The sequence below is a fragment of the Hevea brasiliensis genome, chromosome 5 (genome assembly GCF_030052815.1).
Source record: "Hevea brasiliensis isolate MT/VB/25A 57/8 chromosome 5, ASM3005281v1, whole genome shotgun sequence".
NCBI classification, from domain to species: domain Eukaryota; kingdom Viridiplantae; phylum Streptophyta; class Magnoliopsida; order Malpighiales; family Euphorbiaceae; genus Hevea; species Hevea brasiliensis.
This window is the reverse complement of record NC_079497.1, coordinates 11,727,735-11,799,485: the sequence shown is the minus strand read 5'-3', so window position 1 is coordinate 11,799,485 and position 71,751 is coordinate 11,727,735. Positions and strand designations below refer to the sequence as shown.

At 34.6% G+C, this 71,751-nt stretch overlaps 5 protein-coding genes, 1 long non-coding RNA gene and 1 other non-coding gene across 8 annotated transcripts; 3 read left to right on the top strand and 4 right to left on the bottom strand.

The window, feature by feature from the left end:
* Nucleotides 1-2,831: 2,831 nt before the first annotated feature.
* On the bottom strand, nt 2,832-2,938 carry LOC131180400 (small nucleolar RNA R71). The gene has a single exon (XR_009149175.1). It is a non-coding gene; the product is annotated as a small nucleolar RNA R71 (small nucleolar RNA).
* Nucleotides 2,939-14,550: 11,612 nt separating this feature from the next.
* Nucleotides 14,551-16,128, top strand: LOC131180074 (uncharacterized). Its single transcript, XM_058147679.1, has one exon. The coding sequence runs from the start codon at nt 14,551-14,553 to the stop codon at nt 16,126-16,128; it is 1,578 nt and encodes a 525-aa protein (XP_058003662.1).
* Nucleotides 16,129-21,679: 5,551 nt separating this feature from the next.
* Nucleotides 21,680-24,141, top strand: LOC110644498 (uncharacterized). Its single transcript, XR_002492844.2, has 2 exons — nt 21,680-22,025; nt 22,109-24,141. It is a non-coding gene; the product is annotated as an uncharacterized LOC110644498 (long non-coding RNA).
* Nucleotides 24,142-28,141: 4,000 nt separating this feature from the next.
* On the top strand, nt 28,142-41,479 carry LOC110644516 (protein DETOXIFICATION 44, chloroplastic). The gene is made up of 13 exons (XM_021797329.2): nt 28,142-28,573; nt 28,675-28,796; nt 28,928-29,092; nt 29,183-29,325; nt 30,062-30,197; nt 30,979-31,075; nt 31,196-31,296; nt 32,812-32,975; nt 33,507-33,578; nt 33,691-33,807; nt 39,178-39,273; nt 39,355-39,476; nt 40,960-41,479. The coding sequence occupies exons 1-13, from the start codon at nt 28,284-28,286 to the stop codon at nt 41,030-41,032; spliced, it is 1,698 nt and encodes a 565-aa protein (XP_021653021.2). The 5' UTR covers nt 28,142-28,283; the 3' UTR covers nt 41,033-41,479.
* Nucleotides 41,480-42,293: 814 nt separating this feature from the next.
* LOC110644517 (dehydration-responsive element-binding protein 2C-like) lies at nt 42,294-44,108 on the bottom strand. The gene is made up of 2 exons (XM_021797331.2): nt 42,835-44,108; nt 42,294-42,752 (listed from the first exon to the last, which is right to left on the bottom strand). Exons 1-2 carry the CDS (start codon nt 43,897-43,899, stop codon nt 42,648-42,650), a joined length of 1,170 nt encoding a protein of 389 aa, XP_021653023.2. The 5' UTR covers nt 43,900-44,108; the 3' UTR covers nt 42,294-42,647.
* A 1,774-nt stretch (nt 44,109-45,882) lies between these two features.
* On the bottom strand, nt 45,883-57,184 carry LOC110644518 (uncharacterized). Of its 2 annotated transcripts, XR_009148839.1 has the most exons (4): nt 56,191-57,184; nt 55,627-55,718; nt 46,193-46,214; nt 45,883-46,148 (listed from the first exon to the last, which is right to left on the bottom strand). XR_009148839.1 is itself a non-coding variant. In XM_021797332.2 (3 exons), the coding sequence occupies exons 1-2, from the start codon at nt 57,079-57,081 to the stop codon at nt 55,665-55,667; spliced, it is 945 nt and encodes a 314-aa protein (XP_021653024.1). In that variant the 5' UTR covers nt 57,082-57,184; the 3' UTR covers nt 45,883-46,214; nt 55,627-55,664. The 2 variants fall into 2 exon arrangements, 1 of the variants encoding a protein (XP_021653024.1); XM_021797332.2 differs by having other exon boundaries at nt 45,883-46,214.
* An 8,323-nt stretch (nt 57,185-65,507) lies between these two features.
* On the bottom strand, nt 65,508-68,605 carry LOC110644522 (probably inactive leucine-rich repeat receptor-like protein kinase IMK2). Its single transcript, XM_058146997.1, has 2 exons — nt 66,589-68,605; nt 65,508-66,405 (listed from the first exon to the last, which is right to left on the bottom strand). Exons 1-2 carry the CDS (start codon nt 68,438-68,440, stop codon nt 65,786-65,788), a joined length of 2,472 nt encoding a protein of 823 aa, XP_058002980.1. The 5' UTR covers nt 68,441-68,605; the 3' UTR covers nt 65,508-65,785.
* Nucleotides 68,606-71,751: the final 3,146 nt, after the last annotated feature.

Below are 71,751 nucleotides of genomic sequence, written 5' to 3'. Positions count from 1 at the left end.
AATCCCATTTAAGTGCAGTTAAAAGGATTTTTAGATATCTCATAGGCTCACAATCAATTGGTTTATGGTATCCAAAATGTGAATCATTTAATCTTGTTGGCTATAGTGACTCGATTTTCTTTGAAGTAGACTGGATAGAAAAAGTACTTCAGGTACTTGTCCATTTCTTGGTCTTGCACTAGTTTCTTGGCACAGTAAGAAACAAACTTCAGTAGCTTTATCTACAGCTGAGGCAGAATATATAGCTGCTGGTAGTTGTGTTGCTCAAATTTTATGGATGAAACAACAATTGGAAGATTTTGGTTTAAAATATAATCTTGTTCCAATTAAGTGTGACAACACAAGTGCCATAAACTTGGTCAAAAATCCAGTCCAACATTCAAGAACTAAACATATTGAGATTAGACATCATTTTATTAGAGATCATGTTCAAAATGGAAATATCAAAATAGAGTTTATTGCTGATGCATGCATTTTATATCATCATTTAGGAGTAATTTTTTCACATAATTTACCCTTATTCATAGCTATATTAGTATATATTTAGTCAATTTTACAATTTTCACATTTCTTAGTTTAATTTTTGGAATTTATTTATTTTGTAGGTTAAATTTGGAGAAATTTGATGTATTTTGATCAGAGTAGCCATTTGGAGGAGATTAAAATCGAATTGCAAAAATTTTGAAGTTGAGTAAAAAAATGGCCGAGAGCGACACAACCTGCAGCACAACCGAATTAGCTTATGTCGCAGGTTGTGTCGATCGTCAGATATTCACGCCGAGAGCGACACAACCCGCGACACAACTGACTTGGCTTATGTCGTTTTTACTGGAAAATTATTGACGTGGCATTTCCGTTACTCCAGCCTTTTTACCTCACTTTCTCTGGATCCTTCCCCCTTTTACCCATTCTAGAACAGTCCCCTCGCCTATATATAGTGCCCTTTATCACTTTCTTTCCTTATAGAGAGCAAGGGAGGCATTTTTAGAAAGATAGAAAGAGGGAAAGGGAGGAGCATCTTCTGCATCTTCTTCCAGCAGCAGCAAGGATCACGTTTCTGCACTTTTCTGCAGAGATTCTTCTGCAATTTGCTGGGTTTTTCTACCCCTTTTAGCTTACATTTCCATTATTTCTTCATTTCTTCATTTGGGTTTGTCTTTAAACAATGATTTGTGAGTAGTTGATTGAGATTCTAGAGATGGGTTTGTAAATATTGATTTGTTTTGTGGTTTTGAACTGATTTAGCCATTTAAATGAAGATTGTTATATTTTGATTTATTGCTTGTGTGCTTATTTCCTTGCTTGATGAATGGACCCTCATTAAGTTAAGTTTTAATCCTTAATAGATGGACTGAAAAGTGAATATTGGGGATGGATAATCTTGCAATAAACTTTATTTTCTTGGTGTTAGAAATAAGCTAAGAAGATTAAGGGGAACTTTCCAAAAATCAATTAGAGCATTAATTGGGTTTTTGTTAGATTTGAAATACCGTGAAAACATGGTTTAATTTAATGAAAACCAATTTTGAGATGCTTGAAAAAGGTTTCAAAAATTTAAGAATTGATTTCTCTCAAAATTGCAATTCTCATGTGTTTGGCTAAATTAGGGAAAAATCACATGCAAACAATATTGAAAATCCAATCTCTAGAATCAATTTATTTTTCATTGAAATTAGATATAAATCCTCCAAACCTCATAAATAGCAATTTCAATTTAAATCCAATTTAAATTTAATTCCAATTTAAATCCAATATCTAGAATTACTTTATTTTTTTTTAGATTTAATTCTTCTTAATTTCATAAATAGAAATTTCAAATTAATTTTTGGTAATCTAGTCTAATTAATTTTAGTTAATTGTTTGATTTAGCATTAATTCCTTAAATACCAATTTTAATTCCAAATTTCATTTTACATCTTTAATTTTTGTCTTAATTTTAATTTTTAGATTTTATTTTTAATATCTTTTAATTTTTGTCATTCTAATTAGCTTATACTTTTATTTCCAATTTAAGCACAATTCCCTGTGGGATCGATATCATTTTTTAAAACTATACTACTGTGACCCGTGCACTTGCGGACACACAACACCGTATCAAGTTTTTGGCGCCGTTGCCGGGGAATTGTTTGTTTTTAAGTTGGATTTTAATTGTTTTAAGCTAATTAGAATTTTTATTTTCTTTTATTTTCACTATTGTTCCTTGTGTTTTTCAGGTACTTTTCTTGTTTATGAGACGATCGAAAAGCACAAGTGATACCGAATTGTTGTTCAACCCAGAAATTGAAAAATTCTGTCGAGCCAACAAAAAGGAATTCAAGAGAAGAAAAGAAGCAGAAAAAGAAGAACAACAAATATTTGAGCAAGAGGAGACAATAAAAAATATGGAGAATCAAAATAGAGCTATTGGTGGAGATAATGGAGGAAACGAGCAAAACGGGCAAAATGTGGTTGTTAATCAAAATGATCCTCAAAGAAGATCCATGTTAGATTATGCTTTTCCTAGATGTACTGATGTGAGAGATAATAGACCTATCATTGGAGCTAATCAATTTGAGTTAAAAACTGGTCTCATTCAAATGGTTCAGAATTCACAATTTGGAGGTAGTCCACTTGAAAATCCTCATTCTCATTTAAAGAAATTTTTGATGATATGTGGTACACAAAGACAACCTGGAGTTTCAGATGAAATTATTCGGCTCACCTTATTTCCATTTTCTCTTCGGGATTCAGCATTGGAGTGGTATGACTCACTACCACAAGCTATTATAGCTACTTGGGAGCAGCTATCTCAAGCTTTTCTATCTTAATTTTTCCCACCTGGGAAAACTACTCATTTGAGGAATTTGATGGTAGCTTTTAAACCAAGGGATGATGAAACTTTGTATGAATCTTGGATGAGATTTAAGGAGCTTGAAAGGCAATGTCCTCATCATGAAATACCGAAATGGATGATTGTTCAGAATTTCTACACCAGAGTTACTCCAGCCATAAGAAACACAATTGATTCACAAGGTGAGGAGATTTCATGAGAATGACAAGTGAAGAATGCTATGATCTATTAGAGAAGATTGCTCATAATACCCATTTATGGGGAAATCCTAGAGCACTTGAGCCAAAGAAAGCTGGGATCTATGAACTAGACTCAGTTAGCTACATGAATGCAAGATTTGACCAGTTGACTCAGCTTCTTAGTGATTTTTGCACAAAGGCAACAACCTCAACTCCTACAATTATGCAACAAGTTGCCTTCACAGATGGAACTCAAAGTTGTGGAGTTGATTACTCTTCTTATGGAGATGATTATTTGCAAGAACAAGCTGCTTATGCAGGAGGTTATCAACAGAAACCTATGGGAAATGCTTATTCTAATGTGAACAACTCAACATGGAGACCACAAGCAACTTTTGCTCAACAAGGCCAAAGCTCAAATTATGCTCATAACCAGCAGTTTATGCAGCAAAATAGGCCTCAATTTCAGCCTCAATTTCAGCCCACAAGGCAGCCACCACCTGGATATCAAGCAAGAGCACAACAATCCCTTCCACCTCATGAACCGAAGCCAACCTTGGAGAGCATGATGGAGAAATTTTTTGCTGAACAAAGCAAGATGAATAACAAATTGGAGGAAGAAATGCAACACATGAGACAAACCATGGATCAATTACAAGTCCACAATCGCATGTTGGAGACTCAATTGGCGCAACAAGCAAGCTCATCAGGAAGCAATTCCTATGGGAAACTACCTAGCCAACCACAAAACCCTCATGAACAATGTAAGGTTGTAACCTTAAGAAGTGGTAAAAAAGTTGGTCAAGAGAGTGAAAACAAGAGAGAAGAAAAAGAGAGCACAAAAGAAGAAAATTCAGTTGAGAGCAAGAAAAATGAAAATGAAGAAGAAAGCAAAAGTGAGCAAGATGAGGGAGAGAAACCATACATCCCACCTGAACCTTACAAGCCCACCCTTCCCTACCCTCAAAGATTCATCAAGCATAAGCTAGACAAACAATTTGGCAAATTCCTTGAAGTGCTAAAGAAGTTGTATATTAATGTGCCATTCACTGAGGCACTATCCCAAATGCCAAGTTATGCCAAGTTTTTGAAGGAGATTCTTTCCAACAAGAGAAGGCTAGAAGATTATGACACCATCAACTTGGGAGAGCAATGCGAGGCTATAATTCAGAAGAAGTTACCTCCCAAACTCAAAGATCCGGGTGTGTTTTCCATTCCTTGTCATATTGGTGATAATTGTGTGGCAAATGCCTTATGTGACCTTGGAGCTAGTGTCAGCCTAATGCCACTTTCAATATATGAGAAGTTGAATATGGGAGAGTTGAAGCCCACAAACATGTATCTTTCATTGGCTGACCGTTCAATTAAGTATCCAGAAGGCATTCTAGAAAATGTGCCTATCAAGGTTGGGAAATTCTACATTCCGGTGGACTTTGTCATTTTAGATATGGAAGAAGACACAAAAGTTCCTATCTTATTGGGAAGACCCTTTTTGGCAACAGCTGGTGCATTAATTGATGTAAAGGGTGAGCAATTGACACTTAGAGTGGGAGATGATCAAATGATATTCAACATCAATCCAGCCATGAAAAGGAAACATGAAGAAGTTGAGTCTTGTTTGCGGGTAGACATTATTGATGAGATTGTTCAAGAGCATTTTAGAAAAGGCTATCCACAAGACCCACTTGAAAATTGCTTAGTCCATGGTGGGAGCATTGATGATGACAATCTCAACATAGCTGCTTTTGCACAACACTTGGAGAGCTCTCCACCACATCCTGAAGCCACAAATTTTCAACTTGAAGAAGTGCAAAATTTGGAGATCAAACAACCATCATTAAAGGTAGAGGATGCCCCAAAGGTAGATCTTAAACCTCTTCCTTCCAACCTCAGGTATGCTTTTCTTGGACCGAATGAAACATATCCGGTTATAATTAATGCATGTTTGACTGATATTGAGATTGACAAATTGCTGAGAGTTTTGAGAGAATATAGAAGAGTTTTGGGGTATACAATTGATGATATAAAGGGAATTAGCCCAACAGTTTGTATGCATAGGATTTTCCTTGAGCCAAATAGTAAACCTTCCATTGAACACCAAAGAAGATTGAATCCTACAATGAAGAATGTTGTGAAAAAAGAAATCCTAAAATTACTAGCTGCTGGAATTATTTACCCAATTTCTGACAGTGAGTGGGTTAGTCCTGTGCATGTTGTACCAAAGAAAGGTGGGGTGACAGTTGTTAAAAATGAGAATAATGAATTGATACCCACTAGAATCAATTACGAGTTGGAGAATGTGCATAGACTATAGGAAGTTGAACAATGCTACAAGAAAAGACCATTTTCCCCTTCCTTTTATGGATCAAATGTTAGAGAGATTAGCCAAGCATTCATTCTTTTGTTACTTAGATGGATATTCTGGTTTCTTTCAAATTCCAATACATCCTGATGACCAAGAAAAAACTACCTTTACCTGTCCCTATGGCACCTTTGCCTATCGAAGGATGCCATTCGGATTGTGTAATGCACCTGGCACATTTCAAAGGTGCATGATGGCCATTTTTTCTGATTTTATTGAAGAAATTATGGAGGTATTCATGGATGACTTTTCAGTATATGGCACTAATTTTGATTCATGCTTGACTAATTTGTCTAAAATTTTGCAGAGGTGTGCTGATAATGATTTGGTGTTGAATTGGGAGAAATGCCACTTTATGGTCCAAGAGGGGATCGTTTTAGGGCATTTGATCTCAAATAGGGGAATTGAAGTGGATAGAGCTAAAATAGAAATTATTGAAAAATGCCCCTCCAACCATCACAAAGGAGTGCGGAGTTTCCTTGGACATCTTTGGGTTTTCTGGCGATTTATTCAGGATTTTTCTAAACTTGCTAAACCCTTAACAAATCTTTTGAATCATGATGTTAAATTTGATTTTAATCAAGATTGTATGGTTGCTTTTTGCAGGTTGAAGACGGCCTTAACAACAGCTCCTATCATGCAACCCCCGGATTGGACTTTGCCATTCGAAATCATGTGTGATGCAAGTGAGTTTGCTGTTGGAGCTGTCCTTGGCCAGCGGAAAGATAGGAAACCTTATGCCATTTACTATGCAAGCCGAACCCTTGATGAAGCCCAAGTCAATTACGCTACAACTGAAAAGGAGTTCCTTGCGGTAGTATTTGCACTCAATAAATTTCGTTCTTATTTGGTCAACTCAAAGGTAATTGTTTTCACTGATCATGCAGCAATAAAGTATTTAATGAGCAAGAAAGAAGCTAAATCTAGGTTGATTAGATGGATTTTATTACTTCAAGAATTTGATTTGGAAATAAGAGATAAAAAGGGTGTTGAGAATGTGGTGGCTGATCACCTTTCTAGGATAAAAACTGAAAATAAAGATGATGAAATTGTGCCAATTGATGAATTTTTCATGAATGAGCAGTTGTATGTGTTGAATTCTGCACTTCCATGGTTTGCTGATATTGTGAATTTCTTATCTTGTGGTGTCTTGCCACCTGATTTATCTTGGCAGCAAAAGAAAAAATTCTTGCATGATGTTAAATTTTATTCTTGGGAAGAACCTCTTTTGTTTAGAAGATGTAATGATGGAATAATTAGGAGATGTATACCAGAGGAAGAAATACATGATGTTATTTACCATTGTCATTCCTCTGAATATGGTGGTCATTTTAGTGTCTCAAAAACTGTTGAAAAAGTCTTGACATCAGGTTTCTATTGGCCTAAAATGTTTAAACATGTGAGAGACTTTGTAAGCAAGTGTGATAGGTGCCAAAGGGTAGGCAACATTTCCAAAAGAGATGAGATGCCTCAACAATCCATATTAGAAGTTGAATTATTTGATGTGTGGGGAATTGATTTCATGGGGCCATTTCCATCTTCTTATGGGAATAAATATATCTTGGTAGGGGTGGACTATGTATCTAAATGGGTAGAAGCTATTGCTACACCTACCAATGATGCAAAAGTTGTGGTGAAATTTCTGAAAAAATTTGTTTTGACCAGGTTTGGTGCCCCACGTGCCATAATCAGTGATGGTGGTAGCCATTTTTGCAACCACCAATTTGAAAAATTGATGAGAAAATATGGGGTAAAGCATAGGATTGCCACACCATATCACCCTCAAACAAATGGCCAAGTAGAAATCACAAATAGAGAAATCAAGCAAATCTTGGAGAAAACTGTCAATAAGTCCAGAAAAGATTGGTCCCTTAAATTAGATGACACTCTTTGGGCATATAGAACAGCATTTAAAACCCCCATAGGAACTACACCTTATAGGTTAGTTTTTGGGAAATCATGCCATTTGCCCGTAGAGTTAGAACATAAAGCTTATTGGGCCATTAGAGCAATCAATTTTGATTTGCAAGCTGCTGGACATAAAAGACTTTTGCAACTTGATGAATTAGAAGAATTGAGACTTGATGCTTATGAAAATGCTAGGATCTATAAAGAAAGAACTAAAAAATGGCATGATAAGCATATCAAGAAAAAGGACTTAAAAGAAGGAGATTTGGTTCTCTTATTCAATTCAAGGTTAAAATTTTTTCCAGGAAAATTAAAATCAAGGTGGTCAGGTCCATTCAAAATTGTGAAAGTTTTACCTCATGGTGCTGTGGAAATTTTTGGTGAAAAATCAGGAAATTTCAAGGTAAATGGGCAAAGGTTGAGGCACTATTCAGTTAGTGAGCCAATTGAGAAGATAGCAACTTGCTATCTTTCTCATTCTCCATGAAATTTTGAGTAAGTATGGTCAAGCTAAAGACCTAAACTTAGCATTTTTGTGCATAATTCCCAATTTTTCTTTCATTTGTTTTAAGTTTTTTTATATATACTCCTTATTCAGAGTTTAACATTGTTCTAATTTCCTTGTGCAGATGGGATGCAATGCATTGCAAGCAAATGAGCAATAAAAATTTTATTTTTTTAGCTTTAAATTTTAGCTTTAAATTTTAGTTTTTTTGATTTGTTCACTTATAATTTTCATCTCTCTTTTGTTGAATATTTGCTGGTTCATATTGCTGGATTCATTGCCCTTTTGGTTAATTTTAAGATAAAATTTTTCCAAATATTAACATCTTGGTTTAACAAGAAAATTATTTGAATATGGGTGTGTGAATTGGTGCTTTGAAAAATTATTTTGTGCGAGTATTTGATGAACGCAACAAGTTGGACAATTAGAATTCATGTTATGAAGGTTTAATCATTTGAAATCTAATTTGTTTCAATTTTTTTAGGTGCTATGAAATTTGGTCAAATTGGGCAGCAGATTACATAACCGGGTTTTGCTTGTGTCGCCGCTTGTGTTCGCTGGGCACCCTTTTGGGATAAAAACTCCCTTCACCGGAATGGGCCAGCAGCAAACCCAAAGCCCTAAAAACCGTACCCCACCAGCCCAAGCCCGAAATTAAACCTAAATATCCAAACAAAACCAAAAGCCTATACCCAAGCCCACAACCCAAACCTAAAGACCCTAACCCGATAGCCCATTACCTTCATCTTCCTCTCGACATCGCCCCCGACACAACCCTCCCTGCCGTAACCTCCATTTTTCCCGTCGCCTTCACCGGCCGCAACTCTTCCCATATTTCTCTTTCCCCGATCACGACCCTCCATTTCGCCATGACCGACTCTCCATTATCATTCGAAAACTCGCCTCCCCACTCCCCACACAACAACCCCCAAACCACCCCACCCATGCACGCCGACCCATCGCCGGCCCATTCTGCTAATGCTCCGATCGCCACACTCAAAAAGAAAAAGGCGAAAAGTATCAAACCTCACAAATCGACGGCCGGCGTCAAGCGGAAACAACCCGAACCAGCCGCACAACAACCCCCAAGCCCGCCTCCAATGCCCGCCGCGCCTGCTGAACGACGTGGCATTCCGAAATCTGCGGTCAAACGCCCCGGTACATCTAGAGGTAACCTTGCATTCCCTTCCTCTTTGCCTACTGCTACACATTGGACACTACCTACTGCCGAAATGAAGAAAAATAAGGCAAGGGTTGCAGCCCGACAAATGATTCAAACAAGGTATTTGGATGTGTCTACACTTAAAACCTTGAAGATTTATGATGAAATGCAGTCTCTGTTAGATGCTTTAGGTTGGGTGCGATTTGCACATAAACAGGAACTGGTCTACCCCATTTTAGTGCAGGAATTTCTGGCCTCCCTGTCCACTAATGAGCATAAAATTGCTTTGGACAATGACTTGACGATCCATTTTAGATGCCTTGGTCAAGATAGGGTGCTGTCTATGGATAATTTTCACCATATCTTTGGCTTTCCACCTGATGGTCTGTTCAAAATACCTACTAACCAATGGGACTATAATGCGTGTGAATTTTGGAAGCGCATTGCACCTTCAGCAGGCAACTTCAAACCAGGACACAGTAAGGCCTCCAAAATTGAGAATCATGCCTTGAGATTGCTTCAGCGCCTAATTGCAAATACAATTTTAGGCAGAGGATCCAGTGTTGGCACAATGTCACAGTATGATCTATTCTTTTTGTGGTGTGCAAAACCGCGTAAAGGCTTCCCCTGGTTATTATTTCTGCCGCCATGTGATTCGCCAGACCACTAGGGGTACTGGTAGTATTGTCTTTGGAGGCTTGGTCACACCTATTGCACATTATTTTGGGTTTAATCCTCAAATGCACAAGTGTCCTGCTCTTCCAACTGGTTTGTTATTTTTGGATGGACCTCATCTAGCCAACCAAAAATTTTGTATCAAAAATGAAGCTACCAAGCAGTATGAGATTCCTGCACTAACAGACAAACCACCTGGTTCTCCCACTGCCATTAGTTCCTCCTCAGCATCTGAGCGACCATTTGTGCAGCCTCCCACACAACCTTCACGCCGAGCTCCACCAGCCGCTCAACCTGCTTCATCAACAGCTTCTGGACCATCCATAGCAACTCTTTTGACATTCATGGAGAATCTCAGTGATGAGATCTATTCTTTTCGGCAAATTACAGAGGTCAATTTTCAGACACTACGAGATTTAGCTGACATATATTTGGATCGAAGTGCTGAAATGCAAGATGAATTGAAAGTCATGCGAGCTAAGCTGGAGAAGATCGAAACAAACCAAGCACTGATTTTGAACATTTTCTCTCCACAGCAGCCACCACAAGCATCACCACCGTCACAAGATGGCAAGGGCAAAGGACTTCTCATACCCGACTGACCAGCTTTTATTCTCCATTTACATTTCATGTCTTTAATTTCGTTAATTAGTATTTTGAACTTGTTAATATTTTGCTTGTGTTGTTTTTATTTTAACCATTTACTTATTCAGTTTTTTTTAGTTCCTCATAACATACATTTTTCTTTTATGTTTTTAGTACATTGCTCACTTGCTTTAATATGCTCCTTCAGAATTTACACTTGATAATTATATTACCTGCGCTTAACTTCCCTATTCCAAATTTTTGAGATTAATCGATTTAATGGATTCCATTGCACTGTTTCTTTTGCAATGAGTGCAGCAGCTGTCCAAATTTTATCTAATTAAATTGGCTGCACTTCAATGAGGTAATAATTCTCATCTCAGCTTGTGTCACTGTCAACACAAGTTGTGCTCTCGCTTATGCAACATGGTAATAATTCTTTATGCACATATCAGCTACCCATTTTTTTGCACATTTCTAACATTGAGGACAATGTTCATTCTAAGTATGGGGGAGAGGGTAAATTTTTTGCAAAAATTACTTTTTCCTTTTTCATTTAGTGACACACTCATACTTGTACATATTCACATACATACACTTGCATATAGCCTCTTATACTTAGTTACGCATATTTAGTTGCATATAGGTTGACTTGACATTTACACTCATGCATTTCATTTAAAATTTTTGGATTTTTAAACCAGTCTTTGAATTCCATAAGCCACTTATTCAAGCAAACCAACTTGCCTTTAGATGGTTAGTGGAATGAAAGTTCCAGCTGGGTACAAAGTCTTAAGCATTATTCTTTCTCTTACTTAATAGCTGAAAATTAATATATCAATCTAGGAATACAGATTCTGATTAGTTATTTTGAGTTTTGAGTGTCTGGATAAGCCTTTAAAAAAGAAAATGGTCATTGTCGTCTCACCATTCCTAGAACAAGCATCTTAGATCTTTCAAAGCGAAATTTTTAACTTGCATTTGATAAGAATATGATTTAGGCATTTCTTCATATTTTAAACCTCACATTTAGCCTTAACCTACCTTAATTTCATTTTAACCCTTGCAAACCCCCTTGAACCTTAAATCCCTAATTTCTTTGGAACCCAAATCATTTACCTAGCCATTAAACCTAAACACTACCACCTATCTATGAGAATAGTATTTTAGCAATTAAGTGCATAAAAAAATGATAATATAAAAATAAAGATAAAAATAAAATAAAAAAATCTCGGAGGATTGAAACATCTTGAAAAGTGCTAGAGTAATTGTGAAAAGTTGAAAAGGTCACCAAAATATCCCAAAGGTAATTTTGGGTGTGACATGAAATAGGGACACATACAAAATCAAAATAAAATAAAATAAATAAGCATAAAAAGTAGTCCCTTTGTATAATCATTGTGATAAGCACTTGAGATTCATTGTGAATTTCTTTCCTCTTGACTTGATTTAAAAAAAAAAAAAAAAAAAATTGGATGCACTTTGAGTTTCATGATTAATATTATTCTCATATTTTGTTTACCTTATTCCCTTTCTTTGTTAACCACAATTTTACCCTATTAGACCCCATTACAACCCTTAAAAAGACCTAATGATTCTTTGAAAAATGCTCGTTACATTAGTAGAGTTAGATCTTTTATGCTTGCATATGGGTTTGGCAATATAATCTTCCATACATTACTCACCATCTATTTGAGACACATTGGCTATCTATTTCATTTAGGTTTGTTTTGGCACAATTGACTCTTGTAGCTAGTTGGTATTTGTTGCTTGGGTTGATGGGTTAATTCTTAGCTATTCTGTAATTGTTGAGAGTGCTTGCTTCATTCTTTGTGCTTTTGCTGGTGGGAACTTGGAATGTTGGTGGCTAGAGGTAAGTTGGTGGTTTGGATTAGTGAATTTTGTGTTTTCAAAGACTGATTCTATTCCCTTCCAAATGAGTTTCAATGAAATTTTTGCTTGAGGACAAGCAAGAGTTTGAGTATGGGGGAATTTGATGCATGCATTTTATATCATCATTTAGGAGTAATTTTTGCACATAATTTACCCTTATTCATAGCTATATTAGTATATATTTAGTCAATTTTACAATTTTCACATTTCTTAGTTTAATTTTTGGAATTTATTTGTTTTGTAGGTTAAATTTGGAGAAATTTGATGTATTTTGATCAGAGTAGCCATTTGGAGGAGATTAAAATCGAATTGCAAAAATTTTGAAGTTGAGTAAAAAAATGGCCGAGAGCGACACAACCTGCAGCACAACCGAATTAGCTTATGTCGCAGGTTGTGTCGATCGTCAGATATTCACGCCGAGAGCGACACAACCCGCGACACAACTGACTCGGCTTATGTCGTTTTTACTGGAAAATTGTTGACGTGGCATTTCCGTTACTCCAGCCTTTTTACCTCACTTTCTCTGGATCCTTCCCCCTTTTACCCATTCTAGAACAGTCCCCTCGCCTATATAAAGTGCCCTTTATCACTTTCTTTCCTTATAGAGAGCAAGGGAGGCATTTTTAGAAAGATAGAAAGAGGGAAAGGGAGGAGCATCTTCTGCATCTTCTTCCAGCAGCAGCAAGGATCACGTTTCTGCACTTTTCTGCAGAGATCCTTCTGCAATTTGCTGGGTTTTTCTACCCCTTTTAGCTTACATTTCCATTATTTCTTCATTTCTTCATTTGGGTTTGTCTTTAAACAATGATTTGTGAGTAGTTGATTGAGATTCTAGAGATGGGTTTGTAAATATTGATTTGTTTTGTGGTTTTGAACTGATTTAGCCATTTAAATGAAGATTGTTATATTTTGATTTATTGCTTGTGTGCTTATTTCCTTGCTTGATGAATGGGCCCTCATTAAGTTAAGTTTTAATCCTTAATAGATGGACTGAAAAGTGAATATTGGGGATGGATAATCTTGCAATAAACTTTATTTTCTTGGTGTTAGAAATAAGCTAAGAAGATTAAGGGGAACTTTCCAAAAATCAATTAGAGCATTAATTGGGTTTTTGTTAGATTTGAAATACCGTGAAAACAGGGTTTGATTTAATGAAAACCAATTTTGAGATGCTTGAAAAAGGTTTCAAAAATTTAAGAATTGATTTCTCTCAAAATTGCAATTCTCATGTGTTTGGCTAAATTAGGGAAAAATCACATGCAAACAATATTGAAAATCCAATCTCTAGAATCAATTTATTTTTCATTGAAATTAGATATAAATCCTCCAAACCTCATAAATAGCAATTTCAATTTAAATCCAATTTAAATTTAATTCCAATTTAAATCCAATATCTAGAATTACTTTATTTTTTTTTAGATTTAATTCTTCTTAATTTCATAAATAGAAATTTCAAATTAATTTTTGGTAATCTAGTCTAATTAATTTTAGTTAATTGTTTGATTTAGCATTAATTCCTTAAATACCAATTTTAATTCCAAATTTCATTTTACATCTTTAATTTTTGTCTTAATTTTAATTTTTAGATTTTATTTTTAATATCTTTTAATTTTTGTCATTCTAATTAGCGTATACTTTTATTTCCAATTTAAGCACAATTCCCTGTGGGATCGATATCATTTTTTAAAACTATACTACTGTGACCCGTGCACTTGCGGACACACAACACCGTATCAGTTGCCTCTGAAAATCAACTTGCTGACATTTTTACAAAGCCTCTTAATGAAGAAACCTTTTGTAGAATTAGAAGGGAAATTGGTATGTGTGAATCACTTGCTTGAAATCTAAGTCATAATAACTTCATGTATCTACATTTTATTGAATGTGTAATTGATCTCCTGTGATATTAGTTTGCTGAAAAATCCTTAAAGCATATTAGCTAACTTGTTTGTGTACTCGCGAAATTAGTTTACTAAGTTGTATGCTAATATTGCGTGACGAAAATTAGTTTGCTATATCTTGTACTGTTCAAATTTCAAACAGAAAGGTGATTGTTCTTGAAATTTTTCTGCATGTTCAGCAATGCCTTTATCTTTTTTTTTTTTTATATTACATTCTCAGTGCTGTGTCAGTCATATAAAAATGTTTATATGTGCATATAGGGACATATAAACTTGTTTGAAATATATAATAAAATAAAGAGTAAGAAACCAGTTCATTGAAAGTCTGATGACACTGAAAAGCGCGGGACTCAAGAGGACTTAAATCCTCTGCCACACGAAACCTCACGCGTTCTCTCTCTCCTCTGTATCGATTGCCGTCACCTCCCAAAACCATACCCAATACCTCTTTCAGGCAAAGCATACCCTAACTCACCAAAAATCTCAATTTCCTTTTCTCTTTCTCACTTCACTCACCGAACCACCATTACCCGATTTCATTTTTGTTTCAATGGCTCACACCAAACGAAAATCCCCTGTTGTTGCAGCCGCTTCATCTTCCTCGTCAGCCTCCGACAATGTTCCTGTCGCGGCATTGCGGAAGAAAATGAAAGGTAAGCAAAATGTGCCGCAATCAAAATCAGCTAGTGAGTCTTCTCACTCGTCCAAGGGTGTCGAATCCCCTAAATCGACGCCAGAAAAGAAAACGACAGTACAGAAGCAAGGGATGGATGCCAAAAGAAAAATGGGTATCGAAAAACTTTCGGGTTCAGTGGATAAAGCACTGTTGGATTGCAAATTCGTCAAATGGGAGAACTTTAATCAGGTAAACTTTCACTTTAAAGAGCTTTTTGAGTTTCAAGGCTGGTTGGATGTGTGTGAATGTGCAAATGAGTACTACCCTAGGCTTGTACAAGAATTTTATAGAACCATGAGAACTGTTGATAATGAGGATCGATTTGAAGTGATTTTGAATACAAATTCATATAGTGTTTCTGTTGAACTGATAGCCACGGCTTTGAAATTGCCCAATGATGGAAATAAAATTTCCTCACATAAGGATGTTGCTAGGGTGGCAGGGTTTAATCTGGTTGAATTTGAAAATGAGGTGTTCCCTGCTAACACTGCCAAAAATGAGAAATCCACCAGTACCAAAGCCCTCCAGCATATCAAAATTATTCACAGTATGGTGAATTATGTGTTCTGTCCGAAATCTGGCAGTTATGGCTATCTGAGTCACTTGGACATGTGTATTATGTGGCACATTGTGAATAAAGTTAGGTTGAATTTAGCTTACTTAATCTTCAAAAACATGTGCAAAGCCTATGGGATTGGGAAACTGCCTTATGCACATTTGTTAACTGCTGTGTTTAAAGAGCTAAAGGTGAATGTCACTAAGGAAATCTCTAGGGCTGACTTGATAGTGCTTAGAGAAATACATTCCGAAACTGATGGGAGAAAAACAAGATTTGAAAAGGGTGGTTCCTCCTCTGCTAAAGTTGATTCTGGTTCTGCTAGTGAAGTTTTGAATGAAATTCAAGGGATAAAGGCTACTGTTAATGAACATTTTAGTGCAACAAGTCAGTCCCTTGACATTCTCAGAAAATTTGTGGATGTGGTTGACTATAAAGTGAGTCACCTGCTCACTCAAAATGAGGAGTTAAAGAAGCTGATTCTGGCTCTTCAGCAGGCCAAGGAACTTGGAGTTCCAACTAAAGTTGAGGCTGCTACTCAGGTTTCTGCTGATAAGGGAGAAAGCAACAAAGTTGAAGAGTCTCCTGCTGATATGGCATGTGAAAGTGGTAAAGTTGCTGAAGCAGAACTTGAACCTGTAGTGGATGCCCCTGATGAGCAAGCTAGTGACCAGGTTCTTGAACCTGAGATTGGTCCTACAGCTGATGTACCTACTGACCTTGATGATAAAAAAGTTGTAGCAACTGAAAGTGAATTACCAAAGGAAAGTGAAACGGTTCTAGAATCTGAACAAGCTGTTGAACCTCCACCTGCACCACCAGTTGAGCCAGCTGCTGTTCCTACCCAGCACCAGGAACCTTCTCTCAAAGAACACCAAGCTAGTGCTCAAACTTAGCTATCTGCAGCTGCTGCCCCTGTAGCAAAGAAAGGTAAGAAAAGGTACAAGTCAACCGTGTCAAATCCGTACTGCACTCATTCGCTCTTCAACCCCCTTCTGAAGATGATGAGGCCGAGAAAAATGATCAAGTAGCTGACCAAGCCCTTCCGGCCCCTGTTATTAAACTGCCTAGGAAGAAAATGGTGCCTTCAAAATCCACTCGCAGGAGTACCAGACTTAAATAGCATCTCATCTGGATTTTTAGTTTACTTATTGCATTTTTAGTTTACTAGTCTGTGTGCTACTTTTGATTTTTAGTTTGCTACTGTCTACCTTACTGCATTTCCATTTTGGCTAACATGATTCTTTTTGGGTACTTTCTCCTGTTTCCTTTTTGATTGATGACAAAAAGGGGGAGAATGGTTATGGATATGTGAATATGTGTTGATGAACATATGGAAATGTGTTGATATACTTGTGAAGTGTGATGATATGTGACTGTGTGTTGATGTTGGTGAGATATATATATGTGATGATACTTGTGTTGCTGGATATATGCTTATACTTGTGATTGATACTTGTGAAGTGTGAATATGTTTGATAGCATAATTTCAGGGGGAGCTTATGTACAGAAAATGGATTTCTTGGATACTATGTGCATATATTTAGGGGGAGCATTTTCGGTATACTATACTTGGATTTACATACTCACATAAATTCTCACACACTTTTATTTTTTACTGATCGATTCAGTTGAGTTTTGTCATCATCAAAAAGGGGGAGATTGCTGACCCCGTGTAGCTCAAAATGAGCATTGATTTTGATGATAACAAAACTCAAAGAGAATCTATCTAACCTAACCTTAAAGTGATGTGTAGATTCTTTGTCTTATGCATAAAGAACCTTTGAAGTTGCATATAAGAAGAAAAGATACTCAAAGGCATTCCAAGACAAATCCAAAATGAGAAAAAGGATATGGAAATCAAGACTCAAAGCAAAGGTATGAAAAGCATAGTGTTAGAGTCTTAGGTCTTTTTGTGAAAAAGAATAGATGAGAATTTAGTCATATGGAGCTCAAAAATAAAAATTTATTTTCTGATTACTTTTTCTCATCATGACCTTGAACACAACTATTGAAACATTTTTTAAAGGTCTAAATCATTTTGCATTGCAAGTTGAGACATGCAGTTGTTGACTTAGTTTGCTAACTGGTTTGCTAAATTTTTTAGTTTGCTAATGAGTTTGCTAAAAAAGTTAGTTTACTAACCAGTTTACTGACTGCTCCTAAAATTTTATTAGTTTGCTAATTTATCAGAGCTGCTCAACTTCGCACAAAATGACAAAATAACGGCTACTTTGTCTTGGGCAGTGTGTATAACGTTCCAAAAGGGTTTCAAACGGTCTAAAATGATTTGGGACTATAAATACACATTCTTCACTTCATTTACACAAAATGAAAGCTTACATTTGAACTCCAACATTGATTTTTCATTTATTGCTTTCATTCAAGAGCTTTAAAGATTTTGAGCTACCATTGGCAAATCAACTCATCTCTTCTTTATAGTTTGATTTGTATTGTGTAAGAGTGAGTGTTGAAACATTGAATTGCATTCAAGAGAGGTTGTACAAGCACCTATTGAAGCTTGGGAGAGTTAGTGCTTGTAATTGCACTTGAGAAGGTTTCAAGCTACCTTGGTGTAAAAGCTTGGTGTTAAGAAATTGTAAAGGGCTTTTGGTCTCTTGCCTTCAAAAGAGCAAATAGTGGAAAGAAGACTCAAAGAGGGTTCTTTGAGAGAGTGGATGTAGGCTAGTTAAGCCAAACCACTATAAAAATCCTTGTGTTTGATTTCTCTAACCCTCACTTCCTTACTTTTGTGCAATTTTAAATTTTCCTCATATACATGATATTGAATGTTAGTTAAATAGATTGAGTTGATAAATTTGTTGACTTTTTGAGTGACTTGAGAAATTGGTTGTATATTGTATGATAAATGCTTTGTTAGATATTGCCATATAAATTGATTGAGGCTTGAATTGAAACTTAGGAACACATTGTTGAAGCACATATTACTTTTATTTTACATAAAGAAACACCTAGTTGAATAAAGCCACAATTTTTCATTAGGCTACAAGCAAGGGCCGAAAAATTATTAAAGTCCAATTCACCCCCTCTTGGACTATTTTGGGACAACATTCTGGGTTCTGGTCAAAACATCAATATGGTAGATCTATGTCTTATAAAAATTTTAGCATTAGTTTCATTGTATTTGCAATTTTGTAGACTAAGTTATATCATTTTTGCCAAATTTGGTCTGGTAGCCTATGTCCAACAAATTCTGAGCAGATTAGTTCTGGACAGTTTTGTTGATCTAATTTATACTAACAATTTGACTTGGTTAGAGCCAGATCTGGATTCTATGTTTTTCATGAAAAATGTGCTCCTATGTTTACCTTTTCCAATGGTTCAAGAATCAGGTCATTCTGACATTCCTAGTGTGAGTTATGGCCATTTGAACCTTTGCTATTCATTTGGTCATTTTTCTAGGTCCAAATTAGGGTTACCAGGATTCAAGCCAATTTTAGGTCAGGTTAGGAATAGTTTTTGGGCATAGTTTCTTCATGAAAAATGGGGTATTATGACCCTAGTTTCATCTTCAATTGGCCTCACACCAATTAGAGCAACACAACTCTAGTTATGGCTCAAAAATCACACTGGACTTATAAGTCCGAAAATCCTGCATGAAAATCAACACTCCCAATTCAATTCCTCCAACTCCCAAACTTCATTTAACATACATGGCACTTTTAATGGTCAATAAATCATCTCAACATCATCAATTTCAAGCCATACACAAAATTTCCAAATTTTCACCAAACCCTAACTTCAAATTTTTAATTCATGACATACACATACCAAACTCATACTAATCACTTTATCCATCATCTATACTCATTAATAACATACATAAACCACTTAATTTCATCAAAAACCCACAATTCTCAAACTTTCTCATGGCTGCCAAAATTTAGAGGTTCTATTTACTCATGATTTTCTTTTGATTTTATGCAATTTCTAATTGATTTAGCATGCTTACAAAGATTAAAGAAGGAAAATAACTTATTTAGTGCACTAACCTTGTGAGTATAATTTTTCTAAGCTTTAAATTTCACTTTCTCTTCAATTCTTGGCAACCAAACACTTTTATAAGGTGTGGGTATAATTTTTAGTGAAGGGACCTAGGACTTTTGGTGTGAGATAAGCAAGAATTTCAAGCTAGAAAGCCTGAAAACATAGGGGAGGTATATCCATGGAGTTCGACCAAGCTTGAACAAAATGAAGAAGATGGTGTTTTTTTGACTTATTTTACTCTTTTTAATGAATTTAAGTGGACTTGTTGAATTATAATTGGTTAAAAAAATTTTAATGACATCATCATTGCATCATACCTATGTAATAAATCAAATTTAATTCCATTTTATTTTCTTTCCTTTTCTACTCACTTTTAATTAAATTTTTAGCAATATTTATTCATATTTTTATTTCATAATACTCACTTACTTAAATGGACAAGTTGGTCAAAAATCATCTCTGAAGGTGAAATGACCAAAATAACTTTCGTTTCACTTATCGGACTAAAATTGTCTATACCAATAAATAAAATTTTTTTAATATTTTCTTGACATTCTATTGCCATTGAAACCTCAATAATCCTTCCATGTAGTCCTAGAAATTATTCCACAGGGTTTCTCTATGGGTTTAGGGTCGACAATTGTCTTTACAGTCGTTTCCCGTTAGATTACACATCGTCGGAATCTCGGCTCATTTAACTGATTTGTACTTTGCTTCTTTTACTTTTCTTCAATTTTTCTTAGTCTGTATTCGGTCAATTTATGTTTCCTTACTCTAGTTTGAGTCTAGTTCCAGACATCCTGATTGTCCGAACAGACATTAGTAATCGGAACAGTAGAATGTACGGACTATCTAAAGTGAGAGCGTTACATTTTCAACTATTTGTTATCGGGAGGGAGATCACTACAGACTTAAATATATTGCCAGGGCTAAAACACGACAAAATTGCCAGGCGCATAGCACCCCCAGAACTTGACAGCAACCCTTAAGCTCAAAACTCATAAAATGAAGCATTGATATAATGAACAAACCATCACACAGAGGCCCAAAGGGGAGAATAGAATAAAAGAGAGAGCCCAAATGGCTTTTCACTCTCTTTTAGTTGAATATATAGCCACAGAGGTTGGCTAGCATTAACCCTTGGGATCTCTCTTCCTCAAAAAAGGTTAGATGAAGCACAACCCAGAGCCATGGCACTCGAAGATAGTGGAAAGGAGGCAGAGCAAATGGCCAATTTTGTCCAAAAGGATCATCAACTTTACAGACCCAACATATTTGAACCCCCAACCTTCCTTTTCCAAAGCACCACAAAACAAGACGCTATTATGCAAAGCTTCAACAAGATAAATCCAAGAATAGGCTCTCTTAATGAAGCTCAGGTTGCCCAAAATCTAACCACAATAAAACTAATTACAACTCATCTAATAACAAGAAGAGCTAACCCACTTTTTGGTAAGGAACGATCAAGCAACCCCCCCTCCAGTCAGATGGGAAAGGGAGGTTGCAAAAACAGCAAATGCAAGATGAATAAGTTCCCAAGGGGAAAAGCCCTAAAAACAGAAAAAAAAAAAAAAATCAAGTTAGGAGACTTAATGACCTTTTGACTAAATTAAGGTAATATATTTGCATCCCCTCTCTCTATATATAAAAATAGTAGTTCAAGAATTTCTTTTATTTCACAAGTAAATCCGCATATTTTTTCAAATTTATTATGATTGATGAAGAAAAATTCCGAGTGAATTAATAATTCAAAAAGGAGAAAATACCCTAACACATTCTCTGGAAAATTGAGACACGATCCATTGGCCACTGAGACATTATACATGAATTTAATTACTTAGTGTGAATAAGTTTGGCAGTAGAATCATCCCATTTTCTACTTTTGCTGTTGCGGGCGTTCCATCTTTTTTTTTCAAAGATACGGCAGGCGTTCCATCTTACTGTTGGACGGTGAAGAATTCAACACATGTATCTGAAAATATGGCCTCCAATGTGCCAAGGACGTGGTAATTAATAATTTTTTTAATCAAATGTAATTACCACATTTCATATTAATAACCCAAGTTTTAATTTCTCAAGTCTAAGCTGTTGAAATTTGAGTGTTGGACACTATATTTATGTACGATAGTAATGATTAAAAAGAAGATTAACTAAAAAGGAGTAGTAATCATGAAGGAAAGAAAGAACAGGGTACTTTTCACCAGACAAGCAAAGAAATAATAGTATATTATTAATGGCAATAAATGTATTCATATACATTCATTTATACGTACTCTACACTCGTATCGTAGTCGGCAGAGGCATTAATTAAACAGGATAAATTAATTAAAAAAATGTAACAAATAAAGAGAAATGAATTCCGTCCCTCCACCGTAGATGACTAGACATATAAACTTGCACGCAGTGTCAATGTGTCATTTGTCAAAGAAGAAGGGTTTCTAGTCAAGTTTCTCACGGCTCCAGGAGGAGGTGCCATTTGTCTTCATATCCCCCACGTTCCCCTTCTCAGTTGCTATAAATATAGCTGCCTTCTGCTTTAGTTTTCCCCACAATTTTTTCAGACTTTGAAGCTCTGTTTATTGTGAAGTATGGAAGAATCTGTTAAGCTCAGGAGGGATAGCGCCATGGATGAATTCACAATCGATCATGCCCCTTATATTATTGGGTTTTGATCCGTCTATAGCGCTATCCATCCTGAGTTTAATCGGTTCTTCTTGCTCTGTCTCTCTCTCTCTCAGCTCGCTTGCTTGCTTTTCCGTACTTCCACTCCAGGTTCTTTCAAAAGGTGATTTCTGCATCTGGTTACGCAATGTTATTCTATTTTTATGTTCATTTCTTGTTGGATTTCATGTTGCTTTTGTTTTGTAGTTTGCATATGGTTTAAAGGAGCTGTGACGGCTGATCCTTCAGTTTCATTTGTTGTTGTTCTTCTTCGTCTTCTTCTTAAGGAAAGAAAAAAAAAATAGAAGAAAAATCTTTGAATAAGGATATGCGTTCTTTTCAGACGACCATAATGAGTTGTGGACTAACGTTATTAGGTTTTTCTTTAATTTCGATATGCATGTTCCCTGTTCATGCAACCTTGCACTCTCTGCGTCACAGATGTTTTTCTTTTAGTCATTTGATTTGTCTTTCCATATTGGTCATGGTGGTAGTAGTCTAATTGTGGAGGAAAATGGAAGTTCACATTTGCCCTGTGATGTTTGTAATTTTATTATATAAACTAAAAAGCAAATTATGAATGTATATATGGAGTAGTAGGATAGGGCTTATCCGATATTTCATTATGGAATTTGGATTTTGGGAGAGGTTGGATTCGGGAATGTTGACTTGTTCACCATCCCCTCTTGGTATAGTGTTTAGGTCATTGTCCTAGACTTTTGAGTCTTTTCCTCTCTTGATCCCCTAAATTTGTAGGGTAATGGATTAGCAATATCTGTATATCTTCATTGATTTCCACCTTTCTGATATTTTGCCCCCTTTTCAGGTGACTATATTTCCACGCTTCCTCTCCTGCTTCCACTAAAATATCTCATATGCTGGCCCTTCTTTTGTTTTTATTCCATTCCATCCCTTCTCTTAAAGAAAACCCTAGTATTTTTTGTTAGTAAGGAGATCAAGAGAGTGGGTATCCGAGTCTTTCAGTCACTAGATTAAGTAAGGTTAAGGTTAGGCAAGAAAACCCTTTTATACATATGTATAATTAACAAATTATAATTGTATTTTTTGTTTGTAAAGAGATCGAGAGTGAGATCCGAACCCAAATCTATTAAGTGAGCTATTTAATCACTAAATTAGTATGATTAAGATAAGAAAATCTAGTTTATTGTTGTACTTAATTTAATTAAGTAATACTATTAGCAGTTTCTTTATTTGGTCCATCTAATTTTAACTTTGATTTTAATTTAAAATTTTATAATTTTAGATGATATATTTTAAAATTAATTTGCATAATATAATTTGGCTCATCTATAATGTGGGTATTAAATAGTGTCAGGAAACCTACCAAAGAAACATTATTTTTTTGCATCTTGCCAGGCAAAAGCATGCCAGCCCAGCTGCATAGACAATTATCTATCTCCTTGTCAGTTTTCATCAATGGAGATGCAAACTAGGAATAAATATTTTTTGGCTTTTAGATTTCCTTATTGTTGTGAACAACAGCGAGTTCTCACTATAAAGGGCATTTTGAGAAGATGCCCAAGCACCAGCATTTTGCAGAGATGAGAGACCACACTCTCTGTTGTAAGGGCCCCAACCCTATCTGGTGCTCTTCAATTCACTATTTAACCTTTTCTCTGCCAGTACTTGCTGCTTTTTCTTCATCCTTTTCATCTAAATTTTGGCTCTCTTTTCGATTTTGAGGTAGGGGCCTTCACTTTTAATGAATTGGTTAATTCTTACATTTTAGTAATAGTTTGTCTAATTTTATGAATTCTTAATTTTAATTTATTTATTTATCTCCATCCTTCAATTTAAAATTGTAATATGATATTAGAGCAAGGAGTTTATGAGAGTTGAGAACAAGCTAACTATTTTTAGCAAATGATGAATCTATGTTGTAGTATAGACTCGTCTCTAATTTATTCATTCACCTTCACTGTTCAATTCAAAAGTGTACATATAGGTTTTTGTTGTTAGTGCCTTATTTTTTGTTGAAGTGCCTTCTTGTATATGGGATCTTGTGCTCCGAACATATAGCTTACTCTGCCTGATTTGCTCGAAGATGTCACGATTGAGTGCATTGGGCGGATTCTGATTATTCAGCAAGTTGATTTTTGTGAATTCATTTGGGTTATTTTAGACATTTGCTTCACTTTTTATGTAATCTTTAATCAATTTTGTTAATGTAAAAATCTTTTTAATTTATTTTATTTTTTTGGATGGATTAATTTAAGTTATTATTTGGATTTCATCCTAATATTTTAATCATGACTTAATTGTGAATGTTAATAGGAATAAATACAAATTATGAACTTCCTTAAGTTTTATTGATTGGATTTCTAGCCAAAGAACACATTAAAAGAAAAATACAGGATGGCAACGGATTTTTTTTCGTTGCTAATTCATAAAAAATTCATAAAAATTTGTTACTAAATGATTTGCTAAAAGATTAGCAATGGATTTCTATTTGTTATAGCAAACTTTGTTGCTAATTCATTTAATAATGAATTTTAACTTTCGTTTTAACGGATTTAGCAATGAAATTTGATATTAATAGCAATGGATAATATTTTTTGTTATTTATTTAATTTAAAAAAAAAATTAAAAAAATAATCCATTGCTATTTACAATTTAGCAATGAATTTTTGTTGTTAATTATAATTGATTTATAATTTATTATTAATTTGATTGATGTTTAATATTATAAATTATAAATTTTAATATTAATACTAAAATTTAAAGTTAATTTAAAATTTTATTATTATAACTGATTTATAAACTTTAATTGTTGCATAAATTATTATTAATAGTTATTATAAATACATTATAGTGAGAGTATACGGTATGATTTTAAAAAAATTATGGTGAAAAAATGAATAGGGAGAAGTTATATTAATAAAAATGAAAAATAAATAATAAAAAAAAGAAAAGAAAATAATAGGAAAAATGTGAAATAAGAGAAAAAAAAATTAAGTATACCAATGATATAAAGAATGAAAATGAAGTGTAAAAAAAAAAAAATATGTGAATTAGCAGTATATTTAAAATTTGTTGTTAAATTTAAATATTAAAATTTATTTTTCTCTAAAAAAATAGTAATAAAATTTGAAATTTATTGTTAATTAGCAACGAATGTATTATAATTACATATATTTTTAAAATTTTAATAACTGAATTTTTCTCATAAAATTAGTAATAAATTTTTTTCGTTACTAATTTAATAAAATAATTTTAATGATAGTTGATAAAATTTATGTAATTATTTTTTTAATTTTATGAAAATAACAATGGATTATAAATTTTATTGCTATTGTAAATTGATTTTATAAATTTATTATAAAATTAAGAATGAATTTTAAATTCATTGTTAAATTTATATTCAAATATTTTTATAATGTTAATTTATAATAAATTTTAGCAATAAATGTAAATCTGCTTATAAAATATTACTCTATATAATTTTTTTCTACAAGTATAAGGAAATTAAAAATCAGTTACAGAATTCGTTGCTATGAGTAACGGATTGAAATCCGTGGTTAGCCCATGGTTTTTAGGAGTGAGAAAATATTCTTTTAATGGGAGAGCAAAACGCTAATCAACAAAAATATGCCAATTGGTGCAGGTGAATGGCTTATAGCTTTGCATTTTTTTAAAGAAAAAATTAAGAAAAGCATTTAATAATCTAAATTTATAATTATATTTGACTAAAATACCCTTTTAGAAAAAGAGAATACTCATTGATTAATCCATTATTTTTTTTAAAAGTCATAAAGGGGTAGAGTTGGAATAAAAGTTAAATTATTATGTAAGGTGAAGGTGACTTATTTGTAAAAATAATTTTCTTTTTAAAACGGTACTTATTTATGAATGGGAGTATTAATTAATTAATTAATTAATTAATATAAAATTTGATTTAAAATAGGTAAAAAATTTAAAAAAAAATAAAAATGTGAGATTTATTTTTTAAATAAAAAATAAAATTATTAATTTCATTAAAATAAAGATAATAAATAATAATTTTTCTTTTTTTTTAATATTTACTGTCAAAGGATTATTGGATTAACTTTTTACATATCAAAATTAAATCTCTTTTTGAGAATTCTAAAAATGTATTATCTTGCATTGGTTTAATACATTTAAAATAAATAATTTTAAAATATTTTTTAAAAAATTAAATTTTAATTGATATTTAAAAAGCATATTCATTCTTATTCACTGAATTAACAAAATATATATTTGATAACTTCGATTATACTTGGAGTAAAATATTTTATTTAGTGACTAAATTTTATCAAAATTTAATATGGTCATTGAATTTTAATTTGCACTAACAAAATCGTAAAACTTGTATTTAGTTTCAATAAATATGTTAATATTAATTTTTTATGTGATGAATAAAAATGACAATCGTTACATGAAATTATACAATACATCGATTATTTCATGTATGATAGTCTACATGAAATGATAAACTAATAGTGAATAAATATATATGCATGGTGAGTTTCAAAAAATTATAATTACCAGATAATTATTATTATTATTTTTTTTAATTTTACTAACTACATTTGTATACTTATCAATATTTTATTGCTCTACCATTTCATATAAGATGCTGATATGGTATCACCGTTTTACCGTATAATTTTTTCGTTACATGGCTATATTATAAAATATTTGGTGAAGGATTTGTTTGCAAAGAGGTTTGTTTGTCCTTTTGTTTTGTCACAATAATTTTTACAAAAATTATAACTTGATTAGCTGATAAATATAAAGTTGATTATTTTTTAAATATTTATAAACAAATTAAGTTATTAGGCTAGCGATGTAGTCATCACATTCTTACATTATAGTAAAAAAAAAAATATTAAAATTATTAGGCCTAATATATAAATATGCAATTCAGTTATATATATATATATATATACTCATTTCTTCTTATCAATCACAGTGTTTATATTTTCTCTATTTTTTTTAATGTTTTGAACTAAATGACTTTTAAAAAAGGGAAGTTAAAGTCCTTAAAAAAATAAAGATTTTTTTGGAAGTCCTTGAAAAGTACTAAAATAACATAAAAATTGAACTTAGATGTATATTTTTTGAAGGGTTTTTGGTATTGCTATTTACTTTTAATTTAAAATAAATTATTTTATTTATTAATTGTTTGATAAAATTATTTAAAAATTAAAAAAATTTAATTTATTAAAATAATAAAAATAATATTTAATTTAAACGGAGAATAGTGTTAATATTTTAAAAATTATTAGGCTAGTATAATTTTTTTTACTTGATCAAATAATAATTTTAAATAAATAAATAAATTATAAATAAAAAGAATACTACTTATGAATTTCTTCGTATTTCAAATATTTTTTTAATTTATAAATCAAATTAAATATTAATTTATATATAATTTTTTTACTTATAAGTAAATTTAATTTATTTATAAGTTAAATTAAATATTTAATATTTTAAACTAAATGAATTTAAAAGTTAAAAATAAATAAAATTAAAATTGTTAAAAAGTATTTAAATGAGATTAAAAATATAAATAGAAATATGTGATAATATATATATATATATAGTAAAGCAATTGAATTTTTAAAAAATACTTGGATAAAAAAAATTAAAAAATAGCTTTTCTTTCCCTACGAACATGAAAAAAAAAATATGTTTGAATCGGAGAAATCTCATGCATTACGAGCTAAATTGTTAATTAATAAAGCAGCATGCGTGTGTGTTTTGTGCAGCTTTATTTTTATTATATTAGTTAATAAATTAATTGAAATTTACATGATTATTTATTAAAATAAAATTTTTTAAATTGATTAATGTAAATATAGTTAATATTTAAATAAATATATTTTAGAAATTTTATTATAAAATTAATTATTGATATGATTATCCTTCATATTTAAGTAATCGGCTCAGTAACTTACACGTTCGGATCGCTTATCTAAAACTTTATCGACGGCTCGAACCATGTAGTTGGTCCGAACACGATCATGACTTAGACATCTTCTTAGCTTCACTCGAAGGCAAGATTACAGATCCCACCCCAAACCAAGTCATGAGCCTAGCCTTTGGATCCTAGCGAAGGCTTGGGCCACTATGCTGGGCTACTCGTGAGCCTAGTTTAACACAATTTTGATTACGTGTCCAATACATTTTGAATGAACGCGCATTTAAAATAATATATAATAAAAATTTACAAATTTTGCTGGGCCAGAAACACCGAGCGCGCAATCTGTCCGTTAATGTTGTTGTGATATGATCGGAAGAAACCAAAAGAAAACCAAACCTATGGTTTCTGAGCTTTGTCCCCTTGATTTTTCGAGTTTGAAGAGGGACTTGGTCTCTGCATACGTCTGCTCTAAGCATGGCCACTGTTCTATCATTCAACCTTCTTACCATACACTCTTCCCAAATTAGTCCGTTTCCTAAATCTCAATCTCTCAGTACAATCCCCTATTCCTCTGTTCGTTCGCCAGCCGCGGGTCCTAAATCATCCCCTCAAAAGAGCGCTGTCATTACTTCGCTTGAGAATTCGCCTGCGGAACCTAAACCAAAACCATCAATTTCTCGTAATCTGGTTGATTCTCCCGAGCCAAGCCCGCCTTCCTCTCCATCTTTATCAAATTCGTTCTCTGGTCTTATCGGCCGTTTAAGGTGCATTACTGTAGTTCAAGTTATTCACTGTAAATGGGATGATAATAACTTGACCCTTTTGATTTTGAGGTTATTGAAGTCTTTTGATGGTTTACTTGCAGAAATGGGTTTAAGGTTGATAAGCTTGGTTTAGAAATTTTGTCAATTGCGTTGCCTGCTGCCTTGTCTCTCGCTGCTGAACCCATTGCCTCACTCGTCGATACAGCTTTTGTCGGTCATATAGGTACTTTCATTTCGTAGGATAAATATGTGGGTCGTTATTAGTTTAGTTTAACACAATATTACTGTATAAAAATGATTGGTTAGAATATTGAGCTTGTTAATCTCCTTAAAAGATTTGTTTTTTCATTGTAGGACCCGTTGAATTGGCGGCAGTTGGGGTATCCGCTTCTGTATTCAATCTGGTTTCGAAGTTGTTTAATGTTCCATTACTCAACGTCACAACATCATTTGTTGCTGAAGAGCAGGCATTGATTAGTAAAGAGAAAGCTAATAATGGTTCTAGTGGAATTCATGATGGTAATAAATAGTTTTTGGATATCGTGGAAATTTATTTGGGAAATGTGTTCATTGCTACGTAATGGAGTTTATAACTCGTGTTTGTTGTAGATTGTGTGCATCAGCCCCAAGGCAAGACATACTTTCCAGCTGTGTCTACTTCTTTAGCACTTGCTTTTGGTGTTGGCATTGTTGAAGCTGTCGCACTCTTTCTTGGGTCGGGATTCTTAATGAATATCATGGGTATACCTGTTGTACGTCCTACTTATTTATGATTTTTTTTTAGAAAAAAAAAAAAAGCAATGCACGTTTAGACAGGATGAGAACTTTTCTTGGATTTTCTGCATTCGTCCGGGCTTAGGTAGAACATTTTTGTTTAAACTAACATTATCTCGATGGCTAGCCACTTGCAATTCTTACAATATTATCAGGGAGTAATGATTTAATTTATCCTAAACTTTACACATTTTCTCAATTTTATTTAATGCCTCGTATTTTTATCAGTTTGTTATATTCTAATGTAAGATTATCAAAACAGCAGTACTTGGTAAGGTGACTGCTCTCTTTGCAAAAATTCTGTTAGGGCTGCCAGAGTTGGTTGTGTTGTCATATCGATGTGGTGTCCATGGGTGAAATAGATGGTCTTTTGAGTGCTGGAGATGTGCTCTTCTAAATCTAATTTCATTTGAATTTTGTTGGGGAAGACCTGCATTTTGGTTTGAGTTTTTACCACTTTCAAGTTTTAACATTTAAGATGGTTAATTCTAAGAAGAAAAGAGTTTAGAAATCAAGGCTGTTGCATCTTTTCCCTGAGCAGTAAAATTGTTGGCTATGCATCATGCCTTCCCCCTTCTTCTTTTTCTTTAACATTAAGCATGTGCATTTTATATTGTGAATATGTTGGATATATGCTTACATCTTTCATTTAAATGTTTTAGTATTGACAAAGAATGTTACCTGAAAATTTCTGGCGAATTTTCTATGCTATAGGATTCACCAATGCGAGTACCAGCTGAGAATTTTCTTACTTGGAGAGCATTTGGTGCTCCACCCATTGTACTTGCACTTGCTGCACAAGGCACTTTTCGTGGATTTAAGGATACAAAGACACCTCTATATGCCATTGGCAAGTATTATAGCACTGTCTTTCTCTTTCTTTCTGTCTCCCTCATGCTTTTTTTTACAAATTTATCCAGCTGTCAGGCTATCTCTATAGTTAAACATTGATGGTTCTCTTTTTGTTTTTTTTTTTTTTTTTTTTTTTTTTTTATGTCACTCCAATCTCCATTAAATTTGATACTCAATGAGTTGCCTGGAATAGAAAGCACATAGATGCACTGTCCATCTTGTATTGCACTGGATAATTATAAGCATTATTAGGAACAAAGACCGTGCATATCTTATAAAGTTTCTTTGTCTCTCTCACTCAGTATGTATGTTATAATTGGACCATCCTGAAAATATCTTTTGCTTTTCTGAATTTATCATGGCATTTGTTGTGATGATTACAGGATCGTTGACTAAATGGGCAAGAACTTGTGTGCATGGAGTCTACTATGCTGGAATAGAATCTGGTCATGTCAAATATTCTACAAAATAGGACTTTAAGTCAATAGTAGGGAATAGGTGGTTCTCCCCATATTTGTTTATTGTGAAACACTGCAATAAGTTATTGTATATGGTTAAAATATGCACAGTTAATATTCGTGTATCCATATTTACGTGGAAGAGAACTTTTTTCCTTTTTATCTTGCAGCTATAATTTCACCAACAAGATTGATAACATCATCATATATGTTCTGAGAATTCATTTCGTGCTTGAAATGAAAAGGTCCAACTATAGACTTTATTATTCTATTGCTGACCATGCATACGTAAATTGATAATGTTGTTACCTTGATAATCAGGTGCTGGCAACTTACTTAATGCAGTATTGGGTCCAATATTGATTTTTGTGTTTGGTTTTGGCATTGGTGGTGCGGCAATTTCTACTGTGATTTCTGAGTACGTCAGTAATGTGGTAAATTTATAATATCAATTCCCTTTATGCATGGTAAGCCTTGATTTCAGGAACTTGGCAAGCTTTCTTTCACAGTCAATTTATACTTGCTCATTTTGCTCCAGATATCTTATTGCTTTTATCCTTCTGTGGGAGTTGAATGGCAAAGTGTCTTTGATCTCTCCAAATATTGATGGAAGAAGAGTTGTCCGCTATCTAAATTCTGGTACATTTCTAACCAATTTTTATACTCTGATTTTACAAGGTAATAATCCAATTGATGTCAATAGAAAAATTCTAACCATGGAAAGCTTAATTGGACGTTGAGTTGATTGTGTGGAAAAAAAAATCAGAATGACACACTAACGTGGAAAAAGCCGGATTGCTGATGAGCATAGGGGCAAATAGATGCAATTCATATTATTTCATAAGAATTCAGAGGAAAATATTGTTGAGCATCACATCAATTAATATCAAATTTTTTTGGATTTATCAATGAAATGCTTATTTGCTTTAGTAAATTGTTTTTCAAATATGATGGTTTGTTGCCTGGTGCAATGAGGAAGATCTTGGGTGTCACAATGGAAAAGTTTATGCAGATATAGATGTGTTGCATAGTATCATGGACGATTGGAGAAGTCTCAAGTTGTTAATCATGTCCTATGCCTATGTAGATATGACATCTATAGTTGAATAAAACATTCATCAGTTGGCTGGCTAAAAAGTCCTGAAATTTATTCAGTCTAGATGAATGGAGTTTGAAGGGGCATGGACAATTTTTTTTCCTGTAGGACAGAAGTTTAGTACACTTTTTACATCCATGATTGCCTCATGTTTTACGTCTGCAGTTGTAAGCAAACTAGTTTGCTTGTTTAATAAACAAATGACACAAACATAGGTGAACTGAATAGGCTCATTTATGTTTTAGTTAGTCATTTAGAAAGTGATAAAAAATTGATATCAAATTGCTCTTTCAATAATACACTTAGTAAAAAATTGGTCGGTCTTTTGATAATACACTCTGTGTGAGATCTTATAATGCATATAGGCATACGAGTAAGGAATAGAGGAAAGAAATAGATGAAGAAGATGTAAGATTTGATCCCACAAGGACAGCAAGTGATAAAATGATGAAGCTGCCTCCTCAATGTAAGAAGGAGATGAGCTCTCCTTTCATTTAAACATCTGAGATTGGTAGAATTTTGTGGGTGTACCCACTTGTGGTAGGGCTTGTTGGAGTTCAAATATTATTTTTACATTAATTGAATGTAAAAATATTGTGAAAACAATATTTAGAAACAAATTAGGCTCTTTTTAGGAATTGAACTCAAGAAATTGCTGTTCATACCAAGCTTGAACAGTTAAATGTAAGTTCAAGCTTGCTGAAAATAAGTTGAATCAAGCTTGAATACCTTAAATATGTGGTTTGGATAGGGTTATTTATACCCCTATTCACATGAACATTACATATTAATTTCATGTTAAAATGGATCCATTTACCTCAGTTGAGGTTTTTCTTCTAAATGCTAGATATTTTTGACTATTAATATTCTGAGCTCATGTTTATTATTAGATTTTCTTTTCAAAGATCTTAACCATTATGATGACCTTCATATTTTTAAAGTTTTTCCATTGGAAAAGCTATATAGAAAGGTTGACTGATTGTATGCTCTGTATTCATGGAATGCTTTAACTTTAAGATTTTCAATTAAGTTGGTAATATTTGCTATTGAACTTTCAGGTGGTCTCCTTATTGGCAGAACCATAGCTGTGCTTTTAACAACGACACTAGCCACATCCATGGCTGCTAGGGAGGGGCCCACACCAATGGCTGGTCATCAAATATGCATGCAAGTTTGGTTGGCTGTATCTTTGCTCAATGATGCTTTAGCTCTAGCTGGTCAGGTAAATAGTATTGTTTCTTTACATGTTTGACACAAATTCATAAAAATTGCATCAAAGAGATTGGCTAAGCAGCTTAGAAATTCCAATATCTGTTCAATCAAAAGTTCTGAGTTTTGACAAATTTGATGGTTCACTAAGTTTGACATTTTGAGAATTCGTACGTAAGTTGCTTAGAAATTCCAATATCTGTTCAATCAAAAGTTCTGAGTTTTGACAAATTTGATGGTTCACTAAGTTTGACATTTTGAGAATTCGTACGTAAGTTGCAGCCTAACTTGCAAATGAATCAACAATTGTGAAGCAAAATGGTCTTTTGCTTAGAAGGTTATTTTTCTACTCTTGAATATCCAAGTACACAATTTAATGTAATTACTATCCTCTAAAAAATTTAATATTGGTTGTTTTCTCTGGCATAGAGTTTAGTTTCTTCCATATTCCATATATTATAGATGGAAGTACACTGAGGCATTGGCTAAAATTTTCCATTCACAACTTCTGTGATTCTATTGTTAATTTGATATTACGTTACAGGCTCTTCTGGCTGGTGGTTACTCCCAAGGAAATTATGAACAAGCACGTCAGGTGACATACAGAGTTTTAGAGGTATATGATAATATTTTTTGTGCCAATTTCAGTTTAGGATAGTGTTTTGGATCATCTGTTGGAAATTTTAACTAATGCAATTGTGTTATGCTATGGTATGATTGTCAAGCAGATTGGTTTAATAACAGGAATTGGTTTGGGGACAATATTATCCCTTGGATTTGGAGCATTTTCTAGCTTGTTCAGTACAGATTCAGAAGTTCTGGAGATTGCCTGGTCTGGTATTCTGGTGAAGACTATTCCTCTATTCGTCTTTTCTTGTTGGAGAACTTTGTATATTCTGTTTAGTGTTCTCCAACAAAATGCTGAGATGGCATGGCATAGTTGTACCATGCTGATGTAGAAAAAATTGGAAAGTAAAAGCAAAAGGCAAGAGATTCAATATTTTGTGAGACTAGGCAAAAGCCTTGATCATGAGGAGTTAGCCCTGATAATTCTGATGCAGAAACTAAAAAACAGTAGTAATAAAAACTGTTACTTGCTTTTAAAATAAAAAGTTGGGTAAATTACTATTTCATCCGTGGGTTTTGTCATTATTAATGCTTTTGTCTCTCTGTTTTTGGAAAATAAATTAAAACATTCCTAAGGTTTGGTTCTGTTTATAAAATGGTCCTTCCATCCATTTTAAGTCTATTTATGATTCTAAAAGGTGGTCTAATGAGAGGGAATGTCTAATAATTGATACTTTACCCTCAACTCTTTGTTATGTAACTAGATTCTTCATCACAGAAAGAATAGAGATTAGAGAGGAAATAGAAAGAGAAAGGGAAGAAGGAATAGAAGAAGAGAGAAGAGGGGAGAAAGCATAGAATTTAGGAAGAAAAGAATGAGGATTTCATTGATAATATTCTGGAATAGTTTCTTTAGTTACAATAGTTGTTATTTGTACAGCTTTAGATCTCTCTAGCAATTGTTCCTACCATTCTCTAACAAATTCCTACCTAACTCTACTTACTTTCCATAATATTCCTTTATTACAATTTCAACCCCAAAGACCCTTTATTTATTTTCAACACCGTTATTCTCCTTAGTCATAACATTCCCCACTTCTTGAAATCATTCTTGTCCTCAAGAATGAAGAAAGGAACAACAATTAGCAAAAACATATTGCAATTATAGACCACATGCTACTACTATGACCTGTAATGAATTTTGATGTCCAAAACTAATATCTTGCATACTAAAACTGGAGAGTCCTTTGGTAAACAAACCACTACAACACGGCCTTATTTTCTTCCTCTGACTCCTTATTTTAAAATCATTCTCTTGAGTAGTAAATGATTGCAGTATATCAAGGAACACTTTTTTTCTGTCTTCTCTTGATTTCAAGCTCATTCTCTTGAGTTTCATATGATTACATGATCTCAGCTCAAATAAAATACCACTAAGATCCCAATACTTTTCTTCAAATTTCCATGTTTCCTTCTTTAACCAAAACCTTCTCAGAAAAGAAACATCCTCATGGTTCCCTGAATTTTTCTCTTCAAATTTTTGTTCCACAAACACCTAATAGTATCTATTAATGAGTTGTTGAATACCAAGAGCAAGAGTATCTCTGGGAATAAAAACCTGTAGGAACCCTATTAGTATGCCCTCCCAACTTCAATATGAATAACACTGACATAGAAAAGATGAGAATCACATGCATATTCCAAAACCTTTTCCTTTGAGAAAGACAAATTAGATATTTCTTCAGCTTTTTTATGTGAATCACAACTCAAATTGGAAGCTTCATCCACTATTCCAGTACCCAATATGTCCTCACATGAGGTACCATTTGATGTCAATAGCAAAATAGCATCACCATCAGCCATATCTTCATTTTCCATTGAATTTGATTTCTCTGGGACAATCTCCTGTCTATTACCAATAATATCAACCTCTTCCTCTTCCCCATCACCATGAAAAATTGTTGCAACAACAAGGTCATTTTTCTTCTTAACATCAATACCCCTTGTCTTTCCTTTTTGAATCAGCAGTCCCGTTTCACTGCCACTATTCCAAGAAATTTCAGTTCCATGATTTATGTTTTCTACATCTCCATCATTGTCCTCCTCAAGGTCTTCACTTACACTAGACATATTAGCAAGAAAATCGTGCACCATCTTAGTAGCGCCCTTGTCATTCTTATGGGAAACTTCACTTGAGCCATCTTGGTCTTCATTTGGCTTGTCCAAATTTCCAAAAAGGTAATCTTCATCAATTTTCTGTTTACTGAAGTCAAGCTTCTCAGATGTGCTGCGCAACTTTTCTTGTATTCTCTCGAGACCTTCAAGCACATCCAGCAGGATTTTTTCTTGCCAAGGTTGTAGTTCCATGGATACCCTTAACAATTCTTGAAGAGAAAAATTGACAGAAAGAAGGGAAAAGCAAAAAAATCCTAAATGCAGGAGAATAAAAAAGAAGGAAAAATGGAGAAAAAAGAGGGAAATTGAGAGGAAAGAATAAGATATTTTCTTGATATTTCTACAAGATGTCAACTAAAATAGACTTGCAACAAGGGTATGACACAGAGAAGTGGAAATGAAACCTTAAAAGATAATCTGAGAGAGAGAGATTAGTTGAAAAGAGAAACAAAATTGAAATGAAGAATTAGAGAAAAGAGAAGAAGCAAAAAGATATCTATTGTATTGATTCTTCATAGAAAAATTTCAAGAATTTCAAGAAAAAGATTTCTTGAAATGTAGGAAGTTAAAAATTAAAGAAGAAAAATAGAAGAAAGAATTAGAAATTAACAAAAGAAGAAAGAAATTTGATTCAAGAATTTCAAGAAAGGAAGAAGAAGAAAGAGGATCTGTTGAGAAGAAGAAGGAAATAAAGGGAAAAAAGGAAAGAAATTTCAGGGAAGAAGGAAGAAGAATTAGAGGAAAGAGAGGGAAATCTCAGGGAAGAAGAAAGAAGATATAGAGAAAGGAAGAAGATAGAACATAAGAAGAAGAAGAAGAAGAAGACTAAGAATAGAGGAAAAGCCTAGAATTGAGGAGACACCTAATCATCTGCCCATAGTTGCAACTACAGTGAGAAGATTTGGAAGCAATCCCATCTCAGAACCAAGCTCTGATACCAACTGTTATGTAACTAGATTCTCTATCACAGAAAGAATAGAGATTAGAGAGGAAATAGCAAGAGAAAGGGGAAAAGCAATAGAAGAAGAGAGGTGAGAGGAGAAAGAATAGAATTTAGGAAGAAAAGAATGAGAATTTCATTGATAATATTCTGGAATAGTTTCTTTAGTAACAATAGTTGTTATTTATACAGCTTTAGATCTCTTTAGTAACTGCTCTCGCCGTTCTCTAACTAATTCCTGGCTAACTCTACTAACTTTCCATAATATTCCTTTATTACAATTTCAACCCCAAAGACCTTCTATTTACTTTCAACACCTTTATTCTTCTTAGCCATAATACTCTCATAACATTAAAAGTAAATTACTATCTAGTCTCTAGATCTTGTCATTATTTACAATTTCGTCTCCCTCTCTCTCTCTGTCTCTCTCTCTCTCTCTCTCTCTCTCTCTCTCTCATCATTGAGTTATGCTCTCTCACCTCTCTTCTCTTGTCTCCCTCCAAATTGTTTTGCTTCTCACTCCTCCCCATGGTTTCAAATCGTAGACGCGTTTGCAGTCGTGGTCGCGGGTAATAGAAACAGGCCTATAATGGCTGTCACGTAATGGTAACGGCTTGGCGTTATGCAAATTTTTTTGAAAAATTCGCTAAGTTCGTAAAATGACTATATATTGATAAATATAAGTAAAACTAAGATACACAACTATATAGTAAGCATAAATACACCAAATAAAGGCATTAAATCTATTATTTTTAGACATCATTAGCTTTAAACAATTTATAGGCTAAAATAATTATATAGATAGTACAGAACTAGAATCTAGAATACTAGATATAGACATATAGTAATAAAACCTAGCCTTGCTACCACCAAAATGAACATCAAATTTGAACATATGAAATGGAATTAATTAATAAGTTAAAAAATAAAATTTTCAATTTTAAAACAGTTTTTTTTTAAATTACAGCATATATTTTTTATGAAATTTACACTTATATATCCATTAAATATTACCTATAATAACTAAGATAAGTATTTAATTTAAACTTAAGTTTTAATGAAGCCTAAATTTTCCATTCCCAACTCTAAACTTAAACATAGCTTTAGCAAATATTAAGGAAGCCTAAATTTCATTTTATGTTATTTTATAATTAATAATGTAAACCCTAAAATTAATTCTGAAAATAATAAAAAAAAAAACACATAAACCTATAGATCGGGCAAACTAACCCTTCAAACTACTAACTTATCAATAAATCTAACATCAACATTAGTTTTCTTCAACAAATATGCAAAACAACAAAGAAAAGGAGAGTAATCTACTAATCCTACCCAAACTAACCCTTCATGGGTAACGGCACCCCTCAAAGCCTGTAAATAATATTTGAAACCATGCTCCTCCCTCAAATCAGTAATCACAGTCAACAATCAAATCTTCTAATTAATAATGGAATCTTTCTATTTGATTTTTATGTCTAAAATTAGATGAAATGATGCACCATACTGGTTAAATGGGCTAAAAATGGACAAGGAGACCAAACTTTAGGGATGTTTTAATTTATTTTCCAAAATAGTGGGAAGAAAATGTTGATAATGACAACTCATGATAAAATAGTAATTTAACCCCTTATTAATATTGATGTTTTTTTAGACTTTTCGTCCATGACTAACGGTTAAATGGACTAAAAATGGACGGAGGGACCATTTTGTAAATGAAACCAAACCTTAGGGTTGTTTTAATCTATTTTCTAAAATAGAGGGACGGAATTGTTAATAATAGCATTGTCTAGAGATAAATAGTAAATTACACTAAAAAGTTTTGCAAAATAGAATTTCTTTTATTTTCTTTAAATGTAAAATAAGTAAAAAGTCTGTGTTATGAATACTTTTTACTCATGTTCCATCTGGGAGTCTGTTTTAGCCTTCAGGCTATGTAATTAATCACTTGTTTGCTTAGTTGAATGATTGCTTTTTTTTGGTCTAAGGAATGATGGCCTGTTCACTTATTGTTTTTTATGTTAGTTTTAATTTGATTTAAGTTTTGGTTTATTCCCTGTTCACTGTAGATTAGCAAATGTTCCAATACCAAAGGTTGAGCATACTAAAGTGGTAGGAAATAAGAAAAGGAGGGGCAAAATCTAAGATACAATGGAGGAAAGTAGCCATTTTGATCATGTAGCCCTAAACTGGTTGGAAATGAGGAAACCGATTCATATAGCTAATTCCAACTAGTTTGAGATTGAGGTTTAGTCACATTTTGGTATCTTTTCCTCCACATTGTTTTTCTTCCATTTAGCGTTGTTAATTTGATAAATCCTTTTGAGTTGAGGAAAGTGATGCTATTGGAAGACTGTATAGACTCTGTCCAATTGAGTTGATTTAGTTGATTTTCTGTAATAGGTGTCCAAATTTGGATCAAGTAATTTTTGGGTTTTGTTTTTTTCTGGGACGTGTCCTTTACTCCTTTATACCATCTTTCAACAGGTGATTGTGAGGCATAATGTTGGTTTAATAAAATTCACTATTTTTGCAGTTTGTTGCTGGGTCTCAACCAATGAATGCTCTTGCATTTGTTCTTGATGGGCTTTACTATGGCGTTTCAGACTTCAGATATGCTGCCTACTCTATGGTGTGTTGTTGTTCCTGTTTTAGCAATTTTTATTTTATTATATCCTATTCCCTTTTTCATCTTCTTATTTGTAATGTACAGATACTAGTAGGGCTTATCTCTTCTGTGTTCATACTTGGGGCTGCACCTGTTTTTGGTCTTGCTGGAGTCTGGACAGGGTTGTTTCTCTTCATGACCTTGAGGGTGGTGGCTGGAATGTGGAGGTAATAATTCTGGTTCTGTAGGAGGGTATATATTAATAACTTCATTGTCATTATCAATTAATTGCCATGAGCTAGGATGTGTCTGTTAGGGTTGTGCAGGGTTCTTGAAGTCCCAAACCGAACCAAAGGACCATAATGAAATCGTATTGAACGGGAATCGAACCTAGAATCAATTATATATATATATTTTTCTATATTTTTTAGATATATATATATATATATATATATATATATATATATATATATATATATATAATCTAATATTATCTTTCGTTTCTCTACATTTTCTTAAAAATTTTAATTATAAATACATTAAATTACCTTTTAAATCTTAATTATAAATATACTATTATACTATAAATATTCTTAATTTGTAATTATATTTATATCTTATAGTTAAAAATTACATAATTAATAAATAACTGAAAAGTATGTTATATGATATATTTGTATTACTATATTATATAATATGCTTAATCCTAAATTATATATGTATTTTATAGTTAAAAATTATATAATTTAAAAATAGATAAAAGATATATGATATATTGTGTTTTAGTAACCTACTTTAAAGTTTAAATACTAATTCAAATACAACTTTTTATGGAAATAATAGTATAAAATTATTTTAAGAACTGAAACAACAAAAAACTGAATTGGAATTATACCGAAATTTCAGTTTGGTTCCTCTTCATAGGCAGACCCAAAACTAGAATCGGAACTGCACACTCTTAATGTTTGTATCTAGAATGTGCCCTATCCCAGATTCCCTGTCCAATTCTTCTTAACTTCAGTGCATATAGACATGGACTCGCCAATCAACACTATAAACCAATATAGATGGCATGATAGGCACGGTTATCAGCATGAAGTCCAAGTTTGACGAGCTGCTGTACCTCGAATACAGCATGTTCTCACTAGGCCATTTTGTTTCTTTCCTCCTCATAGATGACAACGATGACTTAAAACTTCAAAGTGGTATATGTTTCTGTTTTTAGATGGTGATTGCAGAACCCTCTCTCTTTTCTGAACTTTATTTTGGCTTCCAAGGTGCGCTTATCAGATATAATGGGAGGAAACTGAAGGGCGTTTTAAAGTTTGCGAGTTTATTAGATATCCAATGAACTTCGACTATATTTATGGGCTTGGGGATCAAGAACAGAATTATCCAATCTAAATAATAACAAATGATGATAATACTGTTCTTGATCGTGCCCAAGTATTTCAAGATTTTAATTCAGCAAATGCTAATAACAAGTCCATGTCACAGGTACTAGAGCCAATGCCAAAGTGCTCTTCCATTGCATCTCCATCACTGACTGCATAGATTTCCTAACTCACTGTTCTTTATTAGCTTACTTTAGATTATGCAGAGTAATTTGCTAGAAGCATAGAATGTGTGAAATTTGGTGAACCTGTAGTTATTGAACTGCATCTTTATTTCAACCTGCGCCAGTTTCTCTAAATGCTTAGTTTCTTCCAGGTTGGGCACAAAAACTGGGCCATGGAAACTGGTTTGGGCGGAAATGGAGCAGGAAAGAGATCTAAGTGAGTGATATACTCATATATGCTGGTATGGTATGCTCATAACTCAATGAAGGCAAGGTCCCAAGACATGGCATGATGGAGTGCTCAACATATTAAAGCCAATTGAGTAACCTTCATTACCTCTTCATTCAGATCATCCTCGTGTAAATCAAAATTTGATCTTGTTATTGAGACTGGCAGGATTCATTGGTGAGTGGCGTTTGTTGGGCAACTAACAACTCACTGCATTTAGAACATAGTTGATTTTAGAGAGGAAGCTAGAATGAATTGGATATCAAAAATTGTGTCAAGGACTTCTGGAGCCAAGTGCTTTTTGTTCAAGGCTTTTCCAACAACTTTACCTCATCAGGGCTAGATGTATATATAATTCATGTTATTTCCTGGTTGTTATAAGGTGTAAATTACTGTATAATGCATATATAAGCTTGAGAATATATCCCGAATTATTATTATTATTATTATTATTATTAGTTAATTTGGTTATTTCTTAATTTTTTTTTATTTTGATTCTTTTTTAATTTCTTTCTATTTCTTCACTACATAACGTTTAATGTAATGATTTTATTGAAATTTTAATTTCTTCGAACCTAAAAATTTCAAGTCAGTTGTTTTTTTAAATACCGTTATCTTAGTAATGTGTGGATCAATTGTGGACAATATTGTAATAATAATATCTTAAAATAACGTTGGAAATATGGATTTCAAGTATATAAAAGTATCACTCCTATTACTCGAAAAAAGTATTATTTTTTAATTTTTATATTTTAATGAAATTAATTGTTTAATATTTTTATTTTAAAAATATAATAATTAATTATTTATTTTTTAATTTATGAACCGTTTACGAATAAAATTTTTTAGTAATATTGTATTTGCTTATTATATTTCTATCATAAGTTATTTTTTTTTTACAAGTAGTTTTATTTAAATTACATATATATTTCTTTTACTTATTTCGAATTTTGAGCGATTTGAAAGCTTATAATAAAGCTTTTATCATTTATAAAAGATTAATTCAGTCAGGTTCATATTTGTCTTCTTAACAATGCCTTCTTCAAATATTGAATTTGAATACATATACATATAGATTTTTCTATATCCATTTTACAGGTACACAAAAGATTAATCTCATCTAATTACTTTTCCTAACAATACTTTTTTTAATGATTGAATCCAACTTCTCCTCTTGAAAATGAGACTTTACCACTACACCAACACTTTAATTATTGGATTCATTTATCTATACCCACATAAATGCATACAACCGTGTTATATTAAAATGGTAATTGAATATTATTGGTAATTAAAGAAAAAAGTGCATAAAGACCAATACAAGAAGTTGTTTGCCAAAGATTAATGAAGAATCCACAAATAATATGAGAATGAGTAACTAAGCACAGATCTCATCAAAATTTGGAGAAAAAAAAATGGTCATGGTCCGATATTACTAATATTTCTACTGCTTCTATCAAGCCTCTAGACTAGAAGTCTAGAATCCAGAATCCCATGACTCAATCCATTCTAGCTCTTCCATTGCACCCCAGTCAAAATCCCATATGCAATCCATGTTTCCATTTGCTTCTTCTGCATGCTTCGTGCTGCCTCGTGGATCGGCTTTTGGGTTCAGCAATTGAGAAGAAGGATTACTGTGCTGGTAATTTGTAGAGTCCAATTCAAAGTGATCATGGGCATTCCTCTCTCCTTGCAGTGCAGAGTTCTCAATGCCACCTATGTGCATAGAAGGCTTGATATCAATTTTTGCATAGCAGTTCATATCTATGAAATCAATGCTCATATTATCTTGTCTAACCTCGAAGTGATTACAGTAACCAGAATTAATCCCTTTAAATTCTCCCTCCATTACTTTCCTCACCATCTGCTTCTCAACGTCATTAAAGGGTTTACAATCAGTTCTCAAATCACAGTCCTTATTGAAAGGCATGTGCATATTGTTGAACCCATCATATTGATTTGATTCCATACTTCTCCCAAGCTCTTCTTCTACTTCTTCCACTGCGGGGATCTGGACTGCAATTTCGTTTGAACACTCATAATCAGTGCATTCAGCTTTAACATTTTTGGTCTCACTCTGCGAAAAGTCAAATTTGTCATTGATGCCATGATGTCCAGGGCATTCCGTAGCTTCTGCAAATTCCTCTTTCATTTTTTTCACCAGCATGATTGGTTTAGCTTTAACAAGATCATGAGAAGATCTGCAATCAGTTCTTGAAATACATTCATCATCTTTCAACTCTCTTGAAATGCTTTCTGTCACCTCTGGTTTGTTAAGCTTCTCATTCAATTTCTTAGCAACAAAAATCCCACCAGAGCCTAATTTTTCATTTAGTTCTTTCAATCCACCAACTCCAGAGCAATGGGTTTTTGATTTCTCAATATGGTCATCCTCACAACTATTCAACGTTGTTGTAGACTCAGTTTCCGAATGGTAGTCAGGGAAATTGAGGATGGCATTAGAACCATACATAGCCCTTGCTGCATTGTCATAAGCTCTAGCTGCTTCAATGGCAGTTGAAAATGTACCCAACCAATGTCTATGCCCTGGTGCAGCATTCAAAAGGCTGGTCTTTCCAGCGGGTTCTCGAATTTCTGCAACCCATTTGCCCCAGATTCTCTGTCTAACACCTCTGTATTTGCAAGTCTGGTTCTCTGGTCCGCCTTTTCCTGGCATACAACCTTTTCGAGAGCCCTTGGACGGAGGCTTACGAATTTCACCATGTTTACTTCGCTTCTTCCAGCTATCAAGCGTATCCTCCAGCGCTTCACGACCATTGCGTCTCCTCCGCAAGTTCTTGTTACTGTTGCTACTACTCCCTGAACAAGAACTCTCCTTGGTTGCATCCCTCATCCCAGTCATGAAAGATATTCAAGATTTTTCTAAAAACCACAAAGATAATAAAATCAACGTTTCTTGACAAGTAATCCTTTGTCTCTCTCTTTCACCTATGAACTTCTAGAACTCCTTCTAGGGTTTTGTATGATATGGCTGTAAGGTGACGTATGAAGAAGTCGCTCGACTTCTTTCTCAAGTTGTCAACTTGGTTTTTGTTTTTGGCAGAGCTTATCTTGGGGACGAAGGAAACGAGTGTACATTAATGAGGCCAATAGGTGTGCCTGATGACGTGTGCCAATCAGATTCTTGTTTTGATACACGTGGCAGATCATGGTTAGCAGTTACACATCATTTTCTTGGGGATGAAGACTTGCCAAATTTGGTGTGCTTAATATTTTTCTAACCAGTCTCGTGAAAAAATCAATTTCAGCCAAATGGCGGCTCTTGAAACGAAAGCACAAAACTTACTCTGTTTTGTTTCTGTGAAGGTTCCTGTGCTGTGGCTTTCAAGATTGTAATTAAAACTTAAAAAATCAGTTTACCAAATCAGATTAATCAATTTAATTATAATTAAGCTTCTACATTTAGTGATTAATAATTCAAGAAGAAGACGCATTGTAGATTTCAAAAGCTGGAGGAAACTTAGCAGCAGGGTTCTTCCCTTCTTGGAAGACGGTTGATTGATTCATCTCCCTCTTTGCTTTTTGTGTGCAAATATTTATGGCTTAAAATTAATTATATTCTTATATTTTTTTGGAAAACTTCAATCTACTCATTTATGACTTTTTATCTAATTTAATCTATAAGTTACAATTTAAACTTAATTTAATTAAAAATTAAACTTAAATCAAAAAATAAAAAAATAAAATTCAAAATTAAGAAATTAAATTTCTTTTTTATTTAAATAAAAAATTAAAAAAATTTAATTTATAAATTTTAATTTTTAAGATAAATTGAACTTAAATGAAAATTTTAAGCTAAATTGAATAAAAAGTTAAAAATAAACTAAATTTAACTTCTCTAATTTAGTCATTTTGTAAAATGGAAAATATCACAAGAGAACATCACTACAACTATTAGATTCCTAAAAAAAATTAAATTAGATTATTCGTTGAAAAGTTCCAATGACCACAATTTTGATCTTTTTACTCAGCCTAATCAAGCAAATTTTCCCAAGTCGGACGGGAAAAACAACATCCAGCTTCTTAATTTGTAATTATTATTAATATCTGTTAATATCATATGCTTGGCCTGGCTAGAGGCCGGTTCGGTCAGGAATTGCACTGAAATTAGTTCGAATCAAACCAACTTTGAACTGGATTATAAGGTAGCCAATTAGGGACTCATCTCCTGAGGCCTTGAATCTACATCAATCTGAAATCAGGAATTCAAACTGTTGATATTGAACCGAACTGAAATTAGTTAGGAACCAAAATTGACTGAAACTATCATAAATTGTTCCGATTCCTATTTCAAGCCTTCAACCACCAATTTCAATCCAAAATCAGCGCAAACCAAACCAAGGCCAAGTCTATTCAAATGCCAGTACATGTCACAATTTGAAAATTTTAAATTTCTTCTTATACTAGAATAAATTCAACAACTTTTATATTAAATATTTAATATAAATTTATATTATTTTTACCAATAAAAATTTATATATTTAATTAAAAACTATTTAAACCCTTAATTGGTTTAATCTCCAGGACCAACTCCATTTCAAACAGGCCACCCAAAAATGGATCCACTACAAAAGATCATGGGCCTTTAATGTATATATAAATGCAACCTCCCACTCACGCAGAGCCCAATTGAACTAATGTCTACCGCGTGCTATGGGGGTTCCAAAAGAGCAGCTGCTCCTGCAGTCTAAGAACAACTCAATTCAGTCTTTTTTTCAAAAATTTAGAGTCGACTATATGAATTCGTTTTCTCCATTCTAAATGATTTTGGATTAAATCCTCAGAAATATATAATGCTCCTACGGTCTAAGAACACGCATGGAAATTCAACTAAAGGAGATGATAATATTTCAGAAGCAGTGACATCAAAGCAATCATTGGATTCCATTTCCATTTTCTTTCCTGCCAGGCAAGACCTTCTTCAACTTTATAAGGAGAAATTTCAAGAGGGAAAGGAGAACAAAGCAAATGAATATCATCTCAAGCAACTTTAAACCCACCTACAATACCCAACTGCAATTAGTATCAGCAGGAGTTCCACCATTCTCGACCTGCCTTCACCTCAAAAGTAGCCATGAATATCCAACTACAAGAATCATCGATAAAAGTTCTCTGATTTCTGGATCTCCGACACATCAATTGTGGAGAGGCACATCCCTGTTCTCCAGGATTCCAAGAGAAAAAGAACAAAAGTGAGACACCTATACTAAATGGATCAAATTCCTGCTACTTCTATAAGCAATATCCAACTTATATGCTGTGTCAGGCCTTCCCAATAGGGGTATATAAATACATTAAAGAACTATAGAAACATCTTTCCATTGTATAAAAGAAAGCTATAGAAACATGTATATTGGTCCCTAATCTGTTTTCAGGTTTCTTGATTTGTTCAAATAAATTACAATATGAGAAACAATAACATTCCACATCAAGTATAAACACGTCTTCATGAATATATTCATTCTGGCTGCCACAAGCTATAAAACCTTACTTGCATTCTGTGTCACAATAATACAGCTTCCAATTGCATTTTTTCAAGCAATTTTCTTGCTCGACTTTGTACAATGCAGTTGCTACTTTTAACGTTAAATCTTTCCTTCAATAATATTAATGATGGCTTTTCCCTTCTTATCATTTCAAAATAAATCATAGTATACATCCTTCAATGTCCTTTCAGCAAAATTCACAAATAATTGATCCTTTTCCTCTCATAAATCCTAGGGCATTTAGTTCTCACTATTGTAATAATCAGTGTTGTTAAAGGCGTGAAAAGGCGCCTCGCCTGGCTGAGGTGAGTCAGCTTGCAAAAGGTGAGCCCAAAAGACCCAAAGGTGAGAGGCGTGAGGCGTACGGCGAGGAAGGCGTCACCTCTGTAAAATAACATTCAACTCAATTCAACTCAACTACGCCTTTATCCCAAAAATTTGGGGTCGGCTATATGGATTCGCTTTCTCCACTCTAAACGATTTTGGGTTAACTCCTCAGAAATTTGTAATACTTCTAGGTCATGTTGTATTACTCTCCTCCAAGTCAATTTAGGTCTATCCCTTTTTTTCTTTCTATCCTCTAACCTAATGTGCTCTGTAAAATAACATTAAACTTCTTTTTTTTTTTTTTTTTAAACAACAAAAAGATAAAAAAAAAACCCTAACTTCTTGTGTTCATTTCATGCCGTTTGGAGAAGACCCAACACCTAACAGGTATTTCTTCCTCTCTTTCTCTCTTTTCTTCAACTCCGCCTATGTAGTTTGTGCTTAGCCGATCCCAAGCCCGGATAAAGGAGGAGGATTGCGGTAGGTGACAACCAGCGTAAAAATTTCGTCACACCCTATGATATGGATTCAAATGATATAAACGTTGGGGCGTCCTCTACTAACGACGCGCTACATCGGAGCCTGGGTGTAATGAGAAATATGCAAGGGTGTAGGGCGTTCACCGAAAGCGACGCGCCATGCCGACGCCCGGGTGTGGTGTTAAGTGAGCAAGAGTTCCCATATCATCGACGGGTGTGGGTAAATAAGTTAGTCCATATGACAGATAGTAGAATAAATAGTGGAACAGAATACAAGATAGACATAGAAAACAATAGAAGATATCATAGAAGGAGACCAATTAGGAAGGAGCAGGATAGGAGGAGGATCAGGATTGGTACTTGGAATGTTGGATCACTTACAGGAAAATTAATGAAGCTTGTGGATACCTTGGAAAGGAGAAGGGTGAATATTGCTTGCATTCAGGAGACTAAATGAGTAAGAGAGAAAAGTAAGGAAGTAGGTAATTCAGGGTACAAACTGTGGTTTACCGGAAAGGAGAGAAACAAGAACGGAGTGGGCATAATTATAGACAGGACATTGAAAGACGCAGTAATAGCTGTGAAAAGAGTAGGAGATAGAATTATACTAGTAAGGCTAGTACTAGAAGGAGAAACAATAAATATAGTTAGTGCTTATGCCCCACAAATAGGACTAGACAGTGAGAGTAAACAAAGGTTTTGGGAAGATATGGATGATTTAATGCAAAGCATACCGAATGAAGAGAATGTTTTCATTGGTGGAGATTTGAATGGGCATGTAGGAAGTGATAAACAAAGTTATGAGAATGTTCATGGAGGTTTTGGTTTTGGCAGTCGAAATGAGGAGGGAAAAAGCATCCTGGATTTTGCTATGGCATACGACCTAATACTAGCAAATACCTACTTTATAAAAAGAGAGTCACATTTAGTGACTTTCAAAAGTGGGCAACATAGAAGCCAAATCGACTTCCTCTTAACTAGGAAGACAAATAGAGCTCTATGCAAGGATTGCAAGGTTATTCCAGGAGAGGCTTTAACAAGTTAACATCGGTTGGTGGTCTTGGATGTTAAGTTTAGGAACAATTCAAGTAAAGTCAGAAGAAATAGTGTAGCTCGAACAAAGTTGTGGGAATTCAAAGGAGTAAAGCAAGTGAAGTTAAAAAATGAGCTTCTCGAGTCCAAAGTATGGAAGCTGGATATGGAGGCCAATGATATGTGGATACAGATGGCATCAAAGATTAGAGAAGTAGCTAGAAAAGTACTTGGAGAGTCTAAAGGACATGGACCACCCTTAAAAGAGAGATGGTGGTGGAATGAGGAAGTACAAAAGGCAGTGAAGAGAAAAAGAGAATGGTATAAGAAATTACCTAAATGTGATAATAATGAGGCATATTAACAGTACAAGATAGCAAAGAAAGAGGCAAAAAAGACAGTTAGTCAAGCAAGAGCACAGGCCTTTGAAAAGTTATATGAGAAACTTGGAACTAAAGAAGGGGAGAAAGATATTTATAGATTAGCAAGGAGGAGAGAAAGGAAATGTCAAGTTCTCAATTAAGTTAGGTGCATTAAGGATAAAGAAGAAAAAGTGTTGGTGAAAGATGAGGACATTAAAGAAAAATGGAGAAATTATTTTAATGATCTCTTTAATAATTGTCAAAATGGTAATAGCGTGAATATAGATTATAGAACAATAGAAAAAAATGTGAATTATACTAGAAGGATTAGATCTTTAGAAGTAAAGGAAGCACTTAAGAGAATGAAAGTGGGTAAAGCCTGTGGACCCAATGAAATACCAGTTGAAGTGTGGAAGTATTTGGGAGATATGAGAGTGGCATGATTAACTAAATTATTTAATAAGATTCTAAACTCAAAGAAAATGCCTGATGAATGGAGGAAGAGTATTTTAGTACCTATTTTTAAAAATAAGGGAGACATACAGAGTTGCTAAAACTATAGGGGAATTAAACTCATGAGCCATACTATGAAGTTGTGGGAGAGAGTTGTGGAGCATCGACTACGTCATGATACTTCTATCTCTCTCAATCAATTTGGTATCATGCTCGGTCGTTCAACTATGGAAACGATCTTTCTCATTAGAAGCTTGATGGAGAAATATAGAGATGTAAAGAAAGATCTACACATGGTTTTTATTGATTTGGAGAAGGCTTATGATAGTGTTCCAAGAGAGGTCTTATGGAATGTGTTAGAACAAAAGAGGATATCTATTAGGTACATACAAGTATTGAAAAATATGTATGAAGGAGCAACTACTATTGTGCGCACAGTGGGAGGGGACACAAGAGATTTTCCGATCTCAATTGGATTACACCAAGGATCAGCCATAAGCCCTTACCTTTTTACATTAGTTTTAGATGAACTAACGAAACATATACAAGAGAGTATTCCTTGGTGCATGATGTTTGCGGATGATATTGTTCTGATAGATGAGACACGAGAAGGAGTTAATAGAAAGCTAGAACTTTGGAGAAGTACTCTAGAGTCAAAGGGTTTTAAGTTAAGTAGAACGAAGACAGAATACATGCATTGCAAGTTCAGTGAAGGCCAAACTGGTGATAGGGAAGAAGTTAGTTTGAATAGAGTGATACTGCCCCAAAGTAATCACTTTAAATATCTAGGCTCAGTCCTTCAAGTAAATGGGGGATGTGAGGAGGATGTTAGTCATAGGATTAAAGCCGGATGGTTGAAGTGGAGACGTGCCACGGGAGTTTTATGTGATCGTAAGATTTCCAATAAATTGAAAGGAAAATTTTACCGTACAGCTATACGACCGGCTATGTTATATGGTAGTGAGTGTTGGGCACTGAAAGAGTCGTATGCATCTAAAATAAGAGTTGCAGAGATGAGAATGTTAAGGTGGATGAGTGGCCATTCTAGACTAGATAAAATCCTTAATGAGAGTATTAGAGAAAAGGTAGGAGTAGTGCCAATTGAAGATAAGTTGAGAGAAGGGAGATTGAGGTGGTTTGGTCATGTGAAGCGTAGACATACGGAGGCTCCAGTTAAACAAGTAGAGCACATTAGGTTAGAGTATAGAAAGAAAAAAAAGGGTAGACCTAAATTGACTTGGAGGAGAGTAGTACAACATGACCTAGAAGCATTACACATTTCTGAGGATTTAACCCAAAATCGTTCAGAGTGGAGAAAGCGAATCTATATAGCCGACCCCAAATTTTTGGGATAAAGGCTTAGCTGAGTTGAGTTGAGTTGAGTTTTCTCTCTTTTCTTCCTCTTTCCTCCCTCCTATCCCATTCTTCTATTCTTCTCTTCTTCTCTCATCTCAGTCATGCCCTCTTTTAAAGCAGCAATTTATTTTTTAATTTTTTTTTCTTTCTAAATTTTTATTCTCTCTCTGCTTCTCATTCTCCTTCTCTCTTCTTCTTCACTTATTCTGTCAGTCGCACAACACTTTATTTTTTAATTTTTGTTTCATTAATTTTTTATTAGATTTATTTTTAATTCCTTGTTTCAAATTTTGTTAGATGGGTATTGTGATATGTTTTCTCTATGCATGGGTATTGTAACAGTGTTTGAAATTTAAATTATTGGTTGATTTGTTTGACATAAGTTCAAATTATTGTTGTCTTTTTTATACTTATTACATTCAATGCGATTCTAATTTTAGAGAGCATGTTGATCTTTTATATGATCTTGGAAATTATAGTGTTTGACATTTAAAATTTCTTTTTCTGCATGATATATTACAGTATAAATAAAATGAGGCTTATATATATATATATATATATATATATATATATATATATATATATATATATATATATATATATAATTTGGGCAATTTAAGTTATAGTGCCTTGCTTCAAAAAGGCCCTCGCGTTGCCTCTCGCCTCTCGCCTAAGGCCATGGGACACCCTATCGCCTTAATGTCGCCTCTCGCCTTAATAACACTGGTAATAATCAATTGTTATATCATTTATCTAACTAGTAATTTTCACAATTATTTTGGTACTTAGCTTCCAATTTGACCTAGTAGAGTTGACAATTTTACCCTATCTTGACAAAGAACCTATGCCTCAACCTAAACTTGGCAAGAAAAGGTTTAAGGTAGGGCTGAGCAATTTTCAGTTTAAACTGAAAAACCAAATCAAACTGAACCAATTCGGTTCAATTAGTTCAGTTTTTCAGATTAAACAATTTGGTTAGTTTTATGTTTGTGATAATTTCGACCATTCGGTTCAATTCGGTTATTTTGATAAAAAAAAAAAAAAAAAAAAAAAACCGAACTGAACCATAATCATATACTACACACTTTTTGGGTCCGATAAATATTCTCTAGTCCCCTGCCCTCTGATCATCTTCACTTTCCTTTCTTCTTAGTCCCTGTGACACGATTTCTTTTCACCACTACTTCCTACTTCTTCATCTTCACTTTAACCCACCTCCACCTCCACGATTCCATCTCACCTTTGTCTCCCATAGGCCGCATCTCACCTCAAGACTCCAAAGCATCATTAAATTTCACCATCAGATAGAGACCCATTGCTTCGCATTGCACCAGTGTCATGAGCATTGCACCACATGGTTCGCACCATTGATGCTCACCTAGTCACCTCGACCCATCAAAGACCCATGCAAACACATGCTCACCTCGACGCCATCCATCGTCCTTTGTCCCATTGTGTGCCTCATAGCATGCCATCATCACTCTCTCCATTGATTTTTTATTGATTGAAACTTTCTTCAAATCTGTTAAATGTAATTTGTTTTTATGAATACTAGAATTAATTGATTGATTTTGTTGCTATAAATACTTTTGATGAGTCGATTGAATCTGTGAAATGTTTGTTGATTAAATTTGTTGATTGTTATTGTTGCTATGAATTTGGTACTTGAAATTTGGGAATTAAACAACGTTTTGCGGTTTAGGTATTTTATCAAACCAACGGTTTTGAACCGAACCGAATCAAATCGAATGGGTTCGGTTTGATTCGATTCTTCACTAAATTCGATTCAATTTTGGTTGGCATTTTGTAGGAAATCGGTTTTTTAATTTCAGTTCGGTTCAGAACCAAACCGATCGAATCTTTCCTGTAATTTAAGGTGCTATGCTATTTTGCCCCAACTTCAAAAAATATATTTTTATATTAAAATAATTTTTTATGTAAATATCAAAAGAAGTGTTTGCCTTGAAAAATAGACTATTTATTACACAATTTTAATTTTTTTTAAATATTAACAAATAATATTTAACATTTAAAAAAATGCTTTATTTTGTTTAAATTTAATATGGGTAGTTTTTTTAAATGAATCTAATTAAGTTTAATTGGGCTCCATGGGCCTAAGAAAGCCTAGTTAGGAATTTTAAATGGGACCCATTTAATTATTTTCTAAAAATTAAAATAACAAAATATCTCTCTCCTCCTTGACCCCACTCTCTTCCTCACTCCCTATTGGTGCCTTCCATTTTTTCCTGTCTTCCTATTGGTTGAAACACCTCACCCATATCCCAGTCTTATTCAAATTTTGCAATCGCAGTTGTTTAAGTCGTCTAAACTTTATCACCTTAAGACTCCAAATCCTACCACACCTCTTCCTCATTCCCTATTGGTGCCTTCCATTTTTTCTTGTCTTCCTATTGGTTGAAACACCTCACCCATATCCCAGTCTTATTCGAATTTTGCAATTGTAGTTGTTTAAGTCATCTAAACTTTATCATCCTAAGACTCCAAATCCTACCACACCTCTTCCTCATTCCCTATTGGTGCCTTCCATTTTTTCCTGTCTTCCTATTGGTTGAAACACCTCACCCATATCCTAGTTTTATTCGAATTCTGCAATTGTAGTTGTTTAAGTCATCTAAACTTTATCATCCTAAGACTCCAAATCCTATCACACCTCTCTCCCAAAACCCTATAAATACCCTGCTAGAGAAGAGAAGAAGGGGAGGATAGGAGGAAAGAGGAAGAGAAAATTCAAAGCTATAGGAAATTTAGAGATATTCAAGACTCTTTGAGTTCTTTCTTATTTTTTTTTTTTCTTTTCTTCAAGAAGATTTGCATACAAGATTTCTATAAGGTCAGTTTTTTATTGTTTTCTTTTCAAGATCTATGCCACACAATATTTTAATTCTATGCTCTTTGTCTTCAATTTATTTTACATGTTCATATGGATCATGTAATCATGTTTAATTTGAGGGGATACACAACTCTGCACATGTTTAGTTTCTGTCTCTTTATTTCTTTTATTTTCTTTAGTTTCTTTATTTTTTATTATAAACAAAATTGGTAAGTAGCCCTAAGGTAAGTACCAAAGAGGGCATTTGCGTGGAGCTTATATGGAGCTAAACGGGAGTAAGCCAGGGAAATCATTGCCATGCTAGAAGAGAAGACCCTTTTTTAATGGTAGCTTGCCCCAATGACAACTGCATTTACCAACAAGTAAGTAGCTCTAAACTTCTCGAATAACCATTGGCATGAAATTGTAGTAATAATAGAACTTTCATTTGGTAAATTAAAATTAACTTTGTTTTTAATTTAATTGACTTTTGCATGTAATTAATTTAAATAAATACTTTGTAAATTAAAATTAATCTTATTTGTAAATTAAACTAATATTGGCATGTAAAATAAATTTAATTTAATATTTGGTAATTGTAAAATAAATTTGCATGTTAGAAATCTTTATTAGGTTGTGATTGTTTGGGACTTATGTGATATTAGAATAAATTACACATGTACATAATTAACTTAGTTCAATTATCCTTAGGGTAACTTGGTGAAAATTAATTAATTAGGTTAAATAGAAACATAGGGTTATTTGAAATTGAATTTGTTTGTAAATTAAATTCCCAATAATAAATTAATTTTAGTCATCTGGTAAATATCATTTAAATAATTAGCAACCCCATAGATAGGAATTACTTGTGCATGAAAATTGTGTGTAAACGACAACCCTTTTTGTGAATTACTTGCGTGTGTAGGATTAGAATTGCATTTTTTAGGATAAAGTTTAATAAAGGAATAATAAACAAGACTTCTAGAAACATTAGTAGAGGACTGGCACTCGAATTAACGAGGTTAGACCAGGCGTAAGGGGTGCCTAACACCTTCCCCTTACGTACCCACTATCCCGAACCTAGACATTGGGCTATGGTAATGACGGTTGTGGAAACTCTGCAAGGAGTAAGTTGCCATCCATGACCCTCGGAAGAAACACTGAATATGTCTCGATTATTACCCAGGTGGCGACTCCTGTCTATCTATGCCTTCGTGGCATAAATCCTTAGTACCGTGGTAGTGTTATGGGAAGACGGTACTTACCAGTGGTTTGATTTTATTAGGATTGTATGAAGTGCATGTCTAGGAAATGCTGTCTAAGGAGGTGGTACTTAAGTGAGACCATTGTGACTCCACCATCTTTCCTGGGCATTACCTGGTGCATTTTATATAATTCTAATGGATGATATTTCGCCTCACGCCCCCCCTTGCCCCACAAACATATCATCTTTTTTTTGATGGCCTATCAAGGATATATTATCATACATATTAGGACACAACAATTTGAAAAATGGCCAAATAAAAGGGGTTTGAAAAACGAGAACATGAATAATAACTAAAACTAAGCAAAATTTTTCCTAAATGCTCAGCTTGTAACTCCACTTTCTGGTTGAGCTAAAACAAATGCATAGAAATCATAATAAATAAGCTGAACTATAGATTTTTTTTTCCCCATATCTCAACCATGCATGTGACTGAAAAGGAAAATCTTCCTATGTTTATTATAATGGGAAAAAAAAAAAAAAACTAAAGCCATTGTCTAAAACCCTAAACAGCCACCTTTCCCTTCATAGCATTGATGTCATGAGACTACATAGCCATTTGGTGCAACCGTGCAAGGTAAAGGTTGAGCATATTATGAATCCTAGCTTCCTTGCAAAATCTGCGAAGTTTGTAGTCCTAATAGTGATATACTCAAATTTAGTATCTAACCCTGATATACAACCAAATGGTTAATTGCAATGAAAGCTGACAGCATATTAACTAGTATTATTTCATAGAGCAAACCAATATTTTGCAAAAATGAAGAATATATACTCTTCATAAATTCACTTTACAACTTCATGAATAAACAATTTATTTGTAATGCAATTTGCTTTCACTGGACAAGGTTCTAGGAACATCTCTTTTTTTTTCCCCCCCATTACCTAATTTCTGATGAAAGAATTGACAGCTTCATGAGAATTATCCCTTTATGAAACAACAAGAATAAGCTTCCTCAGGAAGAGGGGTGAAAATTTACCTGACGCAACCTAAAAAATACAAGCAAGAATGAAACAGTTACTCTGGTCCAGTCCGGGCAACTTTGTACCTTAACTTCCTATTACGAGTTTCCTGCCCAAAAGTTCAAAAGCAACATTAATTTCGTACAAATCTTTTTTTTTTTTTTTGATAAGCACAAATATCCTTTGTTTTCCCTGCATGAAAGTATAAATTAACGAAGCAGCATAAATTACTATATTTTGCAATGTTCTAGTATCCAGAAAAAAAAGTAACAGCAAAAAATGAGAATGAGGAAAGAACAACTAATGCTACTTCAAATCCGGTGCTATTGTTGAGTTATTGATAAATAGCCATAGGAGAATACAACTACAATAACCCATTTGAAGCATGTGATCATCATTTAAAATTAATCAACAAATTATGCCAAAATCAACCTAAGATAGTTCAAATTAGAAGCTGAATAAGGCACTGAAGGAAACCTGTCTAATTCACAAACAACCATTTTAATTTCATTAAACTTTGTTCATTCTTCTTCGTGAATGCTGATGCTGAATATAAGCAGAATGCAATCATATATGCTTACCTGCTCAAGAACGTCAGCAGAGCTCTTCTCCACTTGTCTGGCCAAGCTGTCAATTTTGGCCAACATCTTCTCATACAAATTCTCCAAACCTGCAGTATGATTCGAAGCCTCCGATCCCATCAACCTGCTCAAATTCGAAACTTGAAAATCCTCTGCACATATATCCAGCTCCCTCTGGTCCTTGGAAACCTGCTTAATTTCATTCAAATTCTCCTCGTGTCTATCCTCATTCATAGCCGATACGCTACTTAACTCACAATTCAACATCGGGAACCGCGAATTAGGACAAAAAGATCCATATTGCCCCCGGAACGCCGGCCCTATATTCACAATATCAATCGATTTGGGATCAAACGACAGTGTCGATACACGGAACTGGTACGCACGGTATTCGTGCGTGTGAATTAATTGGTCTTGTAAGGGAGTAGCGAATAAGAGAAAAATGCAAGGAGCGAGCTTTTTTGGATTTTCAGAGTTTTTGATGGGGAAAGAGAGTTGATCGTTGATGGACAGAGAGCGCGAGACAGAAAATTCGCGCATTGAAGGGCGGACAGGGGTTTTGCGGCGGGCGGAGAACCAGCCAATGAAATGATTGTGAGTTTGGGAGGATAGGAATCGATGGAGAGAAGGAGAGTCGACTCGGCCGAGTGAATCGTAGAAGGAAAGAGGGGAGCTGGAGGAAAGGAAGGAAGTGACGGTTGCCACGAGTTGAGGGGAATCGGAATCGGAGTGAGTTTGGGGAGAGTCGTCGGAAAGAGTAGAGGGAGTGATGTGGGTGACATGGCCGAATAGGATGCCGTCCACGTCGCCGAGAGATGAGGAGAATCGCTGTATCATGGAGGCTAATGTGGGACCCGATATTGCCACCTTCTGTATAGGAAGATCGTCCATGGCACCACAACAACTCTCAGAGTCAGAGAGAGAGAGAGAGAGAGAGAGAGCTCAGCTCGCAGAAACAGGGGGAAATGGAAATCTTGATTCTGTTTGATTTTGCTGTGCATTAAACGACAGCGTTTCAGTGTTGGTTCTTTCTTTCGGCTCTAGGAGCCAAATCCAAGGCCCCAGGCTTGGGCTTTTCAAAAAGCAAGGTATGAGAGCTCGTCAAAAAGTTGAAAGCGACACTTGTTGATTGAAGACAAGTCACGACTGACGAGAAGAAGAGCAAAGGGGCAATTGAATTATTTATACTGCTTTAGAAAAAAAAAAAAATTATACTGAATTCATTATTGCACTTTTCCTTCTTATTTGTATTTGTCTACATATGCGTGCATAAATAAAAAAAAATTATAAAATAAAGTAATAAAAAATAAAAAATTTCCGCATCAATTTAATTGATTAAAAATAAAGTTTTTAAAATTTTTATCTTTTTTTAAAAATATTTTTTTTATAAATAATATATATATATACACACAAATCAATTATAAAAATAAATTATTATTAAAATTATAATAATTTTAACAAAATTTTATTTTTATATCATTTACACACTAAAATCTAAAAAAAAATTTGTATTATAATAAATCGAATAATTCAAGTGAACTCATGCTATGCCTCTTCCCTCTCCATAGGTACTTTCTGGCTGTGCCCTTTTGTCCATCATACATGTGATAACGGGACCGTCGCACCTTAATGTCAAAACAAAGATATTTGATCCTCTTAAAGAGGCAAGTGTAGAGCATACGTATCTCTGATTATAAGAGTATGATACATATTCAAAGGTTTTCGGAGAGAATGAGAAGAGTTTAGAAAGCCATAGAAGAGAACTTCAGAGGATATTATTAAAAGGAAACTAAGTCTGATTACAACTGAAGAGAGCAACTCCTTATATAGGCGAGGAGACTCTTGACATTACAGGCAACCGGTTAAAAACTGGCTACCGACACTCTCAAAGCATAAATAAAGACAAATACTCTTTATTACATTATTGACAAACTTTTGCTTTTATCATGGAGTGGTGGACAGATTGAGGGTGTCAAAGTCAGAGTCATCAGAGTCGATTCCAAAAAGTCCTTTGGCCACTGTTGGTGAACAGGAGATGGTGGGTCCGTACTCTGAATGGCATCTCGTGACTCTGTGTCCATTGGATCCTGAGAATCTTGCCACATGGGATGGGTCCAGTCAATAGGCTCATCAGTGAGGGATCGGATGGGACCGAGTGATGTACAACTCACATGGGGAGGCACTAGACAAAAATAACTATTGATTTCACAAAGGTACTCAGCTAGTTGTCTTCTCAAGGGTCCCATGGCATCTTTGTCAATAATTGATCCTTCGTAGGTCCTCCATTCGTATTCGATTCGGTCCAGAGGAGTCCATCGCCTTCTAGAGAAAGGCACATGAAAAATGAACAAGGTCCCGATGTTGAGTAGCGATGGGCTGCCTATGATGCGCTTCAGTCAGCGCCATCTGAAATGGGCTTGAACCATTCTAGAAATGAGAGTCCTGTTAGCATTGTTCATAACATACCGTCTGAGGCCATGAGGGAATTCGATCTGTGGAATAGAGTGTAACCATGCACCAGAGGAGCCATAGTTCTTCTAGGATGAGTTCTCTGCCAGGTTGGATACTGAAACAGGTGAGGAAAGGGTTATCAGGGATAAAGACAGTCGAGGAGGGGAGTAATCCCCTTAGGGTGTTTCTTGCACTCAGGTAGTGAAACAGGTGATCCCTTGCGAACTTAGCCATTTTTGAGATAGGCTGGTTTGGTGAACATCCAGGGGGAAAACTGTCTGGAGTAGGAACCAGGAAATTGTGCATTGGAGCTGGAGAGGATGAGGATGATGCCATGAGGATCAAGGGGAGAGAAGAGGAAGCTTGGATTAGGTGAAGGATTTTTGGCCTGGATAGGAGGTCAGGAACCAAGTTGTGCTTCCCTTTGATATGCTGGACTGTGAATTTATACTTGGCGAACCAGTCCTTAAGCCTCAGTAATTGTGGTTCAGGAAGAGACTTGTTTTTGAAGTCTAGAACCTTTGGGAAGGATGAGTCATGACCACGAAGTGGTGGCCAATCGATGAAATTCGAATCTCTTTATTCCATTTTTGACCAATATCTCTTTATAGATCGAATGATAATGTTTTTGAGGTTCGGGAACTCTCCACTAGCATGTCCGCAGATATGCTTTTCTCCTGAATTTCTTCGATGAGGGGGTGTCACTAGCATCATCGAAGGATGGCATCCATTGAATCTTTAGTGGTGGCGGGTTTAAGGCCACTTCTTTTAATTTTTGATCGCACATGTCCGTTCTTCCCTCCATGGTGGGGATCCTTTTAAGCATCTTTGACACCGCAAGTGTGGGCGGCCACATGCGGGATAAACTTCTGATGTAATTGATAATACCAAGGAATTGTATTTGTTTCTTGTCAAGTCCTTATCAGAAACTTATTCTTACGCAATGTGAGGTCCCTTGGTATTTTCCATCCTTGAATTTCATTCCAAGGAAGTCGATGTCGATTTGGGCGATGAGCTCTTCTTTCGATAGCATAATTCCATAGGAATCCACCGATTGTTGGAATGTGGAGAGGAGTGTCCTATGGGCGTAACATCTTTGGAGAAGAGAAGGATATCGTCTATGTAGATAAGAGCACTGTAGTATGGGCTCAAATATCCTTGTCATGGCCTTTTGGAAAACTGATGGGGCCGTCTTAAGGCCGAATGGAAGGATCCCATTGGTATTGGGCCGTAGGAATGCGTAGCGATCTTGGGCCTATCGAGGGGTTAATACCCAATTGCCAAAAACCAGCTTTGAGATCAAACTTTGAGAAGATATGGGCTTCGTGCAGTTGAGTGAACAAGGCCTCAGGCTTTGGTAACGGGAACTTGTCATCTTGAAGGAAGTGGTTGAGGGGCTTGTAGTCAATGACAAGCCGTTTCTTTCCTCTTAATCGCTCGGATCTTTTTCAACATAAAAGGCAGCCCACCGAGTAGATGTGGGTTCTATGAGACCTTGCTGGAGGAGCTGTTTGCACTCTTCTTGGGCTAGAGCCAAGTCTGTAGGGTTCATCCCCGGGTGTGATGCCTTTGTCGGATTGATATCTTCATTAAGCTTAAACGGAAGATTGACAAAGAAATCTGGATTCTGCCACAGGGGGTGGCGATGATGAAAATGTGCATGGGAATCAGCGCACGACCGCAAGAGCAGCTCCTTGTGTTCTTGGAACTCAGCTGAGGCATCAGCCAGAGAATATAACCTTGGGACAGAAGTAAATGGTTGAAAGCTCCTCTTATATTTCAATCCTGTGGGGAGGATCTTCAAATGCTTCGCCTGTTGGTACAAGTCAAAGCCTATCAATAGATCCTTGTCAGGAAGATCCGACCCGATGACCCTAGTCCAGAGGATACAAGTGGGGAAGAACTGGATTCCAATCGGGTGCTTAGTGATGAGGCTAGTCTTGAAAACATTTCCATCTGCAGCCTTAAAGTATTCTTCATGAGGGACCCAGTATTCTGAGGGTAAGATGGCTGGGTTCATCATGCTCTTATGAGCCGGTATCCGTGAAGCCAATGACACTAATGGGCCGTTCATACTTGGAAGAATATGGATCGGACTAAAGGAATTGGAATAGTGTCCGCCATAGGTGGATTGGGAGGATTGGATATGTTGGGCGGGTAAGACGGGTAATGGGCTTGATTCTTCAAGTGAATGAGTAATCTTCTTACGATCCAAAGGTCTACCCAAGGGCAAAGCATCCTCATCGGGCTCATCTGTTGAGAACGAGATTCAACATCATCATGTTCCAGGGTGATGTGAGAAGCCTGCTGTATGTGTTGTAACAGCTTAACTGCCTTATTAGGGTTTTTTGGGCAGTTCTTGGCATAATGACCTCGAGTGCCACAGATATAACACATTTCAGACTTCTTTGTACCCGTTCTTTTCTTTCGAAAGGATCGACCTTCTTCCTTTCTTTTGCTTGAAAGGGGTTTGAACCCAGAGGATGCTTCTTGTAATGTGCTTTCTTCTTTGTCTTGCATTCACGCTTCTTTTCCTTGCATTTAATGGCAAGGTGAGACTTCCGCATACATTCTTCAAAGCTTTCTGTTGTCAATGATATCTTTGATTGTTCGCACATTTTATCCGACAAGCGAGTCATTTGATGGATTTCTCCTATGGTTATAGCATTCATCGCTCTTACAGTAGCAATACTTCTATGGAGTTCTGGTTGTAATGCTTTTGGTAGGGAGGCAATATAGGTATGCCAGAGGTTGACATCATTGTAACCATTGAGCAGATAATAACGTTGAGTCATGCGTTAGTAGTGTTTCTCAATGTCTGATCTTTTTAAAGAATGGCAGCATATCAAAGAACTCTTGTCTTAAGCGCTTATAAGGATGCATCTCCCGAAACTCAAAGAAAGAGAGCGTTGATTGCTTGTAAGGGAGTCAGGTGGCAAAATTGAGCTTTCTGATATTCTCCAATGGAGGAAAACCAGTCTTGCAATGTGCCAACAGTTCGAGAGATGAATTCTCTGAGTATAGTATGGGAGTCAGCACCTTCCCGGAGCATTTGGACATCAAGCCAAGCTTTAAATTCGCAAGACGGTCTCTCCATTTTGATGGGGAACATCATCCAAGGTGAACCATGGGCGGAGCGCCTAGTAGCCCAAAGTCTAGAATTGGTTCATCATCGGAATTTCAACATGGGGTCTTGAGGAGGCCTGAGGGCCTGTGAGTGCCACCGTAGAATCTGTGGTTGGTGAAGGACTGCTGTTGAGGCTGTTGGTGAGGATCACCATGAGCGATGTTGTGATATCCATTCGTCCGTCCTCACTATCATCGAAGTCTTGGAAGAATCTTCTTGTTGCAGCTCAGGGTATGGACACCATATGCTGTGGAGGAGGATCATGATACATTTTGTCCTTCCCTTTATCAATCTTCCTTTTTGAAGGATGGGATTCTTCTGAGGAAGATGGACTCTTTTGCTCATACCTGGCAGGTGTTGGAGTAGGTTTGAACAAAGGAGATGGGTGATATGTTGGAGGTGGTTCATACGAATAGTTAAAAGGTCCAAAAGGGGAGTAGGCAGGTTCAGGTGTAGGAAGGAAAGGGTTAGAAGTTGTTTGAGTAGAGAAAGGGCTGAATGGGCTGAAAGAGACTGGAGCTTCTGTGGGCTTGTGCAAGTCTGCTTCAACTTGGGCTAATTGTTTCTTCAGCCTTCTTATTTCCTGTTCCTTTTGATTGAATTCTACACCAAATCTCCGTTGCTGGATCAAAGCCTTCAGATCTCTATCAAGCTGGGTGATTCTGCTTTGAAGATCCTTATACATGTTTTGGGCAAAAGCAGTGAAGGAGTCAATCTTTTGATCAACATGCTGAGTCCTGGTGAGGACCTGGTCAATCTTGGAATCAATACGCTGTAGCGTCTTATTCTGGACAGCAACATTCTTAGTTTGCCAGTTTAAAACTTCTTCAGCTTGAGTGATTGGGGTTGTCTGACCTTCACTATCAACCTTAGTTGAGTGAATAAAAGGTCTGGTGGAGATCTTGGTTTGCTGGTCAGTCTGTTGTGCTAATGGAGGAAAATCTGCTTCATAGGAGGCAGGTGAGAACATCATACAAGGTTGAACTAGGGGAAGTGCAGGAGGAGGAGAAGAAACTGGTTTAAGAGGGGGTAGTTTCTTTCCTTCCTTTCTGATGATCTCAAGGGCAAGCTCATAGATAGGAAGAGGCTTCTTCAGTTTGGTTTCCTCATGGATACCAATCCATGGGCTACTATCTGGATAGTCTCTGCTGAGAACTTGTTGTGGCTTGCAAGAGGCTCTTCTTGTTTGTTTGGTGAGCTTCCTCCAATTTTTATCAGACAGAGGATGGTCATATTCATTTTCCCAGTAATTGTCTTGACAATCACAATCTTCATCGCATGCTTCAGAACCTGGGAGATCCCAGGGGCAGTGACCATCTATTTTCTGAGGATAGATGTAATGATTGTCTGGTGTTACTGCTCCAATGGGGTAGTAGTCTTGCTCCTTTTCTAATGGCTGGACCATCATGGTCTGGAATACAGGCAAAGAGCCTGTAGAATGCCGAGGAGGTTGAAACGTGGTCTGCACCGTTCCATCAGGGTTTCTTCTGAAAGAAGACTCAGTGATCTGGATTGGCTGAGAGGTTGAATGAAGCCTTTCGTAATTGGTTAACCAATCCTTTGGAATGAGCTGTTCAAGCTCATTTCTAGGCAGTTGCCTAGGTATCTGAACAATTGTTGGGGTGGTTTCAATACAAGCAGAGCATCATTGGAGACAGACGGCTGTGAAAGATCTTCAGCATGATCTTGCAATCTGTAGATAATTTGATGGTGTAAGGTGGCCATCATCGAAGAGGTCACATGAGTTGAACCTGGACTTTAAGGGCAGTGCTAAGATGTGGATCTCTTAGAGAGAGATTATAGTTTGGGAAGAATGTTAACACCACGCTCCCAGCATGCAAAGTGGTGAGGCAGGTTCCTATAACCGCATGTTCATACTGCAGGAATCGTGTATCAAGGAGAGACACTCTAGCTGTAACTGGAAGACCTCGTCTCCCATGTAGACTGAGGATAAGTCGTACAGCTCCAAAGTGAAGATGAGAAAACTCTTCTTGTCTCCATCTGGGGATGAGCTGAGGAGGGATTTCTAAAGTCACATATTGTTCAGCAGATGAACTCTGGAGAGAGCATTGGTCCATTCTGAGGCTAACATATTCTTTTGACAAAGATCTTCGGGATGAAATGAGAGACCTGATAGATCTGGTTAAAGATCCAGATCGTCTATAGATGTTGTATGGACTGAGAAGAGGAAGGAGGGATTCTCCAACCTGAGCATCTTCAGGTAAAGTGGATATTTCTATGAGATTATCAATTCTGGAGGATAGTGTTCGCCGAAGTGGTGAAGAGAAAGAAAGAGAAGAAGTAAGGTTAACAATCTCTGAGGGAGAAGGGGTTTGGAGATAAGTTTCAGAAACAGGGTTAGGTGTTTGACAAGCCATATTTGGTACGTGGCGTTGTGGCCAGAGATCGCTCTACCTTCTAAGAAGGAGTTAAGCAGTTACTGGTTTCCAGCCGATATACCAAGATAAGAGAAGATGGCAGAAAACAGTGATACAGAAGTTAAGAGAAATACAAGAGTTTGAAGATTTCTCCCCTACTTACCAATGAAGTATCTAAAAAAACTTAAAAAACAACAATTAAAAATTAATAGGTTTTATCAATTACATTTTATATCGATTCTAAAATTGAAACGGTTTATGAAGTGAGGTGTTTGTTTTATTATTTGATAAAAATAACTTTTAAGAAAAATTTCAAAAAACGTGATATAAATTAAATATACAGCTTGTCTTTTTGACAATAATAAATTCAGTTATGTGTCCGAGTCCTGTAATGTTTTTTTTTTTGTTATCATCATTATCATCAACGGAGAGGGAGAAATCCGAACCTGACCTGGTTAGATTTTAAGAATTGCCTTATACCACCAAGTTACGCGGGCTGGGCAGTTCTATGATGTGTTGTTTCCTGTGCGACGAGGGAATTTTATGGCCAATTATTTTTCTTCTGTTGTGATGTATTGGGCCAGCTTATCCCCAGATTTTATGCCAAGTTGATTTTTCATTCTTTTAAAAAAAATATATATATATATATATATATAATTAACAATTGTTTATTTATTTCAATAGTTTAATAAACTATAAGATATAATAAATAATAATTATATATTTACTTTAATAATAAAATAAACTATATAATATAAATCTTATTTATTATTTTATGTATTAATAATAATAATTAAATAAAATTTTATTAAACACTTAATATAAATTAATTAATAAAAATAATTATTAACATAAACACTTATACAATTCACATGGAATTTGTGATTGCACTGAGGCAACACTCGAATTTTTTGTTCGATTGTAAATTTCATTAGATGAATTGCACAAACATAATCAGTAGAGAAGGTCTGTTTATGGAGGGTCTTCTTCGGACCTTTGTTTGCAATTGAAAGGAGGGGAGGCGAGATAGAACCTTAAGAGTTACTCATCGAGGCCTTATAGATCTTTCGCCTAAAATTATTTGCCTCACATCAATATTTCTGACAATTTGAAAAGTATTTTTATGGATGTTACGACTGTTGCTTCCTTTTTTTTGCTGCTAACAGTGCCAACGTCGAGGCTATAAACGATACCAATGTTTTTGCTCATCACAACTCTGTCTTTCCTACACAGATCCTACCCTCCGAAGCATTTCCAAAAACGTCAAAGATAGAACCATTCAATGGTTCTCACTTCAATATAATTGAGACCTTGCCATTGCATTCCAAACCCCAAACCCTACAGTCATGGGAACATGCCAATTTCTTTAATATCTGCGATTAATTTCTTTAGCTCTTTTATAAAGCATGAATTGAATGAATACATTATTGTTCCTGACAAAAAGAATACGCTAAATGAACCACAGTAACTTATATACATGCGCTAACAAATAATAGTAATTAAAGAATTGTAAAAAAAGGAAGTAATTAAAGAATGTCTACTCTCTACTATAGACCTTGTAAACAGATCCCCCCCAGTTGATTATAATAACTCTTTATTCCTGCAGTCCCAAAATTATGATACTAATAATAACAAAACTCTATTCACTGGTTGGTGGTGGGACTTTGGCTCCATCATCATCAACAGAACTGGCAGCCAGATCTGGCTTGATTTCCTCTAACTGCTGAAGAACTTGTTGAACTTCAGGACGAGCTGCTGGTGAGGGATCCACGCAATGCAGAGCTAATTTCAATGTGTTGAGCAACTCATCACCTATGGTGGGTGCATCCCTCATAAGCTCCAAATCAAAGACTTCATTCGTCCACTCCTCCTTCACTATGGATGCCACCCACTGCGGTAAATCCATGCCATTTGCTGGTTCACCAGGAGATTTTCCTGTCAAGAGCTCCAGAATGATCACCCCAAGGCTGTACACATCAGTCTTTGTGTTGGCATCCTTGAGCTTTGAGAGTTCTGGTGCACGATAGCCAAGTGATCCAGCAGTAGCAATCACATTGGTATTGGCAGCTGTAGTCATGAGCCTGCTGAGGCCAAAGTCTGCAATGTGAGCGTTGGTTTGCTCATCGAGTAGTATGCTGCTTGATGTGAGATTCCCATGGATTATATTTTCCTGGGTATGGAGGTTGTTCAGTCCACGTGCAATGCCAATGGCCATGGTCATCCTTGTTGGCCAGCTGATGATGGTCTCTGGCCCGCGAGCTGCATTACAAAAGATTACATCAACCAAATAGTTGATTTGGTGGTTAGCATGAGATTTCACTTTTCTGCTTCTAAAATATCATCTCATCCTTATTTTAACAAATCATTTCCGAGATTACGGGAGGAATACTAGCAACCTATATATGCTGCAGATAATTTTAAGAATTGGTTTAATGTACTTACCATGGAGGAAGGATGCAAGACTCCCTTTAGGCATGTAGTCGAAAACTAGAAGCTTCTCTCCCTTGGGTCCCAAGTAATAGGCCCTTAGTGCTAAGAGATTTGCATGGCGAATCTTTCCAAGTGCAGCAGCCTCAGTTTCAAACTCCCGCTGCCCCTTTGTAGTCTTCTCTCTCAATCTTTTCACAGCAACTTGATTGCCATCTTCTAGTGTTGCCTTGTATGCTGTTCCGTAAGTGCTTTTTCCCATTATCTCCGCAGTTGCACACAACAAATCATCAGCTGTAAACACAAATGGCCCATCAAAGTGGACTAGCTTTCCACCCATTTCACCACCTGATTCAACTTCTGTGCCGGCTGCTGCTCCTGTCTTCTCAGTTTTCCCTACAGCTGCTCGCGTAGCAGTTTTACCATTCTTTTGTTTCAGAGCAGCCCTTTTCCTCATCAAACAACAGAGCAGAATGCAGCAGAGTAGAAGTAGAAAAGCTAAGAGCGCACCAGCTGCGATGAGAGCAATGTCCCTGGTGCTAAGTTTTCGGTGGTGATGATGTTTAGGTGGCCCTGTCGTCGGGGATGGAAGAATGACCGGTGGTGGTGAGGGGCATGAAGTTGCCGTGCTGTAGCCACAAAGCTGAAGATTCCCCACAAAAGAGCTTGAATTGAAATTTTTTGAGAGCAGAGAGGGCACGGCACCAGAGAGATTGTTATAAGAAACATTAAAAGAAGTGAGGTTGGATAGGCCAGTAAGTGAAGCTGGAATTTCGCCAGTAAAATTGTTTTGTGACAAATCAAGTTGATTGAGACCGGAAATGTTCCCAATAGTTGGTGGGATAGGGCCTTCGAATTTATTATTTTTCAGGTTGAGCACGGAGAGGTTCTGTAATCTGTCTACACCTTCTGGGATCTGGTTGTCAAGTTGATTGCTCTCGAGACTCAATGAGACTAGAGAGGAGAGGTTGGAAAAGCTAGGTGGAAGTTTTCCATTGATAGCATTATATGAAAAATCAATCTTTTGTAGCCCTGAAAGCCTCCCTAGTTCATTAGGTATGCTTCCAGAAATCTGATTATAACTCAGAGAAATCTCTTGAAGCAAAGCCAAATTACTAAGAGTCATTGGAATCTTTCCAGAGATGAGATTATGATCAAGGGTCAAGAACTGAAGTTGGTAAGATTTCTTCCCTGTTTGGCCCCAAGAATCTGGGATGGAACCAGAGAGATTGTTGTGTTGTAGAGCAAGGATAGTGAGAGAAGGAGAACGAGTGAGAGTAAATGGAATGGAACCCGTTAAGGAATTAAAGCTCAAATTAAGCCTATATAACCTAGTAGAATTAGCCAGACTAGGAGGAACTATACCAGTAAGTGAATTGTTACTTATGTCAAGAGTCTGAAGCATAGGAGAGTTACCAATTGAAGGAGGGATAGAACCCGAAAGGCGGTTGTTGAACAGGTAAACCCCTCTAAGATTGGCGAGGGACCCAAGAGACCACGGGACATTTCCAACAAGAACATTGTCGTGCATGCTAATCCTTCGAAGCGCATGAAGCTGGCCAATCTTCTCAGATATTTTGCCACCAAGTCCTCTCCAAGGAAGCTGGATGGCAATAACCTGACCCTTAACACATTTGATTCCTGCCCACCCACCAGAACAAACTCCATAGCCACTATCATTCCAGCTGCGCAAAAACCCTTTGAAGTCAATTAGATCATTCTTTATGGCTCGAAGAGCCCTATAATCCGCTTGTGTTACGATTATCCCATCCCACATCTGGCATGAAGCAAATTGAGAGGCAAAAGCTAGAAGTAGAAACAATAACAGATGGGTATACTTGTGCCGGAAACAATAGATATTTTCCATCAACAAGAAACAGAAGCAGAAATGGTAAGTAAAGAGAAGAAGGTTCCAAGCAATGTATTTTTCTTTTCTCCCTCGTCTAAGCAATGTATTTTCCTCTTGTCTTGAACAGTGAAAGAGAAGAGGTGTTAGAGAAGAGAAAGAGGAGGGAGTGATGGGTTTTCAAGGGTCAGAGTTTGATGCTAACGGCTAGTTTTTACTTCCATACAATATGTTGTGAACGGTTATCAGATAGACCAGGTCTTACCTGACCGGGGTTCGTTTATGAACGGTCATATGTCTTTGGTGGGTCCAGTTCGGGGTTCGTTTTCCAACGGTCATTTCCCTTTGTTAGATCCGGTTACAATTTACAGGTACACTTGTTTGTAGCAATATTACGATCCTGCCACCGTGACACGTGGCAATCTGGCAATACCTCTCTCTATCGAAATTATATTGAATTAAAGAATTACCTGTGTTATTTATATATTTTTTAATTTTAATATATAAAATAATATATCTCAAATTTTTATTAATTATTATATATTTTATTTTTATTATTTTTATTACTCAAGATTTTTAATAAAAATTTTATAATAAAAATAATTTAAATATATATTTAATAAGTATAAATATATAATCTACATTGTTATACTTATTATAATATTAAGAAGACAATTATTAAATAACTTATATATATAATTAGAAATTAATAATTAAATTATAATTTAAAGTAATTAAATATTATTAATTAAAAATAGTGAAGATTTAATAGCAAAAGTCACTTGAAAATATTTAAAGAATATCACGCATTAGTCCATTAAAAATAGAGAAAATTTAATAAAAATAGTTACGTGACAATATAATAGAGAATATCATGTAGCAGAATTTTAAAAATATCTTTCTAATATATATATATATTATTGTCATTTCATGTTAATACCTGACATGAAATAATAAATAAATAGTATTAGAGACACAAATAAATAATACATAGTTGTTAAGAAAAAAAGATTGCATAGTGATTATAAATTTATGAGATATATATCTATACTCTTACTTATTAGAATTTACACACGTATACATACTCACTCGCTATTGTTCAATATAAAATGTTTTACATGAAATTACTATTTTATTATATAACTAGTATAATACTTATGTCATGCATGGATAATTTATAATTTTTATTTATAATTTAATTTTTAATTATATGCTAAATAAGATAAATTATTATTATTAAATTAAATTTCAAATAAAATTTTTCTCTTATTTAATTTAATTTGAATAAATCTTTATCTGTTTATAATAATAAATTTTTAGTTAATTTATGGTATAATTAATTAGAATACCTATTTAATTTTTTTAACATATATTAATAGTAGTTTATGTGATTACTTTAATTAAAATGTAATAAAGTTACTTTATTCAAAAATAATTTAAATTTCATTAAATTTCAATATTTCATCTCATTATGTAAATTGATTTTTTCTATATTACAGAAAATATATTAGATTAATGAGAAAATAATGTTATTTAAAAAATATATAAATATAATTTTTTATTATTAATATAATAAAAAAATGTTAAATTACTAATAATAAATTAAATTATTTAATTTTAATAATAATGAAAATATATAAGATTATTATTAATTAAAAATAATATTTTATTATATTATTTTTTAAAAATATTATATCTTTAAATTTTTATAAAGTATAAATTTTTTTATTAATCTGATATATTTTTTATAAAATAATTATTTCATAGAAAATGGTTATCGTTTCATATTAATAAATGATATAAGATAAATATATTTCATAAAAATTAAAATTTTAAAATATCATTATTTTTTATTAACATAATAAATGTTAAAAATATATATTATTTTTGAAAAGACATATTTCATAATTTTAATATTGTAACTTTATTTTTTTAATCATTTTTATTTGTAGTTAAATTTTTAATGTAATCATATTTGTATTTTATTTTTGAAATTCTACTTCTATATAAAAATATAGTTGAGAGATAATTTATATAAAAAAATTTAGATATTTAATTAAAATTTAAAAATATTTTTGTTAAAAATTAATGATAATAAAATATGGATAATCAAAATATTAGTTATACTTATATTTGATATATAATTATAATGAAATAAAATATTAAAAATGTTTAAAAAATAATAAATAAGAAATTTATAAAAAAATTAGTAATTAAATAAATATTAATTAAATATATTTAAATAAATTAATTTCAATAATGATAACTAATAGAAAGGAATAATAAAAAAAATAGTAAATCTAAAAATAAATTGAGAGCACTTAGATGAAATAAAAATATTTGATAAGAGAAGAGTGGTTGATATATATCAAATGTCTCATATGAGATACTACATATGGACAAACAAATAGAAACCATTTAAGTAAAAGTTTAGTTTTATAATTAAATATTATTTAATTAAAAAACGGTAACAAAAAAATTTAAATTCAATTTTTATAACAGTAAAATGTTTCTTAATTATCTAGCCATGTAACACCCCAAAATTTTAAATTTTATGAGCATTTTTGGTATTTTAATTTTTTTTTTAATTTTAGGAATTTTTTTGAGATTTTTCGGATTTTAAAAATCGGATTCGATTTTTCGAAAATATAAATTTTGATGAATTTTAAAAATTAATTTAAAGACCACGTGGTAAAACTAAAAATATATTTGGATTCTACGTATTTTTCTGAGTTTTCTGAAATTTTTTTTGGAATTTTTGGACCTCGTTTTCGGTCCCGAGGCAGAGTAAAAATTCAAAATTTTGTATTTCGAATCGAACCGGCCGAATCGAACCGGCCCGGATCGGATCGGTCGAATCGGACCGGCTCCCTTCCCTTTTTTCTTCCCCGCGCGCGTCGTTACCTCTTCCTTTTCTCTCTCTTTTCTCTCTCCTCCTTCGCCTGGCCACCACCTCCCCCACCCCACCGATCGCCACGCCACTCACGGCCACGCCCAAAACGACCGGAAACCGCGCGCGAATTCCCTCCCTCGCGCGCGCGGCGTTTCGGCTTCTCCGGCCGATCCGGCCACCAATTGGACCGGATCTTGTGTCTAAAATCATCTACTCGGCGAGAGCTTTCCATAGACACCAAGAACGCCGAAATCCATTGAGCGGTTTGTCCGATTTTTGCTCGGGAAGATTTTAGCCCATTTCGACTTTTGGGCTAGATTTCTCGAAAACCGTGAATCCCACGAGAAAACCGAGGGTACCAGCACGCTCCATTCTTCGAGAGCTTCGCGGCGACATAAATTTCAAAATTTTCCGACACCGTTTTTCGGTGGGTCCCACG

What these genes read in the sequence shown, in the direction of transcription:
- LOC131180074 (XM_058147679.1), top strand. Translation starts at nt 14,551, where the DNA reads ATGGCTCACACCAAACGAAAATCCCCTGTTGTTGCAGCCGCTTCATCT.
- LOC110644516 (XM_021797329.2), top strand. Translation starts at nt 28,284, where the DNA reads ATGGCCACTGTTCTATCATTCAACCTTCTTACCATACACTCTTCCCAA. An exon ending in ATTTCTACTGTGATTTCTGA is followed by an intron (nt 31,076 to 31,195) that starts GTACGTCAGTAA and finishes ATTTTGCTCCAG; the next exon opens with ATATCTTATTGCTTTTATCC. An exon ending in GTGGTGGCTGGAATGTGGAG is followed by an intron (nt 39,477 to 40,959) that starts GTAATAATTCTG and finishes AGTTTCTTCCAG; the next exon opens with GTTGGGCACAAAAACTGGGC.
- LOC110644522 (XM_058146997.1), bottom strand. Translation starts at nt 68,440, where the DNA reads ATGGAAAATATCTATTGTTTCCGGCACAAGTATACCCATCTGTTATTG. An exon ending in TCTTGCATCCTTCCTCCATG is followed by an intron (nt 66,406 to 66,588) that starts GTAAGTACATTA and finishes TTTGTAATGCAG; the next exon opens with CTCGCGGGCCAGAGACCATC.
- LOC110644517 (XM_021797331.2), bottom strand. Translation starts at nt 43,899, where the DNA reads ATGACTGGGATGAGGGATGCAACCAAGGAGAGTTCTTGTTCAGGGAGT. An exon ending in GTTACTGTAATCACTTCGAG is followed by an intron (nt 42,753 to 42,834) that starts GTTAGACAAGAT and finishes CTATGCACATAG; the next exon opens with GTGGCATTGAGAACTCTGCA.
- LOC110644518 (XM_021797332.2), bottom strand. Translation starts at nt 57,081, where the DNA reads ATGGACGATCTTCCTATACAGAAGGTGGCAATATCGGGTCCCACATTA. An exon ending in CTGCTGACGTTCTTGAGCAG is followed by an intron (nt 55,719 to 56,190) that starts GTAAGCATATAT and finishes ACTTTTGGGCAG; the next exon opens with GAAACTCGTAATAGGAAGTT.